The sequence below is a fragment of the Bombina bombina genome, unplaced genomic scaffold (genome assembly GCF_027579735.1).
Source record: "Bombina bombina isolate aBomBom1 unplaced genomic scaffold, aBomBom1.pri scaffold_394, whole genome shotgun sequence".
Classification (NCBI taxonomy): Eukaryota; Metazoa; Chordata; class Amphibia; order Anura; family Bombinatoridae; genus Bombina; species Bombina bombina.
Genome location: NW_026511227.1, coordinates 12,670 through 84,758, shown reverse-complemented (window position 1 = coordinate 84,758; position 72,089 = coordinate 12,670). Strand labels below are relative to the sequence as shown.

Genomic DNA, 72,089 nt, shown 5'->3' with positions numbered 1-72,089 from the left:
GTTAGCCATGCTAGTGCATTCATATAAAGGACGTGCTTTTCCTGCCATATCCTCTATAAATTCCCTGCAAAAGTTAACCAAATCTAGCAGTGCCTGTATTCTTTCCTCTCTGGGTTTTTTCCCCTCTGCTCCTATCTGGATCCACAGAAAAGAAACAGATGGTACCATTAATTGTGCCTTTTTAGGATTAACTTTCAAACCTGCTTTTAGCAAGGCTTCACATACCACTGATAATATTTGCCAATGCTCCATCTCTGTTTCTGTCTGAATCAGTATGTCATCCACATACTGTAATACCTTGTCTATAAATCCCAAGGGATCTAAGACAGCAGCTAAAGCGTTGTGAAAGTATACAGGACTAGAGTGAAATCCCTGTGGAAGGACCTGGTATAGGTATTGTGTGTTTTTAAATGTAAATGAGAACCTATACTGGCTTTCAGGTGTTAAAGGAACAGAATGAAACCCATTACTAATGTCTAAGCAAGAAAACACTTTGCTTTGTCCGTCAATTCTAGAAAGAATATCAGGAGTGGTGGCTACCATGTGAGCTGCGGGAGGTGTATATTTATTCACCACCCTCAGATCAATAACCATACGCCAAGTGCCATCAGCCTTTTTTACTGGCCATATTGGGCTGTTACATTTAGAATTCCCTTCCCTGATAACTCTCTGTTTCTCCAGTGTTTCAATTATGTCTGTTAAAGCTTGTTCTGCATCTGTGGGTATTTTGTACTGTCTCACAGCTGGTGGATCAGGTCCCTCAATGTGTACCTGTATATTCATTCTCCCACAATCCTGTTTACCTTGTGCCCACAATTTAGGAAACATATTCATAAGCTTATGTTCTATACGCTGGTCTGTAGTTAAGGCACAAATTTTCTTTTTCCAATCAAATTCATCTCTTTCTTTACCTCTCACTCTTACCTCAGGAATGCATGGGTGATTGACAGATTCTTCTGGTGGAAACTGCCAGAACAAACCTCCCATCATGTCTACAAGCAAGCCTGCCATATTCATGATGTCCATGCCTAATATACCCAAACATTCCTGAGTTAAGGAATCACATACATATAAAGAAGCAAAAATAGTGTTCTCTCCTATGTGTATGGGAATTATTTTTGTTTGACAAGCCTTTTCTGTTGTGCCATTGAATGCAAACAAATTGATTACCTCTCCTGACAGGGGAATATCATTACTCTCAACAGAAGGCATCAGAGATACTGAAGCTCCTGTATCTACCAAAAATGTCACATGATAGCAGTTTATTACACCCTCTAGGACTATATCAACTACCATTCTACCATCCGGTAAAAATTGTAAGGGAGCAAGATGATTTAATTGCACTAGATCAGTATTTATACTTTGAATTTCAACTTTATCTTGTGCTGTGGAAGTCCTAGGGGGGGCACACCTTCATGCATCATTATGTGTAAGCTCTTTAATTGCCTTAATACACCCTTCATAAGGTCTTGTCTTATCTGTCTCAGGTGGAGGTGCAGATGGTGTTAGTGTGCTGACAGTCTGAGTGTGAGTTCTATCTCTCTCTCCTTTCTCTCTCTCTTCTCTCCCCATTAAGCCTGATTCCATTCTCCTTTCCCTTATTCTCATCATATCTCTTATTCTCCTCATACCTCTTATTCTCATCATACCTCTTTTTTTCTACAATCCCTCTTTATGTGACCTGGCTTTCCGCAGTAATAAAATTCTGGTACCCTGTATTCATTATTCCATTTTCTGCGTGCCACATAAGATACTTGTCTATCAACAATCTCATCATCACTACTGTTACTTTCTTTTTTAACATAAAATACATTGGCAGTTGGCTGTTTAGTTTGTCCCAATCTTATCAGATCTTTCATTATTCCTTGAGCGGCGTCTAAAATTGTGGCAGCATCACCAGCTCTCAATCTGATATCATTGGGCAAACCATTTATGCGAGAGACAAAATCAGAAACACTCTGTTGGTGATCCTCATCAGTCATAACACTTGTGTCTAATCTCATTACCAAACACCATGCTTTTAGAAACATACGTGCACAAGTTCTGATATCATCTTTGATATCCATTTTGAGAGAGTCCAGAGCAGATGGGTTTAGTCTGTTAACTCCAGTCACTGCTTTAACAACCCAAACCAATGTTTGTGAATCATCTGGATACTTGTCTGCAAAATGGTTTTCATCACTCATAGCTTGTTCCCAATCTGAACTGTCAGACATTGTATTATAGGTGTGCTCAGTAAAGTCATTCTGTACCAATTCACTTAAATGAGCAGGTAGCCACATAGTTAAACATTGCCATACCAATACATCATCAAATCCTGTTTTACCCATTTCTCCCTCAAAAATCATACAATTATAAAATGGACTTTTGTCTTTTTCAAACTTTGGCAATTTCTCAACCAGTTTCATCAATTTAGGTTTGTTATATTCTTCACCTTCCCTTCCCATGTACCTTCCCAAATATGCTCTCAGAGCTTTGTTAATTTCAACTTTCTCTTTTCTTTCAATACCTTTCGGTATCCCATATTTACTCTGGGTTCTCTCCTGACTATCCTCAGGAGTCTGTTGTGTATCTAAAAAAATCTGTTACAGCATTTTTAGTAGCATCAAAATGTTCCTCCAGTATGTCTAGAGATTCTTCATTGAATTTTAAAGTTTTGTATGTTGATTCTAGTGCTTTAGCTAACAATTCAGGATCAACTATGCCTGACTCTTCTTTTGATGCTGTTTTGTAATGATGAAGAGCTTTGTCTACTTCATCTGTAACTCTTTTGTTTGATTCCCTAATTTCTTTAATATCAATGGTTAGTTCTGGAAACTGTTGTAATACTTTCTTTATAGGGGTAGAAGTAGACTTTGTGGGTGATTGGGAGATAACCCATATTTTATTCAGTAATTTTCTCTGTTTTGTGGCATTTACACAATTTTTACAATCTGGGTTTATCTGAGTAGCAGCATTTAACTGTTCAAATTTTGTATCAACTGCTAACCATCCCTTACAAAAAAAACACCCACTTTATGTTTATGTTTTTGTCTGATTGAACTCTTTCTTTCAATTTCTCCAATTTTTTCTATACATTGTTCTTTATAATCTAGTCACACATCATCCCAATTATTTCCCTTTACAGAAAAAGGTACATTACAGTCTTTAGCTTTTTTCTCAAGCCATTCTAAAGCCATTATTAAGAGCTGGGCTAAATTAGCCACTCACCAGGACCGTGGATGTAGTCTTGAAGGTGTAGAAAGCGTGCACTCAATCCACCCTTCACTGGATAAGTTTTGTCTGGAGACACCCCTCACCCCTACGTAGATTCTAGGCGTTTTTTTCTTATTTCAGTATTCCTTATTCTTGGTTGTTCCTTTGCAGCAAGTCTCCTACTGCTTCTGAAATTCCAACAGGGTGCTGTTTCAGTCTCCTTTGTCCCTTTAAGTACTTTTGGTTCCTTTAAGTATTGTGTCCCTCTCCTCAGGACAATACTGTAATGTCTCTGTTGCAGAATTTCTTGTAGCCGGGAAGCTGAAGAGGAGATAGGCACAGTTTAACCCCACCCTCCTTTTTAGGGAGGCACGAGAAAAACTAATACCTAGTAGACCCCTCTTTCAGGCCGCAATTCTCCACCAATATGTTACAGATTTCTGCAATGTTGTTATTCTGCTTTGCTCAGAGAGACACTTACAGCAATACTTGTTTTCAGATGTTACTTTTATTCTGGTTTCCTTCAGCCGACAAACAGCAATGAGAATCTTACATTACACATGCGTGTGTGGCTAACTGTTGATTCCAGTAGATTCTGATTACATAAAAGATTACATAGCTTTTTATACATTTACTGTAATATAGGATTCAATGAGAGGACGTCTGGCCAACATTTGTTGATAAAGATCTGTCAGCATTGAGGCCCTTGTAAGTCGTAAATTCTGATAACCAGTGAAAGAAACATAGGATGGAAAAGGTCAACCTGAATGTACTATTATCTCTTTCTACTATTCAAGGACCATAAGTTTGCCAGATGTCAGGGTTTACGACTTCTAAATACATGGAAAGTGCCAAATATTAGATATTTATTGCATGCACAAATAGAATTATGAAGAAAAGCATGAATACATCATTGATAATATCAATACTAAAAGAAGCTGCATATTTCTTAATGAATGCACAATACAGCTAATTTAATATCCCTCCTGGCAAGCATATGTGAATCTCTCATTACAAGAGACACAGAAAATACAGAAAAATAGTGTAATTTTAAAGTTAACCCATTCTCACAATTTAACTCTTTCTTTTTTTTTTTTTAAATAACATAATTTATGTAAGAACTTACCTGATAAATTCATTTCTTTCATATTAGCAAGAGTCCATGAGCTAGTGACGTATGGGATATACATTCCTACCAGGAGGGGCAAAGTTTCCCAAACCTTAAAATGCCTATAAATACACCCCTCACCACACCCACAATTCAGTTTAACGAATAGCCAAGAAGTGGGGTGATAAGAAAAAAGTGCGAAAGCATATAAAATAAGGAATTGGAATAATTGTGCTTTATACAAAAAAATCAAAACCACCACAAAAAAGGGCGGGCCTCATGGACTCTTGCTAATATGAAAGAAATTAATTTATCAGGTAAGTTCTTACATAAATTATGTTTTCTTTCATGTAATTAGCAAGAGTCCATGAGCTAGTGACGTATGGGATAATGATTACCCAAGATGTGGATCTTTCCACGCAAGAGTCACTAGAGAGGGAGGGATAAAATAAAGACAGCCAATTCCTGCTGAAAATAATCCACACCCAGAATAAAATTTTAATGAAAAAACATAAGCAGAAGATTCAAACTGAAACCACTGCCTGAAGTATGTTTCTACCAAAAAATGCTTCAGAAGAAGAAAACACATCAAAATGGTAGAATTTAGTAAAAGTATGCAAAGAGGACCAAGTTGCTGCTTTGCAAATCTGATCAACCGAAGCTTCATTCCTAAACGCCCAGGAAGTAGAAACTGACCTAGTAGAATGAGCTGTAATCCTTTGAGGCGGAGTGTTACCCGACTCAACATAGGCATGATGAAATAAAGATTTCAACCAAGATGCCAAAGAAATGGCAGAAGCTTTCTGGCCTTTTCTAGAACCGGAAAAGATGACAAATAGACTAGAAGTCTTTCGGAAAGACTTAGTAGCTTCAACATAATATTACAAAGCTCTAACAGCATCCAAAGAATGCAATGATTTCTCCTTAGAATTCATAGGATTAGGACATAATGAAGGAACCACAATTTCTCTACTAATGTTGTTAGAATTCACAACCTTAGGTAAAAAATTCAAAAGAAGTTCGCAGCACCTCCTTATCCTGATGCAAAATCAGAAAAGGAGACTCACAAAAAAGAGTAGATAATTCAGAGACTCTTCTGGCAGAAGAGATGACCAAAAGAAACAAAACTTTCCAAGAAAGTAATATAACGACCAAAGAATGCATGGGTTCAAAAGGAGGAGCTTGAAGAGCCCCCAGAACCAAATTCAAACTCCAAGGAGGAGAAATTGACTTAATGACAGGTTTTATACGAACCAAAGGTTGTACAAAACAATGAATATCAGGAAGATTAGCAATCCTTCTGTGAAAAAGAACAGAAAGAGCAGAGATTTGTCTTTCAAGGAACTTGCGGACAAACCTTTATCTAAACCATCCTGAAGAAACTGTAAAATTCTCGGTATTCAAAAAGAATGCCAAGAAAAAAGATGAGAAAGACACTAAGAAATATAAGTCTTCCAGACTCTATAATATATCTCTCTAGATACAGATTTACGAGCCTGTCACATAGTATCAATCACAGAGTCAGAGAAACCTCTTTGACCAAGAATCAAGCGTTCAAACTCCATACCTTAAAATTAAGGTTTTGAGATCCTGATGGAAAAAAGAACCTTGAGACAGAAAGACTGGTCTTAACGGAAGAGTCCACAGCTGGCAAGAGGCCATCCGGACAAGATCCGCATACCAAAACCTGTGAGGCCATGCTGGAGCTACCAGCAGGACAAACGAGCATTCCTTTAGAATATTGGAGAATACCCTTGGAAGAAGAACTAGAGGCGGAAAGATATAGGCAGGATGACACTTGTAAGGAAGAGATAATGCATACACTGCCTCCGCCCGAGGATCCCGGGATCCGGACAGATACCAGGGAAGTTTCTTGTTTAGATGAGAAGCCATCAGATCTATTTCTGGGAGTTCCCACATTTGAACAATCTGAGGAAATACCTCTGGGTGAAGAGACCATTCGCCCAGGTGCAACGTTTGGCGACTGAGATAATCCGCTTTCCAATTGTCCATACCTGGGATATGAACCGCAGAGATTAGACAGGAGCTGGATTCCGCCCAAACCAAAATTGATTGATGTATGCCACAGTTGTGACATTGTCTATCTGAAAACAAATGAACAACTCTCTCTTCAGAAGAGGCCAAGACTGAAGAGCTCTGAAAATTGCACGGAGTTCCAAAATATTGATCGGAAATCTCACCTCCTGAGATTCCCAAACCCCTTGTGCCGTCAGATACCCCCACACAGCTCCCCAACCTGTAAGACTTGCATCTGTTGAGATTATAGTCCAGGTCGGAAGAACAAAGAAGCCCCCTGAACTAAACGATGGTGATCTGTCCACCATGTCAGAAAGTGTCGTATAATCGGTTTAAAGATATTAATTGAGATATCTTTGAGTAATCCCTGCACCATTGGTTCAGCATACAGAGCTGAAGAGGTCGCATGTGAAAACGAGCAAAGGAGATCGCATCTGATGCGGCAGTCCTAAGACCTAAAATTTCCATGCATAAGGCTACCAAAGGGAATGATTGTGACTGAAGGTTTTGACAAGCTGATCAATGTTAAACTTCTCTTGTCTGACAAGGACAGAGTCATAGACACTGAATCTATCTAGAAACCTAAAAAGGTTACCCTTGTCTGAGGAATCAATGAACTGATTGGTAAATTGATCCTCCAACCATGAACTTGAAGAAACAACACAAGTCGATTCGTATGAGATTCTTCGAAAATGAGAAGACTGAGCAAGTACCAAGATATCGTCCAAATAAGGAAATACCAAAACCCTGTTCTCTGATTACAGAAAGAAGGGCACGAGAACCTTTGAAAAAAATTCTTGGAACTGAGGCTAGGCCAAACGGTAGAGCCACAAAACTGGTAATGCTTGTCTAAAAAGAGAATCTCAGACACTAAAAGTGATCTGGATGAATCGGAATATGCAGATACGCATCCTGTAAATCTATTGTAGACATATAATGCCCTTGCTAAACAAAAGGCAGGATAGTCCTACAGTTACCATCTTGAATGTTGATATCCTTACATAACGATTCAATATTGATAGATCCGGAACTGGTCTGAAGGAATTGACCTTCTTTGGTACAATGAAGAGATAAAATAAAACCCCAGCCCCTGTTCCAGAACTGGAACTGGCATAATTACTTCAGCCAACTCTAGATCTGAAACACATTTCAGAAATGCTGAGCCTTTGCTGTGTTAACTGGGACACGGGAAAGAAAAAAATCTCATAGCAGGAGGCCTTAACTTGAAGCCAATTCTGTACCTTTCTGAAACAATGTTCTGAAACCAGAGATTGAGAACGGAATTGATCCAAATTTCTTTGAAGAAAACGTAATCTGCCCCATACCAGCTGAGCTGGAATAAGGGCCGCACCTTCATGGGTACTTAGGAGCTGGCTATAGGTTTCTATAAGGCTTGGATATATTCCAAACTGGAAATAGTTTCCAAACTGATACCGCTCCTGAGGATGAAGGATCAGGCTTTTGTTCCTTGTTGTGAGGAAAGGAACGAAAATGATTATTAGACCTAAATTTACCTTAGATTTTTTATCCTTTGGTAAAAAAGTTCCCTTCCTTCCAGAAACAGTTGAGATAATAATTTATTACCCTGGAAAGAAAGGGAAAGCAAAGTTGACTTAGAAGACATATCAGCATTCCAAGTTTAATCCATAAAGCTTTTCTAGCTAAAATAGCTAGAGACATATACCTGACATCAACTCTAATGATATCAAAAGATGGTATCACCAATAAAATTATTAGCATGTTATAGAATAATAATAATGCTATAAAATTATGATCTGTTACTTGTTGCGCTAAAGCTTCTAACCAAAAAGTTGAAGCTGCAGCAACATCCGCTAAAAATATAGCAGGTCTAAGAAGATTACCTGAACATAAGTAAGCTTTTCTTAGAAAGGATTCAATTTTCCTATCTAAAGGATCCTTAAATGAAGTACTATCTGCCGTAGGAATAGTAGTACATTTAGCAGGAGTAGAGACAGCCCCATAACCTTAGGGATTTTGTCCCAAAAAACTCTAATCTGTCAGATGGCACAGGATATAATTGCTTAAACGTTTAGAAGGAGTAAAAGAATTACCCAAATTATTCCATTCCCTGGAAATTACTTCAGAAATAGCATCAGGGAGATTAAACACTTCTGGAATAACTACAGGAGATTTAAAAACCTTATTTAAACGTTTAGATTTAGTATCAAGAGGACCAGAATCCTCTATTTCTAATGCAATTAATACTTCTTTAAATAAAGAACGAATAAATTCCATCTTGAACAAATACAAAGATTTATCAGCATCAACCTCTGAGACAGAAACCTCTGAACCAGAAGAACCATTTATCAGTATCAGAATGATGATGTTCATTTAAAAATTCATCTGAAAAAAGAGAAGTTTTAAAAGACTTTTATGTAAACTAGAAGGAGAAATAACAGACATAGCCTTCTTAATGGATTTAAAAAATAAAATCTCTTATGTTATCAGGAACACTCTGAAAATTAGATGTTGACGGAACAGCAACAGGTAATGTAACAGTACTAAAGGAAATTTTATCTGCATTAATAAGTTTGTCATGACATGCAATACAAACAACAGCTGGAGAAACAGATACCAAAAATTTATAGAAGATACACTTAGCTTGGTAGCTCCAGCACCGGGCAGTAATTTTCCTGAAGTATCTTCTGACTCAGTTGCAACGTGGAACATCTTGCAATATGTAATAGAAAAAACAACATATAAAGCAAAATTGATCAAATTCCTTAAATGACAGTTTCAGGAATGGGAAAAAAATGCCAGTGAACAAGCTTCTAGCAACCAGAAGCAATAAATAATGAGACTTAAATAATGTGGAGACAAAAGCGACGCCCATATTTTTTTAGCGCCAAATAAGACGCCCACATTATTTGGCCCCTAAATACTTTTGGCGCCAAAAATGACGCCACATCCGGAACGCCGACATTTTTGGCGCAAAAGAACGTCAAAAAAATGACGCAACTTCCAGCGACACGTATGACGCCGGAAACAGAAAAGATTTTTTGCGCCAAAAAAGTCCGCGCCAAGAATGACGCAATAAAATGAAGCATTTTCAGCCCCCGCGAGCCTAACAGCCCACAGGGAAAAAGTCAAAATTTTTTAAGGTAAGAAAAAATGATTGATTCAAATGCATTATCCCAAATATGAAACTGACTGTCTGAAAAAAAGGAATGTTGAACATCCTGAGTCAAGGCAAATAAATGTTTGAATACATATATTTAGAACTTTATAAAAAAGTGCCCAACCATAGCTTTAGAGTGTCACAGAAAATAAGACTTACTTACCCCAGGACACTCATCTACATGTTTGTAGAAAGCCAAACCAGTACTGAAACGAAAATCAGCAGAGGTAATGGTATATATATATATAAGAGTATATCGTCGATCTGAAAAGGGAGGTAAGAGATGAATCTCCACGACCGATAACAGAGAACCTATGAAATAGACCCCGTAGAAGGAGATCATTGAATTCAAATAGGCAATACTCTCCTCACATCCCTCTGACATTCACTGCACGCTGAGAGGAAAACCGGGCCCCAACTTGCTGCGGAGCGCATATCAACGTAGAATCTAGCACAAACTTACTTCACCACCTCCATAGGAGGCAAAGTTTGTAAAACTGAATTGTGGGTGTGGTGAGGGGTGTATTTATAGGCATTTTAAGGTTTGGGAAACTTTGCCCCTCCTGGTAGGAATGTATATCCCATACGTCACTAGCTCATGGACTCTTGCTAATTACATGAAAGAAATTTATTTATAGACCAACATTGAGTACAAAACATAAAGTAGAAAACGCCACACAGGGCTTACTATCATAATACATATATAATAGATAGAACAATTATCATAACAGAATGAATAACAAAAATACATATCTTTGTTGATACGTCAATACAATATGTGCTCAATGATGGTTTTTTTTATTTTTTTGTTATACATACATTCTAATCCAAAACTAAGATGAAAAGAAAAGAAAGAGAAAAAAAAAAAAGGAAAAAAAGAAGAGATATAAGATGAAAAATAAAACTCTCTCTCTCCCCCCCAGTCTTATCCCCGCACAGATGTCTAGCCAAAATTTCCACTATTGATCCCACTTCCCAAGTGCCTATATCTATCTGTTAGAAGTAGCTGCTGGAATAGTATTGAATCCTGTAGATGCAATACAACCTATTTTTTAATATTCTCAGATAGATGAGCTATTACCAAGTCCCATTTTGCCAAAAATAACTTGATTTGATTGTCCTTAAGTATCATGGGGTCTTTGCTATCTACTATAAGTTGCGTAACCATATTACCTGAGAACGTGGTGAAACTTGGCGCACTTTTCCCTTTCCAGTTACATAGGATCAGCTGTCTAGCAACTAATATAGCAGTATTTATTAAATGTTTATTGGTTCTGTCCTTATCAGACACCAGAAATAAGATGTCCTCTATCCTGAGCTTAATGCTGGGTGTTAAAAACCTGTTGATCCAAAACTCCACTTTACACCAATATTGTTTTATCTTGGGACATTCATAGAAAAGGTGTAGCAAATCTGCCTTCACAGCATTACATCTTAAACATTTACCTGTTTCTTGTCTTTTCCATCTAGAGATCCACCAAGGAGTCAGATAGGCTCTGTTTAAAAGTTTTATATGGGACTCTCTAAATGATATCACACGTGTGTACTCTAAAATACGCGAAAAACTTCCTTTAAAACGATCATATGTTAGGTTTTCCAGATCCCTATTCCATTTAGTAAACAGGCCTGCTATTTTACCCTGTGCCTCAAAAGTAATTAATTTTTGATATAGAGAAGAGATAGAATATTTCCCTGCTTGATATAACTTAATACACGATTCCATGGAATCTGAGATAGAAGCTTTTGGATCCAAAAATTTATTGGTGTCGATTAAAATGACGCACTTGCAAGTATGCAAAAAAGTGTGCTCTATTAAGGTTGAATTCACTTACTAAGGAGTTGAAAGTCTTGACAGTTTTAGATTGTTTGTCTATCAATTGAATAATTTTAGTTAGTCCTTTCTTATTCCACTCATTAAAAGCGGATGTCTCCATCCCACTAATAAAATGAGGGTTGCCCTGAATCAGCAGGTAATTAGACATTCTTAAATCTGAAGCTAACGACTGACAAATTTTCTTCCATGCCGTTGTAATATTGTGTACTGTATACTGAAAGCTTGTTCTATCAGTTTGTTTTGTCACCGGGAAATGGAGTAGCGCCGTTAGGGATAATGGAGAAATTGCTCTATCCTCATTTCTATAGTTAGTGAAATATTCTTTGCCCACTAACCAATCTAATGCATTTTTTGCTAGACCCACCCAGTTATAATATTTCAAATTTGGGAAGGCTAATCCTCCATCTAGTCTTGTATGTGACAGATTTTTCAGAGCTATTCGTGGTTTCCCCTTCTTCTATAAGAATTGTAAACATTGTGAATTAAACCGTCGCATGTCTTTTGCTGGGATAAACGCAGGGATATTTTGTATCAAGAAATGGATTTTCGGGAACAACATCATTTTAATAATTGTCACTTTAGCCGACAAACATAGAGGCAAATTAGCCCAATTTTTAAGCAGATTAGTGCATTTCTGCCAAATAGCATCATAGTTTAGTTTGTACCAATCTGCTGGATTTTTTGAAAGGAATATTCCAAGGTACCGAATTTTGGAGGAAACCTGTTTAAAAGGATTTACCAATAAGCTATTTCTTCTCTTAATTATCCATAATATTTCGGATTTATCCACGTTTATTTTGTAGCCTGAAAAACTACTGAAATCCTTAATTATTTCTAAGATACAGGGTATATTTTTCTTCGTATTACTTATATAAAATAAGATATCATCTGCATACATTGACATAGTGATTTTTTTACTTCCTAACATGGTTCCCTCTAACTTTTCTCTGCATAAAATTGCTAAGGGTTCTAGAGAAATGTTAAACAAAAGTGGGGATAGTGGGCAACCCTGTCTAGTTCCTTTCTGTAGGTTGAGCCCAGGTGATGTCAACCCATTCATCTTGATATAGGAGGTTGGACTCCGATATATTAATTTAATATAATTGGCAAGGTTTCCCACTATCCCAAACTTCCCCAACGTGTTAAATAGATGGTTCCAAGAGATAGAGTCGAATGCCTTTTCGGCATCGACCGTCAATAGAGCAAAATCGACCCGTTTGAACCTCTTGTCTTTCTGATTGTGTAACATCAATTCAATGAGAAACATTGCTGTCCGGATATTTTTTTGTATCGTCCTCTTTGGCATAAACCCGCTTTGATCTGGATGTATTAAATCTCCTAATACTACTTTTAGTCTATCCGCTAAGACACTAGCTATTATCTTATAATCTGCATTGAGCAGAGAAATAGGGCGATACGCATCTATTGCTTCTATATCCTTCTCTTTCTTATGGATCAAGGTAATATTAGTGTGACAGACCCTTCTGTCAGGACTGAAGGAGTTAATTGTGTTTAGCTAAGAATCTAATTTCTAAAGACAGGTTTTCTGGCCTCAGCTATTGTGTGCTATAATTACATTTAAGTAATAAACAGGCCATTGTTTAATCACCCTCAGAGAGCAGACATTAGGTGATAAGACAAGCCAAATGTGTTTAAGTTGTTATCTGCCTAAGTAAAGTATTTAAGTAATGTAATTCTACTGTTTCATAAAAGGGCGTCTTCCCCTTTTTATCTAAATGTACAAGAGTCTTTCAACCCCCCCATCTGGGGTCAAAACCTGTATAAATACTAGGCATCTAGCCTTTAATAAATGACATTCTGTTTTAAACCTGAAACTGGCTGGGTTGTGAATTGCTGATTCCCTATGCAGGACATTGTTCATCTGGTATTAACCCTTGGTACACTGTTGGTACCGTAACAATTGGTGGCAAGCGACGGAATGAACCTTATCGCCCAGAAGAGCAACTACACAAGCCAGTAACCTCAGGAAGAGGGGGATTATTACAATACTGACTAAGATGGAAAGAGTACCAGGGACAGAAGGAACCAATGGGCCCAGCATATCAGACAGAACCCCTGAAGAAGCAAGCTTTGATCGGGCGGTTAAAATAAGACTGGCATATTATGGCCCCAACCCATCTGCAGAAATTATCGACCGGGTCATAGCAGCTGTGGAAGCCAACCTACTTCGCCAAAGCAGCGCTGCAGCAGCCCAAGTGGAAAAGAGAAAAGTAAATTTTGCAGCTTTTAAAAACTTCCTGGAAACAGAAGGAGAGATTGATGGGTTCCTTGCGGATTTTGAGAGGCAATGTGCACTACACAAGGTACCCGCAGAGGACTGGGTCACGATATTATCCGGAAAATTATCCGGCCGGGCCAGTGAGGCTTTTCGGGCCATTCCAGATGAGGAGGTTGGGGATTATAATACTGTGAAAGAGGCTCTGCTCTCCAGGTATGCGGTTACACCGGAGGCATACCGGAGGCGGTTCAGAGACACTGTTAAATTAGCTGGTGATTCCTACGTTGAGTGGGCATGTAAGGTGCACCGCACAGCAGCTCACTGGATAGCGGGGTGCCAAGCCGTATCTGGGGAAGAAGTGCTGCAGCTATTCCTGTTGGAACATTGCTTTGACAAGTTATCAGCAGGAGTTAGAGAGTGGGTTCGGGACCGTAAACCCTCCACCCTGCATGAAGCTGCTCGCCTGGCAGATGAGTATATGGATGCCCGCAAACTGGACACTGCTACCACTAAGCCCCCTGCTAGAGTGGAGTACAGACCCCCAGTCACCCCAGCAACTGCCAGTTACCAACCCCCGGCGCACCGCTATACCACACGGCCTCCGGCCACGAACTACCCTCAGAGAGCCCGGTTCAATTCACGGGGCTACTCACAGCCTATTTGGTGCTTTGGATGTAAGCAACTAGGGCACAAAAGACCAGAGTGTCCCCTAAATGCAGCGAACCAAGCACAGTCCTGGAGAAGACCCGCCAGCGGAATCCCACGTAACTCTCAGCCTGCGGCCCGCTACGTAGAGGCGCAAGAATGCTGGAGCATCCTACATGAGGCAGACCTTGTGCAAGCTGCCCACCAGAATAACCGGCAACTGGTTAAAGTGAATGGGAAGAAGGTCAGTGGTCTACGGGATACTGGTGCTACCATGACCTTGCTTCAAAAGAACTTGGTGTCTGAGAAACAGTACACTGGAGACACTGTGGCTGTGAGGGTAGCAGGGGGCGATGTGTTCAGCCTACCTGTTGCCAGGGTACATTTGGATTGGGGAGTGGGCGCTAGACCTGTGAATGTGGGGGTCAAGAAGGACTTACCTGCTGATGTTCTTCTTGGAAAGGACTTGGCCCCCCTTGTTTCTGCCTACGCTCCTATGGGTCCCGCTGATGTTAACTCTGTGACTACCCGTGCCCAGATCCGTGCAGCAGAGACTGACCCCCCTGCTGCTAAGCCCCAGGACGCTGAGCTCGGTAAATCTCTATCCGCTATTGATACGTGGAAGTCCCGTTACAATGCGCTGATGAAGGAGAAGAGGAGCGCAGAGGAAAAAGCACGTTTAGAACGTGAATCTCTGCTAGACAAGCAGCACCGACAGACTGCAGAAAACACCAGCTTGAGAGTGGGACATGAAACATTAAAGACAAACTTAGCGACACTTGAGGAGAAGCTGACGCTGGCTCATAGTGAGGTGCAGCAACTCAAGGGCACCCTATGTCAGTATGAAGGGATTGTGGATACCTATAAAGAGCAGGTACAGAAAACTTGTAAAGAAGCTGATGGGATTTTGAAGGACTGTTTGGCCCTGGTCTGGGCACTGAGGAATTTTAACCCTTCTTTGTATGGACAGGAATTCTCTCTCATAACGGGAATACAGATGGATTGTCCTGGCAAACTGACATGCCTACCACCTCCTAGTCCGGTCATCCCCAGGTTGACCCGCCAAAGGGTCAAGCCGGGTCTGCCGGAGTGTTCCACAAGGGGGGAGATATGTGACAGACCCTTCTGTCAGGACTGAAGGAGTTAATTGTGTTTAGCTAAGAATCTAATTTCTAAAGACAGGTTTTCTGGCCTCAGCTATTGTGTGCTATAATTACATTTAAGTAATAAACAGGCCATTGTTTAATCACCCTCAGAGAGCAGACATTAGGTGATAAGACAAGCCAAATGTGTTTAAGTTGTTATCTGCCTAAGTAAGTATTTAAGTAATGTAATTCTACTGTTTCATAAAAGGGCGTCTTCCCCTTTTTATCTAAATGTACAAGAGTCTTTCAACCCCCCCATCTGGGGTCAAAACCTGTATAAATACTAGGCATCTAGCCTTTAATAAATGACATTCTGTTTTAAACCTGAAACTGGCTGGGTTGTGAATTGCTGATTCCCTATGCAGGACATTGTTCATCTGGTATTAACCCTTGGTACACTGTTGGTACCGTAACAATTAGCCTCCGTAAAATATCTTGAAGGTGGTTTATTCTTAATGAAATAACTATTGTATAGACACACTAGTACTTGGCTAATATCCTCCTGTAAAATTTTATAGAATTCCATAGGAATCAAGTCTGGACCTGGAGCTTTACCACAAGATGCAGATTTTATAACTTGTTGTTACGGTTGCCTCCAGGCTGGCTGGAAGTTGGACCGTAGAAAAGGATGCTCCTAGCGCTCACCAAAGGAGCAGCAGCACCGTGGACACTCTATAACTGCTGCGTAGCCACCATAAGTAATGCAGACTCTATAAACCACCGCTGCTGGGCTGGTATCTCGCCGTCTGCTCTGCGCCCTGGACCTATGACCAGGCTCCAGTAGGTGAACCTCTTCCTTATGTAGCAATCCCTGTAGCTAAGGGAGTATGAAGAGCATAGCAATCCCTGTAGTGATTATAAGCTGTCCCCTACAAACATGAGTCAAAGCTGCAAGTTAGAGGGTCAAAAATAGGTCTGATGTGTTGGAGCACACAGCCTGCTTTTTATTCAGGTTACATGCAAACAGGACACTCTCAGGGGGAGGCATAAAATCCCCCATCACACATTTGATATTAGATAGAGAGACACTCCCTTTGACAGGCCACAACATTTACTTCAGCAGATAACATTACACACAATAAAACAATGCAGTCCACCTTATCAATACTAGAAGTCTGATTAGACAATGGGAAAGTTGATCACTAAAGCCTAATTAGAGCTAATCCCAGCAGACTTGTATTTAGAATAGGTTTCTTGAAGCTGAACAAAATTTAACTCTTAATGGCACACAATGAAACTGAACCAAGTGGGAGAAAGCCAGGGACAAGTCATTTCACAGGTCTGGGGACATAGTCTTAAAGGGGCATTGTTCATCAAAGTCACAATATGTCCCCAGATGGTTCTTAAAGGGCCACACACACACCCAACAAAAGTCAATATGTCCTCAGGGGCACAATCTTCCAGGGGCCATAGTCATGTGGAAGGAGGCTGGCAAATAGGCTTCTCCAAAATCCAGGGAAGCAGGGCAATTTTCCATTTAAAGGGCCAGTTACAAACAGCAGTTTGTAACATATCTCCCCTTTTGGAGGGAGACTAACCAGGCACCTGACCTTCTGTCGGTCAGTGCCTAAGTTAGTCTCGCAACCCACCCACAAATAAACACTAGCAGCAAAGCAGCCCCCCCACAACAAGTAGCACTGGCCTGTAAGTTCCAGGTTATAGGATGACAGTGTAGCATCCTCTGCCTTCCTGGCGCAGCTGGGCAAATAGCTGATGGTACTTGGGGGGCAGAGGCCAGCGGCACTCTGCCCTGGTGCCAGCGCTTCTGCTGGGGTGAGGGGTTTGCAGGCCAGTCCTGTAACAAGGACAAGGTCTGTAGGGCAGAGGCCAGCAGTGCTCTGTCCTGATGCCAGCTCTTCTGCTGGGGGAATTGGGGCATAGTCCTGCCCGGTGGCAAAGGGAACGTGGGGGTCAGTGGGGGTTAACATCTCCACTGTTAACCCTGGGCCCAAGTTAGGAGTTAGCTGGGGAGGGGGAGATTGGCTTACCTCCTCCTCCTGATACTCCGGCGGCCGTTGGGAAGGGAGGTCGATGCTCTCCGCTTCCTGTGGAACATGCTGCGGCTGGGGAGAGAGACCGGTTGTCTCCTCTCCCTGGAAGGCACACTCCGGCTGGGGAGGGAGGTCGATGCTCTCCCCTCCCTGTAGCTGGGTCTGTCGCTGGGGATCTGGGCCGCCTGCCCAGCATCCCTGTAGGGCCGGTAGAGAGACTGCGGTCCCATCTCCACCTGCCTGCTGGGGGTCCTCCCAGGACCAGTCTATGAGGCCTGCTGCCTCTGGTATCTCTGGTTGGGGTTGGGGAAGGAGACCGGTTGTCTCTTCCCTCTGCACAGTATACTGCCGCTGGGGAGGGAGGTCGCTGCTCCCCTCTCCCTGTGGAACATGCTGCGGCTGGGGAGAGAGACCAGGTGTCCATACCCTCAAACTCCACAGTTGGCGCTCAAAGGCTCGTGCCGCTTTGTTCTCCGTAGCCAATTCCCGGATGAGGCGACTGACTACCTCCTGTGCAGGGTCTGGACCATATCGGACTAGCCGCCTCTTTACTTCTGGAACGAAATCCGCGCCCTCATAGCGACGGATCCGGTTGAGGTGCTCTTCACATGGTTCTGACCAGTATCTTGTCAGCTCCATGCTGCTGTAGGTAGGGACGCTGCGCAGTGGCTAGCGTTGCCCTCAATTACTCTCCTACGATACCAGTGCTGTTGTGGTGCTGCTCCTTGCACTAGGACGCCAATCCCACCGCTGCCGCCAAATGTTACGGTTGCCTCCAGGCTGGCTGGAAGTTGGACCGTAGAAAAGGATGCTCCTAGCGCTCACCAAAGGAGCAGCAGCACCGTGGACACTCTATAACTGCTGCGTAGCCACCATAAGTAATGCAGACTCTATAAACCACCGCTGCTGGGCTGGTATCTCGCCGTCTGCTCTGCGCCCTGGACCTATGACCAGGCTCCAGTAGGTGAACCTCTTCCTTATGTAGCAATCCCTGTAGCTAAGGGAGTATGAAGAGCATAGCAATCCCTGTAGTGATTATAAGCTGTCCCCTACAAACATGAGTCAAAGCTGCAAGTTAGAGGGTCAAAAATAGGTCTGATGTGTTGGAGCACACAGCCTGCTTTTTATTCAGGTTACATGCAAACAGGACACTCTCAGGGGGAGGCATAAAATCCCCCATCACACATTTGATATTAGATAGAGAGACACTCCCTTTGACAGGCCACAACATTTACTTCAGCAGATAACATTACACACAATAAAACAATGCAGTCCACCTTATCAATACTAGAAGTCTGATTAGACAATGGGAAAGTTGATCACTAAACCTAATTAGAGCTAATCCCAGCAGACTTGTATTTAGAATAGGTTTCTTGAAGCTGAACAAAATTTAACTCTTAATGGCACACAATGAAACTGAACCAAGTGGGAGAAAGCCAGGGACAAGTCATTTCACAGGTCTGGGGACATAGTCTTAAAGGGGCATTGTTCATCAAAGTCACAATATGTCCCCAGATGGTTCTTAAAGGGCCACACACACACCCAACAAAAGTCAATATGTCCTCAGGGGCACAATCTTCCAGGGGCCATAGTCATGTGGAAGGAGGCTGGCAAATAGGCTTCTCCAAAATCCAGGGAAGCAGGGCAATTTTCCATTTAAAGGGCCAGTTACAAACAGCAGTTTGTAACACTTGTATTACTTCTTCTACTGTTATCTCCTTATTTAAGTTCTCTAGTTGTTCCGAATTAATCTTTGGTGTTTCAATTTTATTCCAAAATTTAGTCATTATTTCCGTGTCTGTTTTACCCTTAGAGTAAAGTGACTCATAGAAGGAATGAAATTTAGCTAGAATGTCTTTTGGCGCAATGTACCTTTTACCATTCAGCTTAATAGCGCCGATATAATTGTTGTTCCTTTTGCTTTTGACTATTTTAGCTAATAATTTAGCAGTCTCTGGCGTGAATCTACTATATCTGACTTTATTATTAATATCTCTCTGGAGGATCTGCTGGTTTAGAAAAACTTCCCTCTCTGTTTTTGCCTCTTGATACTTTTGCCAATTTGCCCTTGAAGAATTTTCTAGGCATTTTGTATAACTATTTTTAAACTGATTTGATAACTGATCCTCTCTTAACCTTAAATTCTTTTTTCTTGCACACATGTATGCCTTAATTTGTCCTCTGAGAAACGCCTTAGCTGTTTCCCAAAATATTTCAATCTTTGATAAATAACTACTATTGAGGAATACGTATTCTTTCCATTTAGAGAGTAACCAGTTTCTGAATTTAAAATTAGCTAAGAGAAAAGAGGGAAAAGAAAAACTTGCTTTATTATCTGCAAATGGATTTAATTGACCTATTGAAATAGAAATAACAGCATGGTCCGACACTATAATATTTGAGATGTCTGATGAAATCTCAGCCCCCAGTAAGGATTCACTTATTAGAATCATATCTATTCTTGAAAAATTCTTGTATGTTTTCGATTCACAAGTGAATGCTCTCTCATCTGGATGCTGAGTCCTCCATATATCCCTCAATTTAAGACTTTTAGTAAAACTGCCAAGACTTTTTGCCTCCCTAGAGTACCTAGCTGTCTTGAAATTCTTTAACCTATCTAAATAGGGATTGAATACTCTATTAAAATTGCCTCCTATTATAATTTGAGTGTCTATATATTCTATGAGCTTGACATACAAGTTTTCCCAGAAAATTGGACAATATTCATTCGGTGCATATACTGAACAAATTGTTAAATTAAGACCTTGTATATTTACTCTCAATATTAAAAACCTCCCCTCTTTATCCACCAGCTTGGATATGATTTTATAGTCTAAATTTTTTTTAAATAGGCAGGCCACTCCTCTTTTTCTGCCTTTTGCTGGGGTGGCTATTACCTCCCCAATCTTTAATTTTCCCGGTTCATTCTCATTAAGGTGAGTCTCTTGAATTAGAGCAATATCAGGAAGAAAATTTTTTAGATGATGTATAATTTTCTTTCTTTTGGCTGGGGAGGAAATACCTCCCACATTCCAGGAGCTTATATTAAGCGCTTGGTTCATCTAATTTCCTCTAATCCTGCCATGAACCTAGACATCTCTAGAGTGAGAACACGCTTGATCTGAGATAAAATTAAGGAGAATGGGGGAGAGAAAAAAAAAAAAAAAAAAAGGGGAAACAAAATAAAAAAAACACACAAAGAGGAAATAGTCTGTACAGAACAGACATTTCCTTACAACCCAGTATCTCTGTCTTACACATCAAAAGATTACCACATAAGGTGTAGAATAGGGGTGCACATTCTAACAATAATGGTAAAAGACCCATTATACTTTTTCCCTTTGTGATATAACCTTTTTAATAAATTGTTTAGCCTCTTCAGGATTATCAATGAATAATGTCTCGTTATTATAGACAATTTTCAGTTTTGCTGGGTAAATCAGATTGGTTTTAATACCTAAATCAATCAATTGGGTACATAATGGAGAAATTTCTCTCCTTTTAGTCGATGTTTCTGCAGAGAAGTCCTGAAAAATCAGGATTCGTTTATTATTGAATTCGAAGGGATAGTGTTTCCGATATAGCATTAAGATTTTAGACTTATCTTGAAAGTCGAGGAACTTAGCTATTATTTGTCTATGTGCATTCGGGGTGCCATCTTTAGAAATGGCGGGGCCCAGTCTATGTACTCTCTCGATTTTAAATCGGTAGAAGTTCTATAGGGAATCCTAATGCTTTAGGTAACTGAAATGATATTAAATCCATTATATCTGTAGCTTCTTTCAGATCATTAAACCCTATAAATCTTAGATTATTTCTCCTGGACCTGTCTTCCAGGTCCTCAACTCGTAGTTGAAGTGTGTGCAGGAGTTTAGCTTGAGAGTCTATAGACGACTGTTGACTAAATTGCCGGTCGTCTATGTCTGATATTCTAGATTCCATCTCAGTCAGCCTATGTGAGAATTGCTTAATTTCATTAGACATAGCCATTATTTCCTTTTTTAAGTTATCAAATTGCGGCAGAAAAATATCGGAAATTTGTTTAACCAGACTTTCCGTGTCAATATGTTGATTCATAATAGGAATTTTCTCTATTTGATCTACATCTATAGAACCAACACTGTTTCTAGGTTTCCAATCCTTATTTGGCTTGGAAGGCATTATGTCGTTAATTTTTTTAGAGCCAGTCACAAATCTATCCATCTAGCGTTTCAACAGATATGGCAGTATCCACATGTAGATAAATATAGTGAAGGGGAAAAAAAAAAAAAAAAAAAAAGAAAAAGTGGGAGAACCACTAAGTGAGTGCTGGGATAAATCAACAAATTGTGCTCATGTGTAGGTGTATAAAGTGTCTAAGTCCCTAAATATCTGGGAGAAATAATTTAAATGGACGAATATATAGTGGGTGTGATATTAATGTATACAGAAGGAGGGGAAGAGAAAAAGAAACAAAGAAAAAAGCAAAACAAGAAAAAAACAACAAACCCCCCAAGTGTTATTTAAGGTAGGTCAACTACTTGTGCTCACCTATTGAGTATCTGGTGTGACTAGGATCCTAAGTGTATGTGTATAGTTATTAAGTTAATATATGTGTCGTAACTATGTTGCTTAAGCGTGAAGAAAACAAACAACAACAACAACAAAAAAAAGAAAACCGTGAGAAGTAGTAAGCGTGTGTAATGTGATTTATTGTTTTGGATCTCAACTGCCGTAATATTAGTAGTATGAATGTTTCACTCTAAAATACAGACTATTATTTCAGCATAGGCTGTGATGATTCAGAGTGAGTTTTATTTTATGATGAATTGAAGTGTAGGAATATATATGTAAATATGGCTACTATTAATATGTAGCAATATTCCGCTCAGTAACTGCAAAGGAAGTTCAATAACTTTGAATTAGGATTCAGAATTGGCAATCAGTGGGTTTCAGTAAGGATACTTAGGTTTAGATAGACAGCATGTGAAATGTGGACTAGCCACTGTAAAGGCTGACAGCAATAGTATCCGTCTTGGATGTAGTGAGAGAGAACGCAGAACCAAGCAGCTGCTGACAGGGGCGTGTCAGATACACAGGAGTTTCCCCAGCTGGTGACGTCAGAGCTGTTCCGTAGCGTTATACTGAAACCGGCTTGTTACAATTATAAAATGAAACAAAAGTAGCGATATGCTAGTAATGCAGAAAATAGACCTGTTATCAGTGTGGAAGTAACTTTAGATTTTATTTTACTTGCGGTTGCTCCTTGGTTGTTCCGGTTTGTCCTGGTTTGTAGCTGTCTGATAAAACAGATCCAATCCTCAGGGTAAGAGCTTGTGCTGGCTGTAGAGTAACAAATATGTAACCTGTATAAGGCTTGAGCAAAGAGACGTGGAAGGTGGGGTGTATTATCAAAGAATCAGGTAGATCCAAGGTAACTGCATTCTCATTTACTACGTGAGTGATCTTGAATGGACCGATGAATAAACTAGCCAATTTCTTCTTGGGAAGATGTAGCTTGATATTTTTTGTTGACAACCACACTAAGTCCCCTATTTCATACTTTGGAGCAACTCTTCGTCGTAAGTCATAGTACTTTTTCTGAGTTGCTTGTGCATGCTGTATGTTTGTACATAGATGATGGAAGTTTTCTGCTAGGCGTTGTATCAATTCGTCAACAGATGGTGTATTTTCAGAAGAGGACTGGTGAAAGTTGAATCTAGGATTGAAACCGTAGTTAGCAAAGAAGGGAGAGTAATTGGTGGTACTGTTGATTGTGTTATTGTAGGAAAATTCGGCCATAGCAAGAAAGAATGACCATTTATTTTGATGGTATGAACAGTAACAACGTAAGTATTGTTCGAGCCATTGATTCAATCTTTCAGTTTGTCCGTTCGTTTGCGGGTGGAAGGCAGTACTTAGCCGTTGTTCAATTTGTAGAGTTGTAGTGAGTGTTTTCCAAAACCTTGAGGTAAATTGGCTACCTCTGTCAGTGAACAAAACAGTCGGTAAACCATGATACCGTACTACGTTGTTTAGAAACAAATGTGCGGTTTCTGAGGAAGTAGGTAACTTGTAGTAAGCAATGAAATGTGCCATTTTAGTAAAGTGGTCAGTAACGACTAATATGGTGGTGAAACCAGAGCTTGGTGGTAGGTCTACAATAAAGTCCATGCCAATGTGAGCCCAGGGTGAATTGGGTATGTCCAAAGGCATGAGGAGTCCGTACGGAGGTCTTCTCTCGGGTTTGGATACTGAGCAAGTATTACACTGCTGGATATAAACCTTGATAGAATTTTCCATGGATGGCCACCAGTAAGTTCTGCTTACTAATTCCTTGGTGCGTCTGATACCTACATGACCAAGTAAAGGAGGGTCATGGTGTTCTTTGATTATTTGTGCTCTGAGTGGTTCAGGTACATATATCTGAGAACCATGAAAATATAAGCCGTCTTTCTTAATCAGGGAGTTCAATAGTGTTTGTTTTTCCAAACCTAAGGTGGCTTCATAGTCTGGAACTGAGATAGAGAGTGAACCGAGAAATTTAGTAGGTGGGAGAATACAACTAGGAGTATATTCAGGAATGGGTCTAGGATCTCTGCGGGAGAGGGCATCTGCCTTTCCATTTTTTGATCCAGGTCTATACAAAATCTGGAAGTCAAAACGACTGAAGAAGAGGCTCCATCTAACCTGTCTTCCAGATAAAGTTTTGTTGTTTTGTAGAAATTCGAGGTTACGATGGTCTGTATATATTATGATGGGATGAGATGTACTTTCCAGGAGATGTCTCCAGAATTCCAAAGCTCTTTTGATGGCCAGTAATTCTTTATCCCCTATGGAGTAATTCATTTCTGCAGAGGACATAATCTTTGAGAAGAACCCGATAGGGAATAGAGGTTCTTTGAGTGTCTTACGTTGTGATAACACTGCACCGAGTGCATAGTCTGAAGAATCCACTTCCAATATATACTGCAGGTCGGAATCAGGATACCTTAGTATAGGAGCTGAGGAAAACGACTCCTTCAGGAAACTGAAGGCATCAGCAGCTTCTTTCGACCATCGGAACACGCAATTGGAGCTAGTAAGTTTGCTAAGGGGTTTCGAAATACTCGAAAAGTTTCGGATGAATTTCCTGTAATAATTACTGAATCCGAGGAATTTTTGTAGATCCTTTCTGTTCAGAGGAGTTGGCCATGATTTTACTGCCTCGACTTTTCCCTCTTGCATTTGAATGCCTTCAGGGCTGATGGAATAACCCAGGAATTCTATCGTTGTAGTATGAAAAATGCATTTTTCCAGTTTGGCATAGAGTCGGTGAACCTGGAGACGAGATAAAACCCAACTAACGTGTTTGATGTGGTCTGTTGTATTGGAGGAATATATCAAAATGTCATCTAAATAAACTATGACACAGATATAGAGTAAATCATGGAAAATGTCATTTATAAAGAATTGGAAGGTTGCTGGTGCGTTGGTGAGTCCGAAAGGCATAACTAGGTATTCATACAACCCATATCTTGTTCTAAAAGCAGTGAGCCATTCATCACCCTCTCTGATGCGTACAAGGTTGTATGCTCCCCTCAGATCCAGTTTAGTATAAATAGTAGCATGTCGTAGTCTCTCAATGAGTTCCGGAATGAGTGGAAGTGGGTAGCGATTTTTTATGGTGATCTTATTTAGTTGTCTAAAATCGATCATAGGGCGTAAAGAGTTGTCCTTGTTTCGGACAAAAAACATACCAGCACCGGCTGGTGAGACAGAAGGACGAATGAATCCTTTCTTCAAGTTCTCATCTAAGTAGCTTTTCAGGTGGTCTAATTCGTATTGACATAGAGGATATAAGTGTCCTATGGGTGGAGTTGTACCTGGTTTTAACTCTATGGGGCAGTCATAGGATCGATGGGGAGGAAGTGTTTCCGCCTATTTTTTGCTGAAAACCTCAGCGAAGTGACTGTATTCAATTGGTACAAGAATGTCAGATGTGGGGTTCAGAGAAAGTAATGACTGCCTAATACAGGTTTGTTGGCAATATTGTGAGTTTAAATGTATGTTTAGAGATTTCCAACTGATCTGAGGTTCATGTAGTTGTAGCCAAGCCAACCCAAGAACAATTGGAAATAGGGGAGATGTAATCACATCAAAAGAGAGATGTTCATGGTGATTATTTAATGTAGTGACAGAAAGAGGGATGGTATGATGTGTAATAGGTCCAGAAGAAATCTCAGAGCCATCAACAACACGAAGTGAAATCGGAGACAATTTCTTAATCAGAGGTATTTTATTGATAGACACTAATGAGCTGTCAATGTAGTTCCCTTGAGCTCCGGTGTCAACGATAGCAGGGACGGACATCTGTTTACTTGCCCACTGTAAAGACAAAAGTAGAGAACAGTGAAGTGGTTTGTTAAGTACTGCTTGAGAGGTGAAGTTAGTGCTACACTTACTGTTCTTTTTCTGAGGTATGGTAGGGCAGTCCTTAAGACTGTGAGCTGGGTCACCACAATACATGCAAAGGCCCCGGGTCTTTTTTCTCATACGTTCATCCGGCGATAGAGGCCCCCTGAAGATACTTATATCCATAGCTTCAGCTCCACTGGGACTAGGACTATTAGACCTACGAGTAGGTTGATTAGGACTGGAAACCTTTTTGTATGGCTGGTCTGAGTATTGTCGTTCGGATCTTCTCTCCCTTAATCTTCTATCAATATGGCTACTTAATTTCATAAGAGCCTCAAGTGTCTCTGGCAATTCTGTTCTGGCTAATTCATCCTTGACTGCATCAGAAAGGCCAAGCCTAAATTGATTTCTGAGGGCTATGGCATTCCATTGGGAGTCAATGGAGTACTGTTTGAACTCTGTTATGTAATATTCCACAGGTCTGGATCCTTGTTTCAATTTCCTCATTTTGCTCTCAGCGGTAATCTGGAGGTTGGCATCATTGTACAATTCATCCATGACGTCAAGAAATGCCGAGAAGGAGGATAGGACAGGATTGTTAGTCTCGAATAGTGTGTCAGCCCATATACAGGGTTCTCCCCTTAAGTAACTTATCATGGTGAGAACTTTCACCCTATCATTTGGATAGGTCCTAGGCTTGAGAGAGAAATTGAGAAGGCAAGCATTCTTAAAGTGGCGGTATTGATTTCTGTCTCCTTGAAAAAAATCTGGAGGGGCAACAAAGGGTTCAGGAGAGGTCTCTTGGGCTGGCAGTTTAGGAGTGATGGAATCTTTTATGACGTTTCTCAAAGTCTCATTCTCCAATTGTAATTCTCTTAGACCCTGGCTGAGTTGGTCTACCCTTTGTGACAAGGTAAAGACAATTTGTGGGAGCTCGGCTGGATCCATAATAATGGCTTAGTTATTCTGTAATGTGATTTATTGTTTTGGATCTCAACTGCCGTAATATTAGTAGTATGAATGTTTCACTCTAAAATACAGACTATTATTTCAGCATAGGCTGTGATGATTCAGAGTGAGTTTTATTTTATGATGAATTGAAGTGTAGGAATATATATGTAAATATGGCTACTATTAATATGTAGCAATATTCCGCTCAGTAACTGCAAAGGAAGTTCAATAACTTTGAATTAGGATTCAGAATTGGCAATCAGTGGGTTTCAGTAAGGATACTTAGGTTTAGATAGACAGCATGTGAAATGTGGACTAGCCACTGTAAAGGCTGACAGCAATAGTATCCGTCTTGGATGTAGTGAGAGAGAACGCAGAACCAAGCAGCTGCTGACAGGGGCGTGTCAGATACACAGGAGTTTCCCCAGCTGGTGACGTCAGAGCTGTTCCGTAGCATTATACTGAAACCGGCTTGTTACAATTATAAAATGAAACAAAAGTAGCGATATGCTAGTAATGCAGAAAATAGACCTGTTATCAGTGTGGAAGTAACTTTAGATTTTATTTTACTTGCGGTTGCTCCTTGGTTGTTCCGGTTTGTCCTGGTTTGTAGCTGTCTGATAAAACAGATCCAATCCTCAGGGTAAGAGCTTGTGCTGGCTGTAGAGTAACAAATATGTAACTTAGATGATTTAATTCAGTTACACTGGAAAAGTTGTTTATAGGACCAGCTCCAGCTGGTATTTGTAAATCCAATAACTTTGGGTATCATATAACTTCAAATTCTTGATATAATACACAGAATCAGAAATGGATGCGTAGAGCTTAGCTGATATGAACTTAATAACTAAGCACTTGTTTGGGGCGGAGACATGACTTAAATACAGGTGGGAAGGTAAGCTGTAGTAAAAAAAAAGGAAAACCAGGAGCGGATTCCTTACAGCGTGGCACTGCCTAATAAAATGTGTAATGCTGCCTCACTATTCTTAGATTGATTACAAGTCCCAATCCGCCTCTACTGCTTCCTCAGTCAAATAAAACAAATAGGTACGATATAATCACCTACTCCACCACTACTGCTTCCCTAGTCAATTTTCAGTATATAGTATATCAAGCAGGTGTAATATAACCACAACAGTTGCACACAATTCCTGTTAAACATGCAGGACCCCCCTTAGCTTATTTAAACAAGTTTTTACCTTAAAGTTAAATCAAGTCAGACAAGGACAGCGTTATCTCTCCTATCTCACAAAATAAACCCACTGACCTTCTGACTTTTTAAATATCATATATTACCCAGGATTCACAGGTTCCTACACCCATTCAGGCATACAACCCTTTTACCTAGAGTGGGTGCAGTTATCTACTAATCTTCAATGCAACTACACCGTCTAGTACAGAGCCTACTTGCAACATGAATAAGTCAATACTGATCAATGTTAAAACAATTGTGCAACTCCAATATTGAATTCTGATTTAATTACAAATCCCTATTGAAGAATCTTCAGCTTAACTTTATTGACAATATGTCATATTCCCAACTGTGACATAGGGGAAATAATATAGTAAACCTGGTATTATATTCTTATGTAATTACAATTTCACCAGATCTAGATGCCCGTTGTTTTAACACTTGAGAATTGTCCATCAAAAAAAAAAAGAAACGTCTAACGTTTAGCAAGAGATCTCAAGTTAACTGGAAAACAGGAGGAATCAGCATAAATTTATAAGCACACAGTTTATAAGCACACAGTTTAATGCAAGAGTCCAGCAACACTTCTGCCTGAGAAAAAGAAAAAACAAAAAAAAGAAAATCTTCTTGCACCCTGAAATCTTCTATAGTGTTATCAGGTCTTATTTGCGCACAATAGGTAGTTTTAAATAAACATCATAGTCCAGCAGTGATTCCGGGGTCCCCAATTACCCCTATTTTGAATTTGTAATTTTAGATGACTGTGTCTATGTTTACTTGACACGGAGATATTTTAAGAAGAGGCCCTTGGGTTATTCCATTCTTTAGCAGTTAGCCCCTACCAAAGAAAAGAATGTTTGCTGGGAAAGTCTGATACAAAGTCTGATGCAAAGTCTGATACAGATATCCCTTTAAGGACAAATTAGCAATTTGCTTAACCCTAGATTTTGCAACCCGCTCTGTAACAGTTCAACCAGTATTATGATTATACTGTAGCGATCACTTATTCTCAGCGTTGTAGGGATATGTAATAATCTTGTTCTCTGACTTTACTTAATATATTATATGTTTAACATATCTTCACTGGAAATAACTCCCCTCAACACATATTAGATTACATGTCCAGGCCATGAACTCTGGTGACTTAATATTTAGTTCTGCATAGATCAGCAAATCACCTTTATCAATTGCTGAGTGGCTTGCCTTTAGTTATAAGTCAATACTGTATATTCCTTAATCATCAGGTAGGTGTTTTAAGAAACAGCAATCATGTCTTCTTTGACCAGCCTTAGTATAGTAAAGTAATACTTATCTGAAATCTTGCTTTACTCTGCATATTTATTAGCTCTCTTGAGGGATTTCAGCTCCTCTAAACCAGGCAGAGGATGTAACATAGGCGATTTCTTCTCTGTTCCGTTTCCAAGCCACTGGGTCTGCCACTCTCCTATGTACCCAATTTGTGAGGTGGGTAAATTCTTGAACGCGGTTTCCTATCCCTGTGTAAGACAGGGGGGGAGCGGTATGACCCACTCCTCTCCTGCGATCACTCTTTAACTTTAATTTTCTTCCGGGGGGACCTCAGTGATTGCTACTGACCGGCATCCACCCGACACCTTGTCACTTAGGCACTGTCCTCCAGAGCTCTGCAGCTTTACCCAATGGCTCCCATATTCACTTTCCCATGAGAACTGGCCGTGGCTCCAGCGACTGAGCCGTTATCGCTCTACCGGGAAATCCGCTCTTGGCTGTCGGCTGCTCTTCCTCCTCCTCCTGCAGTCAACGGCGTGCTCCGGGGCCTCAATGCTAGCCCCAAGGAGATCAAGCTTCAGCGGGTGGTAGAGCTGCCGAGGTAGCGGTTACTCCAAACGCTACTTTCGCGCTCCAGTACTGTCTCCTCCCACTTCCGGATTTCCCAGGTTTTGCCTTCTATCTCTGAAGGCCATGAATCCCATTTAACTCTTTCTATTCCTTTCTATGTCAGCTCTATCTCAAATATGACTGAACATACCTCATTGCTGTATAGCAAGAAACCGTTCCTCACACTGAAGTTTTCCTGTACTCCTCAGCTCATGTGGGAACAGCAGTGGACCTTAGTTACAAATGCTAAGATCATCATCCTCCAGGCAGAAATCTTCATCTATGTCCTGCCTGAGAGTAAATAGTACAACACTGGCACCATTTAAAAATAACAAACACTTGATTGAAGATAAAATAAAACTAACAGTTTAACACTTCTTCTCTTCACTCTTCCTGCTTAGAGCCAGCAAAGGAGAATGACTGGGGGTGGAGCTATATAGACAGCTCTGCTGTGGTGCTCTCTTTGCTACTTCCTGTCAGGAAGGACAATATCCCACAAGTTAGGATGAATCCGTGGACTAAGTACATCATGCAAAAGAAAAATATTTTTATTGAAAGGGACAAGACAAGGGTGTCCACTCTCTCCTTTCCTCTCCAATATTCCTATTGAGCCATTAGCTATTTATCTGTGACAGGTCTGCGGAAGCACGTCCCTTGGGACAGATGATCCGGCGACAACCACCAAAGAAGAGAGAGTCTCTTGTCTCCTGATCCAGATCTATATGAGGAGACAAATTTGCATAATCTCCATTCCACTGCCTGAGCATGCTCAGTTGTAGTGGTCTGAAATGAAAACGAGCAAATGAAATGATGTCCATTGCCACCACCATCAATCCAATTACCTCCATGCACTGAGCTACTGATGGCTGAGGATTGGACTGAAGGGCCCGGCATGTATTCAGAATCTTTAATTTTCTGACCTCCGTCAAGAAAATCTTCATGGATATGGAATCTATTAGAGTTCCCAAGAAGGAAAACCTTGTCTGTGGAATTAATGAACTCTTTTCTAGATTCACCTTCCACCCGTGAGTCCTCAAAAAGGACAGAACCATGTCTGTATGAGACCTTGTCAGATGGTAAGACAATGCCTGGATCAGAATATCATCCAGATAAGGCGCCACTGCAATGCCCCATGGCCTGAGAACCGCCAAAAGGGACCCTAGAACCTTCATGAAGATCCTGGGTGCTGTGGCCAACCCAAAGGGAAGAGCCACAAACTGAAAATGTTTGTCCAGAAAGGCAAACCTTAGGAACTGGTGATGATCCTTGTGGATAGGAATATGAAGATACGCATCCTTCAAGTCCACGGTAGACATATATTGACCCTCCTGGATCAATGGCAGAATTGTTTGAATGGTCTCCATCTTGAAGAATGGGACCCTGAGAAACTTGTTTAGACTTTTTAGATCTAAAATAGGTCGAAACGTGTCCTCTTTCTTGTGGACCACGAAAAGATTTGAGTAAAAACCCTGCCCCTATTCCAGTCTTGTAACGGGACGAATTACTCCCATAGTAGAGAGGTCTTTTACACAACGTAAGAACACCTCTCTTTTTATCTGGTCTACAGACAAACATGAAAGCAGAAACCTCCCCTTAGGGAGAGAATTTTTGAATTCCAATTGATACCCTTGGGCCACGATTTCCAGTGTCCAGGGCTCCTGAACATCTCATTCCCAAGCCTGGGCAAAGAGCGAAAGTCTGCCCCCTACTAGATCCGGTCCCGGATCGGGGGCCGCCCCTTCATGCTGTCTTGGTAGCAGCAGCGGGCTTCTTGGGTTGTTTACCCTTGTTCCAAGCCTGGTTGGGTCTCCAGATGGACTTGGCCTGAGCAAAATTCCCTTCCTGTTTAGCGGAAGACGAGGAAGAAGAGGGGACTCCTTTAAAGTTCTGAAAGGAACGAAAATTATTCTGTTTACCCCTCAGCTTAGCAGTTCTATCCTGAGGTAGGAGATGACCCTTACCTCCCGTAATGTCAGAAATGATTTCTTTCAAGTCAGGCCCGAATAGGGTTTTTCCTTTGAAAGGAATAGCCAAAAGCTTTGACTTAGATGACACATCAGCAGACAAAGATTTTAACCATAACGCTCTACGCACTAAAATGGCAAATCCGGCATTCTTAGCCGCCAATTTGGCAATCTGAAAGGCAGCATCTGTAATAAAAGAATTAGCTAGTTTAAGAGCCTTAATTCTATCTAAAATGTCCTCTAAAGGGAGTCTCAGTCTTAAGAGACCCTTCCAAGGTGTCAAACCAGAAGGCCGCTGCAGTGGTAACTGGTACAATGCAGGCCGTTGGTTGTAAAAGGAAACCCTAATGAATAAATAACTTTTTTAGAAGACCCTCCAATTTCTTATCCATAGGGTCCTTGAAAGCACAACTGTCCTCAATAGGAATAGTTGTACGCTTAGCCAGGATAGATATAGTTCCCTCCACCTTAGGGACTGTTTGCCAAGAGTCCCGAACAGTGTCAGATATGGGATACATTTTCTTAAAATTAGGAGAAGGTGAAAACGGGATACCCGGTCTTTCCCATTTTCGTGTAATAATTTCCGAGATTCTCTTAGGAACCGGAAAAACATCAGAGTAAGCAGGCACCTCTAAGTATTTGTCCATCTTACACAATTTCTCTGGTGGTACCACAATAGAGTCACAGTCATCCAGAGTCGCTAGAACCTCCCGAAGCAATAGGCAGAGGTGTTCAAGCTTAAATCTAAAGGACATGACATCCGAATCCGTCTGAGGTAACACACTTCCAGAATCGGAAAGTTCCCCCTCAGACAGAAGTTCCCTGACCCCCAATTCAGATCCCTGTGAGGGTACATCGGAAATAGCCAACAAAGCATAAGAGGTCGCAGTATTCACATTGACTTCTGTCCTGCTGCGTTTGCCCTGATAAAACCTCTGTAAGGGTAGATGACATAACTGCAGCCATATCCTGCAGAGTAAATGAAGTAGATGCAGTTAAAGAACCAGGCGTCACTTGGGTGGGCGTTAAAGGTTGTGACGCTTGGGGAGAAAGTAGCGGCATACCCTGGTTCTCATCAGCATCAGAATCATCCTTAGGCACACTTTCCCTAAAGAAAATCTGCTCTTTACATTGTAAGGCCCTTTCAGTACATGAAGGACAAAAAGTAAGAGGAGGTTCCCCATTGGCATCTAAACATATAGAACAGGTAACTTCCAGAAGTTCAGACATGTTAAACAGGTTAGCAATAACAATAATAGTCGTTCTTTACTTGATATATTGAGCTCTGAAGTCAAATTACATAGACAAAAAATTTGTAACTAAAACGTGTACTGCGCCTTTAAATAATAAAAGCGCAACAATTTTTCTGTTAACAACAAAACAGCGTTTGCGGTAATAAAAATTGCCCTTATGCATCAAAAAAAAAACTTTACAATATTGCACCGCTTGTTGGCAATGATAATTATCAAATTATTTCGACTTTTATGAAGCTTAACAACTTTATCAAAAGTCTAGGCCCCTGCACATTGGCGCCTACCTGCCCCCAGATCACACTGCTTCGACTGAGATAGCGCTCCTAAGTCCCTCTGTACCCTTTGGAGTACAAAATAACTTAGGCCCCACCGGAGCCCAGGATCTTGCTGCTTGATCCGGATGAAGACTGCGCGACTGAGCGCGTGAAATTAGGCCCCACCCACCGTGGGCGTAACTCGAGCCGCATTAAGGCCAGCATGGGCCGAAAACCAACATGTTGAATATCTCAATATAAACTGTCAAAAACGCCATGTGCCCCTCACAATACACACTTTAACAATCAAAACGCAACAACCATAAATAAAGCTCTCTCCCAGGCCTGTTATTTTTTGATCTAATAACACCAGCTCATGGATTGCACACCGCATCTCCCAGCGTCAGCCCACATATGTATAAGTGAAAATCACACACACTGATAAATATTAATATAAAAAGGGAATCCAGGTACACCATTTTCATTTCATATAGTGCCTACTGATTATCCCTCCCCAGTTAGGGAAAACGTCAGCCTGTTCTGATGTATCAAGTCTCCCCAGAAACAAATGACTGAACATACCTAAATGCTGCTTGTAGCATGATACGGTTCTCCACACTGAAGATATTTCTTTACACTACTTTCAACTGCTCAGTGGAAAGCCAGCCGGATCTTAGATAATGTTTGCTAAGATCATTAACATCAGGGTAGAAAAATAAGATGTCTCACTCCTTTAAGTGACTGAAGATTTCTCAATGAGAAAAATAGTGCTCACTGGCACCATTTAAAAATAAAAAACTTCTTGATTGAAGAATCTAAACTAACACCTCACTTTACCTCTTCCTAGTGCTAACACAGGCAAAGAGAATGACTGGGGTGGGAGGGAAGGGAGGATCTATATATACAGCTCTGCTGTGGTGCTCTTTGCCACTTCCTGCTAAACAGGAGGCGTAATCCCATGAGGATGAAATCCGTGGACTCGTCATATCTTGTAAAAGAAATATACGTAAAGCCTTTTTAGTTTTAGATCATCTTCGGAATAAAGTAACTACTAAGAAGTCACATCATAAGTTTGATTCTGCTTTATTGACAGCTAACGCTAAAAAGTAATTTTACTCCATAGAATGGGATTATATGTATTATACTTTAAATTCACAGACCTGAATATTTCAGCTGTCCCACTGGCCTCTGCAATCAGGTATCCTCTGGAAGATAGTTTCCCACCCCGTCCCTTACCCCACCCACCCCAAGCTCATTTACTCATTTATAGATAGTCTCCCACACAACTTTCATTCTCCTAAACTGACAGCTGCAAACACTGATCAGCACATCCTTCCATTCACTTAACCCTATAGAATACATACTCTCTCTCCCTACAAATAGCTATATATCCCACACTGATAGTATATACTTATTCTGTGAAGTCTTGCACATGCTCAGTAGGAGCTGGTGATGTAAAAAGTGTAAATATAAAAAGACTGTGCACATTTTGCTAATGGAATTAAATTGGAAAGTTGTTTAAAATTGCTGCTCTATCTGAATAATGAAGTTTAATTTTAACTTGAGTGTCCCTTTAATCAAATCTAGCTTTGTGCTATCTTGTTGTGAATCCTTGTTTAATGAAGATGACATTGTGACAAATTTAATAAGATATTGATTACCTAGAATATAATTTTATTAATTATCTGTTATTATTTAAAGTCATTTAAAGGTGCAAAAATGCTGTAATAAATGAGATCAGTTTATTATTTTACCACTGATTGTATATAACTATGTAGATGATACAAAGAAACAGAAGCGCCACAGGGCCTAGCACTGTGTATACTGTTGTAAGATGATATATGAGAAATTTGCACTCACATTTGATGATGCACCCCTCTTGGTGCAAATGGAGCAGGCTGGAATCTAACGGTCACCCAGCAGACGGCCTCCGGTGTGGCTCAAACTGTAATGGTTCAGGATGCGATATCACAGTATAAGAAGCACCAGATATCAGGTTTATAGTAGATAAAAACAACAACCTGTAAAGGATATAATGTAACAGAAGCCCACATGGCCACACACCCTCTCACTATGTGGGACTTAAATATTTTTATTTTATTATATCATCCTGTTTATTGTATCCAGTTGTTCACCTTTGTTACAGAGTGTTATAATAACTATATCACTGATTTCCATTAGCCCAAGGGCGCCCCCTATTTATTTATTCTTTTATATAACTATGTGTTTAACTCCTGCAACGTCAGCTCTAGAGTGGCACTACTACTACTGGGAGCTAGCTGATCATATTTTGTGAGCCAATCACAAGAGGCAAATGTATGTAGCCACCTATCAGCAGTCAGCTCCCAGTAGTACAGTCCTGCTGCTGGGAATATGAACATATTATTTTCAACAAAGGATATCAAAAGAACAAAGTACATTTTATAACAGAAGTGAAATTAAAAGTGTCTTAAAATTACAAATTCTATCTGAATCATGAAATGTAATTTCCTATCCATTTAAGTATAATTTAAGTAACAGAAAATATCTGTGTATAAAGTCTTGCTGGTAATTAATAATCTGGGTTGGTGTCGGTTGGGGGGTTAATTTGCTATTGTTTTATGTACTGCTAAAGGACAGTAAAGTGAAAATTAAACTTAAATGTATTGGAAAGAACATGACATTTCCAACAACTTTGCAATTTAATTATCATTTGTGCTTAGTTCTCTTAGTATCATTTGTTAAAGAGTAACCCTATGTGAACTCATGAGCGTGCACGTATCTTCAGACAGCAGAGTTTGCAACAACATATATAGCATTGTTATACATAGTTACAAACACTACTGCACAGAGTTCTAAATTCACGTGCATGCCCCTAAGCTCATATCAGCCTCCTAGGTTTACTCTAACAAATTATACTAAAAGAACAAAGCAAATTAGATAACAGAAGTAAATTGGAAAGTTGGGTAAAATTGTTGCTCTGAATTATCAGCGTTTAAAGGGACATAATACTCATATGCTAAATCACTTGAAACTGATGTAGTATAACTGTAAAAAGCTGACAGGAAAATATCACCCGAGAATCTCTATGTAAAAAAGGAAGATATTTTACCTCACAATCTCCTCAGCTCAGCAGAGTAAGTTCTGTGTAAAAAGTTATACTCAGCTGCAGCCCAACTGCAGGTAAAAAAAAAAAAAAATGAAGAAATGAACAGCAGCCAATCAGCATCAACAGTGCTGAGGTCATGAACTCTTTTACTGTGATCTCATGAGATTTCACTTAACTCTCATGAGATTTCATTGTACACTTCCTTACACTGAATAGGGAAATAAGATGAGAGTGCACGTAAGCTCACTCCCTTAGCTGTCCCGGGACAGACATACTGATTTGTTGTTTAGAAGTCCTTTACAATGAGATGTGGCTACTGAGGAATTTTTGAGGTAAAATATCTTTCTTTTTTACATAGAGATGTTCAGGTGATATTTTCTAGTCAGCTTTTTACAGCTATGCTGCATCGTCACTTTCAAGTGTTTAAACATTTGGGTATTATGGCCCTTTAACTTTCATTGTCAGATTTGGCTTCTGTATTTGATGATGTTTTCCTAATTATTCTGTGATATTGTTTTTTTAATTATACAAAAAACACAATACTGGTCTGGATTACAATCACTTTTTATTTGCAGGAAAAACCATCATTATATAGTCAAAAGGAGCATTACATGATATATGCACACAATGGTATAAATATACCTAACACTTGTGCTCTTGATACAAAGGGATTTATCAGATATATAATGTTCCCCTTTAGTTATAGTAGCCATTTAAATTAAACTGATTATGATCACGTATGTTACTGATATTGTGTCTCATGAAATATAATCAGTTTCCCCTCAGTAATTCCTCTGGTATATAACATGTACAATGCTAAGCATCTATTGCTATAAGAAAAGGTTTATCCACAGGATGTGCACATTAAATATATCTCCCAGATGTCAATCATTTGTGACTGATCTTGTTTATTTAAGTTTCTAAAGCTCTATTCATATAAAGACTCCTTTATTCTGTAAATATAATTATTTTCTCCCCTATGTGAACTAAACGTACAACTCCTAACACTGTCATATTAATAAAGAACACTGGGGTGCTTTGGTGTTAATTGGCTGTGTAAACTGGTCAGTATGAGGACAGATTTGTATATTCAGGTGTTGTGTTTGTATTCTATCACATTGATATGAGAGAAACTGAGGTGCGCATATATAGAGGACAACAAAAAGTATCGGTGCACATCCAACCACTTAAGTCCACTTTTTCATGGCATATTTGTATATGCTTCTGTCTGTCAAATATACTTACATAGCTTCTAATAAGATTGGGATCAACATCTCACAATAATATTGGCTTATATTTGAGCTGCAAAAACAAATATACTTCTATCTACTAAATATACTTACATAGTTCCAATAAAATAGAGATTAACATCTCGCAATAATATTGACTTATATTTATGCTGCAAAAAATTTTGCTTGTTAAAAATGCCTTTTAATTTAAATAAAAACTTCTGTCTGCTAAATATACTTACATAGTTCAAAAAAGATTGGGATAAACATCTCACAAGATACAACAAAGGTTTTTTTGGTTAAGCACACCACAAAAAAAGGACTGTTTTATCTTAGCACACATATTGTGGGAGTGCTACCCAAGTGACCAAAACAATTACAAGACAACAAAAAGTATCGGTGCACATCCAACCACTTAAGTCCACTTTGTTGTATCTTTGAATAGGGAGCTGACCAAATCCCTCCCCTTTGGTTAATGCACGCCACCCAGCCCAGGTTTGTTCCAGATAAATTGTGATATACTTAATAAGCTAGAAAGCTTCACACTGTGTAGACATGACTTGCTGCAGTGTGGAAACTGGTTAGTTAGGACCAGTCTAATATGGGGACACCTTGTAAGTGGTGACTGGCTTAGCAGAATATAATCATATTGTGTGACTAAGATCCCTATTTTATTTAAATTTAAACAGGCAATTTTTTGCAGCATAAATATAAGTCAATATTATTGTGAGATGTTTATCCCAATCTTATTTGAACTATGTAAGTATATTTAGTAGATAGAAGTATATATGTTTTTGCAGCTCAAATATAAGGCAATATTATTGTGAGATGTTGATCCCAATCTTATTAGAAGCTATGTAAGTATATTTGACTGACAGAAGCATATACAAATATGCCATGAAAAAGTATACTTAAGTGGTTGGATGTGCACCGATACTTTTTGTTGTCTTGTAATTGTTTTGGTCACTTCGGTAGCACTCCCACAATATGTGTGCTAAGATAAAACAGTCCTTTTTTGTGGTGTGCTTAACCAAAAAAAAAAACCTTTGTTGCACATATATAGAGGATCAAAGGACAGCAGGAGAGCACTTCCAATCTGGGGCTTTTATAACTGGGATTTAGAAAGTATTATTTACAATAACATCCTTTTTTATGCTTCTATTTAGAGAGTTTGTAAAAGTTTACTTGTGTGTAAATATTTGGTGTTTTGTGATACCGGATTTCAATAGAAAATCTTTTTCCACTTTCTAAACATGTGAAAGGTTTCTTCCCTCGTGAATCCTTTCATGATTTTTCAGATCACTACTCTTTACTGTAAAACTGTTTCCACACTCTGTACATGTGAACGGCTTTTCTCCTGTGTGAATCCTTTCATGACTTTTCAGATCACTCTTTTCTGTAAAACTTTTTCCACACTCTGTACAAGTGAAAGGCTTTTCTCCTGTGTGAATCCTTTCATGACTTTTCAGACAACTCTTTTCTGTAAAACTTTTTCCACACTCTGTACATGTGAAAGGCTTTTCTCCTGTGTGAATCCTTTCATGTTTATTCAGACTACTCTTTCCTGTAAAACTTTTTCCACACTCTGTACATGTGAAAGGCTTTTCTCCTGTGTGAATCCTTTCATGAGTTTTCAGATAACTCTTTTTTGTAAATCTTTTTCCACACTCTGTACATGTGAAAGGCTTTTCTCCTGTGTGAATCCTTTCATGATTTTTCAGAACACTCTTTCCTGTAAAACTTTTTCCACACTCTGTACATGTGAAAGGCTTTTCTCCTGTGTGAATCCTTTCATGACTTTTCAGACAACTCTTTTCTGTAAAACCTTTTCCACACTCGGTACATGTGAAAGGCTTTCCTCCTGTGTGAACCCTTTCATGTTTATTCAGATTATTCTTTTCTGTAAAACTTTTTCCACACTCTGTACAAGTAAAAGGCTTTTCTCCTGTGTGAACCCTTTCATGTTTATTCAGACTATTCTTTTCTGTAAAACTTTTTCCACACTCTGTACATGTGAAAGGCTTTTCTCCTGTGTGTCTCCTTTCATGCTTTTTCAGATCACTCTTTTCTGTAAAACATTTTCCACACTCTGTACATGTGAAAGGCTTTTCCCCTATGTGTCTCATTTCATGCTTTTTCAGATCACTCTTTTGTGTAAAACATTTTCCACACTCTGTACATGTAAAAGGCTTTTCTCCTGTGTGAATCCTTTCATGAGTTTTCAGACTACTCTTTTCTGTAAAACTTTTTCCACACTCTGTACATGTGAAAGGCTTTTCTACTGTGTGAACCCTTTCATGTTTATTCAGACTACTCTTTCCTGTAAAACTTTTTTCACACTCTGTACATGTGAATGGCTTTTCTCCTGTGTGATTCTTTTTATGAGTTTTTAGATTATTCATTTGTGTTAAACTTTTTCCACACTCTGTACAGCTAAATAAACATTTGTCGCACTCAGTACATGTGTGTGACTTCTCACCTGTGTGAATTTTGTGTGGCTTTAGGAGATGAGACTTATATCTAAAACTTTTCTCACATTCTGTAGATTTGAAAGGACTCTCCTTTGTATGAATTATTTGGCTAGACTGTAGACTTTTCTCTTCTTTAATTTTTTTTGAAAACTCAGTACATGTTTGTGGCTTATCTTCATGGATAATCATTTCACTAGATAAGGCATAATTCTTGTCCTCTTGTTTGATGACTAAATTACTCTCTGTACATAACGATTGCTGCCCAGTTCCTGCCAATTCACCATCTCCTTTAAATATCTGCTGTGATTTCCCCAATGTTTGTGAATATTCATTAGTGTCTAAAAATGTTGGAGTCTGTGGTATCATTCTGATGCTTCCTGTAGTGAAGGATGGATATAAACTATTCATTTCTTTGTCTACATAAAAAGAAATGAAATAAAGAAAAATAACAATATATATTATTTATAATATAATCCATCTAAATAAAAAATCATATTCTTTTATACGCAACAAAATGTCTTCCATTTTGTGTTTATTTTTAAATATATTACCTGTAAATCACAAATTAAAAAATGACGACAAAGAATGTTGCATAATGTTCTCAGCCAGGGAACAAGTACATCTGTATTCTGGGCAAGAGAGGTGGCACCCACCATCCTCATTTAACATTGCTCAAGCAACTGCACATACAGTGCTGCATGGCTCATGCTCAACAAGTTGGGTGAGAACATGATGTCTTAATTATCACAGACTATTAATCAGTGTGAGATGTTTTCAGTGGGTAAGAAGCAGTGATTTTACAATACTTTTAAGCTTTCAGCTGTGGTTGTTTAATTTATATAAACAGCCAAAAACTTTATTAGTTGAATAATATTTACTGCAAAATGAAGCACACGAATCAGGGGCAGTTCTGGGGTGGGGAACACTCACTGGGAACAAGGTAGTCATTTAAGTGTAGTTATAGGTGTTCCATGAGCGAGGTCAGGGCAGGGGAAGTTGGAGTTGCAGGTGTTCTAAGTTCAGAAGTCTGAGGGCGAGGTTAGCCAGTTGTTGGACATGATCGGTCTAAAAGGACAGAGGGGGGAGTAGTATTTCCTTTCATGTAATTGGCAAGAGTTCATGAGCTAGTGACGTATAGGATATACATTCCTACCAGGAGGGGCAAAATTCCCAAACCTCAAAATGCTTATAAATACACCTCCCACCACACCCACAACCCAGTTTTACAAACTTTGCCTCCTATGGAGGTGGTGAAGTAAGTTTGTGCTTGATTTTTCTTCTATGATAAGTGCTTCTCAGCATATTGAAAGCCCAATTCCTCTCAGAGTACAGTGTTTGTCAGAGGGATGTGAAGAGAGTATCGCCTATTGATTTTATGGTATATACTCACGGGAAATCTTTTCAAGGGTTCTCTGTTATTGGTCGTAGGGATTCATCTCCTACCTCCCTTTTTAGATCGACGATATACTCTTATATACCATGACCTCTGCTGATAGTTTTCAGTATGGGTTTGGCTATCTGCTATATGTGGATGGGTGTCTTTCATAAGTATGTATCATTATTTAAGACACTCTCAGCTATGGTTTGGCATTTTATGTATTAATATAAAGTTTTAATTGTTTTCCCATTCCTAAAACTGCTATATGAGGAAATTGAATATTTTGTCTAAATGTTATTTTTTCTTTTACATTTTACCCTGACCCTCATCCCAATAGGGGTTGCTCCTTCTTTATAACGTCACTGACACAAATGTACTTAAACAATGCAGATATGAATATAATAGTTTATATTTGTTTAATGAGTGATCTATTCTATTTTCCCAGTAATTAAAGTCAGCATAATATCTATTTTACTCACCTAACACACATGAGTTCATGCTGATAACAGGTTCCAATGTCTGTGCTCAGGAAGCAGGTTCCCTTATTCACTCCAGTTACATCAATACCTGATACCTCTCAGTGCTCTGGCCGTGTCTGTAAAAAGTATATTAAATGGTTTAGACAGATAATAATAAATAATGGTTCTGATTAACTGTACGTATGGTATAATTAAAGGCACACGTAACAATTCATGTTATACAGATCAGCTGTTTAGGTTATTACATATGTGCTATTGATTCACCACAAGCATTTAGAAGCGTTAACACTGTGTGTGTTATAATTGCCCCTTAAAGGGATAATAAAGTCCAAATTAATCTTTCATGATTCAGATAATTTTAAACAACTTTTTATTTTACATTTATCATCACATTTGCTTTGTTCTCTTGGTATTCTTAGTTGAAAGCTAATCCTAGGAGGCTAGTATGTTAATTTCTAAGCCTTAGAATGCTGCCTCTTATCTAAATGCATTTGACATTTTTTCACAGCTAGAGGGTGTTAGTTCATGTGTTTCATATAAATAACATTGTGCTCATGCACGTGGAGGTATTTAAGAGTCAGCACAAATTGCCTGAAATGCAAGTCTGTCAAAAGATCTGAGATAAGGAGGCAGTCTGCAGAAACTTAGATTAAAGGTAATTACAGAGGTAAAAAGTAGGGATGCACCGAAATTTTCAGCCGAAAATGGGCCTATCCCATTTCGGCTGAAAGAGGGGAAAACCGGACGAAAATTGCATGCTCTATTTGAAATTAAATTGACCCCCTATGCACCACAAAATCAACCCCTGGCAGCCAGATTTGTATCCCTCTAAGTGTCCTCCCCTGTGCCTCACTGACCACAATAAGTAGTTAGAAGACGCATCTAAATTTAGCCCCGTGTGGCTGGGTTATTTCCAGGCCATATTCAACTTGAACTACAGGCCCCAGAATGCCTCGCGGGTAGAGGGGGTGCGGCACTGTGGGCTCACTGGACTGTTCACTAACTTGAAGCAGAGCGGCAGAGTGAGAGAGGGAACTTGCCGTGTCAAGTGAATTGTATGACACTTGCTGCAGAGCCATATAGTTATACTTGTAACGGATCCTCCTGTCAGTGAGTGTGTGAAAGGATCATACGTATATTTACCCTTATCTGGCTCCCTGTCTAACTGTGACTTTATTTGAAAAAGCAGCTCATTGAGTCCTGCACAAATAAAGTCACGATTAGACAGGGAGCCAGATAAGGGTAAATATACGTATGATCCTTTCACACACTCACTGACAGGAGGATCCCTTACAAGTAACTATATGGCTCTGCAGGCAAGTGTCATAAATTTCATCTGACACAGCAAGTTTACTGTGTAAACAGACAGAGTGGGCTGCAGCCGTGGTTTCAATACAAGCAGCTGTTACCTCCTCCTCCTGAGTACTGCACAAGGAGCTGCTTTTCCAGACAGACAGGGAGCCAGATAAGAATGAATTATATGCAATATGTAGGGGCCGTTTGCACACTGACAGGAGAACTGTAATTGTTTGGGCTACAATCCACAAGCAGTGCACTGGTAATACGATCTCTTGCATTCTTCTGTGTCTCAGTACCTCAATGCAGATTATTATGTGTGTATATATATATATATATATATATATATATATATATATATATATATATATATATATATATATATATATATATATATACAGGTGGCCCTCGTTTTACAACGGTTCAATTTACACCGTTTCAGAATAACAACCTTTTTTTCCAGTCATGTGACTGCTATTGAAAAGCATTGAGAAAAGCAGTGCATTTATTAAAATAGCCAGTAGATGGAGCTGTCTGCTTGTGTTGCAGCAAAGCCAAGCAAGCTGAAATTAATCAGTTTAACCAGACCTGAGCTATTGAGCAGATTTCAAAGGAACAAGATCTTCCTGTCTATAAATCAGTCCAGTTTGGAATGCATAGAAAAAAACTGTTTGCAGAAAAATGCAAGTGAAGTCTGTGTTGTGTGATTATTTTATTAGGTTTATAATGCTGTTTAGCAAATGTTTTTGTTCATTTAACTTAGTTTAATTATATATTCTGTGTTGTGTGATTATTTTATTAGGTTTATAATGCGGTTTAGCATTTAAAGTCTTAATTTCAAAGCTTTAAAAATAATGTATTAGGTGTTACTGATGACAATTTTGAGAGGGGCCTGGAACCTATCTTCCTCACTTCCCATTGACTTACATTATAAACCAGGTTTCGATTTACAACCATTCCTTCTGGAACCTAACCCCGGCGTAAACTGAGGGCTACCTGTATATATATATATATATATATACACAGAGGCGTAACTAGAAACCACAGGGCCCAGGTGCAAGAATCTAAGAAGGGCCCCCCCACCACCCCTCCCCCTCCAAAAAAGGTGAATGTAATACATTTTTTTTTACATTTAACACAGAACAAAATGTGAATCAGATTACATGTCTGCAAAAGGAGGTACCCTGTGCCCACAGTCTGTGAGATGATCTGACCCCCTATTACTGTATATATATAGTGACACTATTTAACCCCCCCCAGTACTGTATATAGTAAGTTAGTGACACAGTCTGTAATCTGCCGGTGAGATGGCTGGCCTGACCCTACCCACCCAGTACTTTATAAAGTGACCACAGTAGTCAGTGACATGATCCACCCCCCCATACTGTATATAGTGGTACTGTATAGACTGACACTGTTTACCCCCTGCCCCCCCCATGCTGTAGTAACAAGGTCTGTAATTTGCTGGTTCCACAATCATACACAAACACACATATATGCATAAATACACACACAGTCACATACATACACACACACACACACACCATACACACACACATAAACACCAATGGGTAAAACAGAAACACTAACCCCTGTAGTCATGTCACACTCACATGATATCAGTGCAGGCGGTGGTAGGTTAACGTTTTTTATTAAAAATTTTTTATAAACTTTCTCCTCCGTAGGGGTACCCAGGGAAACAAGAGAACGTAGATAGTGTAATATTGCTTTTAATATAAAGTAAGCAAGTGAAATACAGCATACATAAAACTCACATTTATAACCCTCAAACACAATGAGGTATGTTCACAGCGTATAAAACCATAAGTGGTCTCTCAGAGAATGTGTCAGATGAGATTCTAAAATAGGATTATAAGGATATAAGGTGAGCAATGTCCGGTAAAATGGCCACACAGGGCAAACAAATGATAGGAGTAAAAAAGTCTTATAGTGATAAAAAGGTGCTAGCTTGCTAGCTTTACAATTATAAAACGTATAAATACTAAAATAAAGGGTATCTATATTTTAGTATTTATTTTATCAACGTTTTATAATTGTAAAGCAAGTAAGCTAGCACCTTTTTATCACTATAAGACTTTTTTACTCCTATCATTTGTTTGCCCTGTGTGGCCATTTTACCGGACATTGCTCACCTTATATCCTTATAATCCTATTTTGGAATCTCATCTGACACATTCCCTGAGAGACCACTTATGGTTTTATACGCTGTGAACATACCTCATTGTGTTTGAGGGTTATAAATGTGAGTTTTATGTATGCTGTATTTCACTTGCTTACTTTATATTAAAAGCTGTATTACATTATCTACGTTCTCTTGTTTCCCTGGGTACCCCTACGGAGGAGAAAGTTTATACCGGGATAGAGAATAACTCCAAGAGGCAATATATACATCTGCACAGGAAGCTTGTGGGATATCTTCATTGCAAGAACTACATCCCTACATACTCCAGGAGGCAGACGAAATCACAAAGGCAGCATCTACCGGCATCCAGAAAGAGATCTACCATCTACATATACCCCCAGTGCGGCATACTTACCTCATTAGATTGGGGTAATATCTGGTAAGGGTATTTTATACTATCCTATCTTATATCAACTGACATTTGGCGACTCATCATCTATTATCTATATCAACAGGACTTTTGGACTTATCTCTTTACACCACATTCAGTTATATTGGATGTATAGGCGCTGTTAAATCTTTTTGTTTCATATCTACTCCTACTATACTGGGGCTCCATCCCCATACAGTAGTTGTCCTCTATAGCTGCCTTACACTTCCTACACCCATCAGACGAGCGCACCTTGTCGAGTATCGCTTGACTCTACTCAGGCCTCTGAGTAGTTTCATTCTACTTGTTTACTTATATATATATATATATATATATATAAATAAATAAATAAAAAGTCTTATATTAATAATAAAATTATAGAAAAAAACTATTTTAAAATCATTTGGGGGGAAAAAGTCATTTTCGGTTTCGGTTTTCGGCCAAGGGCATCCTGAATTTTCGGTTTCTGTTTAGAATTTTCATTTCGGTGCATCCCTAGTAAAAAGTATATCTCTATAACAGTGTTGGTTTTGCAAAACTAGGGAATAGTTAATAAAGGGATGATCTATTTTATCAAACAATAACATTTTGGGTGTTTACTATCACTTTAAATATGAGTCTTCCCAGATCTATACAACATAATGGTAGAAAATCTATTTATGAGTGAGGCCACATCACAACTTTACAAATATATTATAATCTTTATTTTCTGTCATTTATATGAAACAATATTTTCTCCTGAAATAAATGTTAAATATAATTTGTTTGAATATAAGTTAAATTGGATATTGCAGTATTGGCATTTTACTTCCTACTAATTCTCACTGTCAGACATTTTGTATTTGTCATGTGCTCCACCCCCCATCCTTTAACTTCTCTTGGTCAATACTGTGTTGTCTTAAAGAGACAGTCAACACCAGAATTTTTGTTGTTAAAAAAAGATAGATAATCCCTTCATTACCCATTCCCCAGTTTTGCAAAACCAACACTGTTATATTAATACACTTTTTACTTCTGTGACTAACTTGTATCTAAGCATCTTCTGACTGCCCCTAATCACATGACTTTTAGTTATTATCTATTGACTTGCATTTTAGCCAATTAGCAAAGTGTCTGCCACTAGCCACAAGCGTGATCACAATGCTATCTATATGGCCTACATGAGCTAGCTCTCCCCTGCTGTGAAAAGTAAATAAAATAGAGACGGCCTTCAAGGGCTTAGAAATTATTATATGTGCCTTCCTAGGATTAGCTTTCAACTAGAATACCAAGAGAACAAAGCAAAATTGTTGATAAAAGTAAATTGGAAAGTTGTTTAAAATGATATGCCCTATTTGAAAAATGAAAGTTTTTTTTGGACTTGACTGTCCCTTTAAATCACACTGCAATGGGGTATGAGAGGGATAGGCACTAAAATCTTCATTTCAATGGCTATCTTAGATATAGAAAAGAAAAGGAAGTGTTTGTGTTTACATAGAGTAATAACATAATGAGATGTTTTTTGACAAATTAAGTCAATTTAAAGGGACTGTAAGACAAATAGAATTACAAAACAACAGATGCATATCAAAAATACAATGCAATAAAACGTAGTATGAAAGTTAAAAGAGCAATAGATTGTTTTATGATAAATGTAGTTCTGCACCTGTACCATGTGACAGCTATCAGCCAATAACAGACTCATATTTTTATATAATGTGAACTCCTGCATATGCTAAGTAGGGGCCGCTGCCTCAGGTCATTTAAAAGGCTGTGTACAATTTAATAATTAAAACGTTATGTGGGAAACGTAACAATATCTAATCAAGCCCCATAGCCATAATTAGAACCAATGCAATAAAGTGTCAGCAGATGCTGTCAATGTTATTGTTTTGGTAAAAAGACCCAATAATAGTAATTAGTAATGGGGGGTGCTCACTGTTTAATAAGTAACAGAAAAAGTGCAAAGAAAAAATATGACAGTAATAGAGCACTCACAGGAAATCTATCATAAGTGAACAATGACAGTAGAGGCTGTCCAAAGTGGGTGTAATTTAAAGCTTAACATTTATTGAGATACAATAAAAATGGGTAGACACAAACTACTAGTGTAGTTATAAATAAAACTTAGATTAAAAGTAATCAACAAGCTAGATTATCCACAAAAACCCCTAGCCTTACCCAGGGCCGCCATCAGGGGGTGACAGGGGTGACTCCTGTCAGGGGCCCAATGAGCCAGGGGGGCCCAATGAGCCAGGGGGGCCCCATGAGTCAAGAACTAAAAAAAAAAAAATTTTTTTTTTTTTTACATTTGGACAGCCACCAGTGGGTACTACAGCAGAGTGCTAATTGAGCATGGGAAATGTTATTACAAGGAGTAAAGTATTAGCATTTGAGAGGATTCCTTAGTGTGCACTAAACCACTATGCGCAGTGTGAGACAGACTTGGCACTTTGTACAGTGTGTGCCTGAGTTAGACGGCAGATCACTTTCATTTGCAGAGGAGGTAGTACTTACTTAGCAAATGTTTTTTATTTCTTTGTACAATTTTGGATTGCAACTTCAGTGTGGTAGTAGTTGTTTGGTGGGGCTAGGGGTCCATAAAAACACATTTTTTTAGCAGCAGTGTATTTATGATTATTTGACAATGCTGTAGAAATTCTATATTTAAAACCATGCAGAAATGTTTCCTCCTCAATACACAAATGGTAGATGCCCTTTTGGCAGATATGCATTATATGTATATATATATATATATATATATATATATATATATATATATATATATATATATATATATATATATATCTAAAAAAATGAGAAAGAAAGCGCACAAAGGCACCTACATAGTGCAAATCAATTTAATTTAAACAATAATACAGGGGTATATTAAAACTGCTCCCCGTAGGGTATCTACTCACAAGAGTCAACCTCAAACTTGTGAGGTATGTTTGAGCATGTAGTTTGAAAGTTCCGCTCAGAACCGCTTGCTATGAAAGTGCTTAATCAAAGAAGTCAGGACAAATCCAACCTGAATGCCGGGTGTCGCTGTCTGTAACTCGAGATCTGGACAAGTATTTCTCCCGGCCTCTTATTCCACTCACATCCCTTTTTGGTAGGAGTTTTTTTGGGATACAATCTTTCTTGAGCAAAATGGTCCGTGCAGATACAAACACAGCTGATCGCAAATAGTGCTGGCAGAATGGTGAACCGCTGAGGGAGAGAGCTGAGATCCCAGGAACAATTAATGAGGATTCAGAATTCAGTCTGTGCTGATCCAAAGTGAGGCTAGAGTGATGATTCTCAGTAGTATCAAATTACCTAGCCATATATATATATATATGTATATATACATTACAGTTTACTGCCCCTTTATGCAAGGACTTTCCAGATGCAAGGAGGCATTTTATCTAAGATTTTTACATCTGCATAAAATGTTATACTCTCAGACTAAGATTGCTCAGTTTTTGAAATGAGACAGGTTAACTTAAAACTGTTCAGTTTACACTACAGCTTAATTTTGAAATACATACCAACAAGCCTAAATCCTGCATTTAACCAGATCTAATGATATGGGTACCACAGCTTATGGTCCCACCAAGACCATATAGAGTACAGCATTTTCAAAATCCATAAGTACAGCTGACAGCTGGGAAAATTTGTACACTATATTTGAAGTTGTGTCTTGGTTGGGAAAAAGGGGGAAAAAACAAACAAACAAACATATGTCAACCTTTTAAAGGTATTTTTCTTCATCTAGCCATCTACCCAGTTAATTAATGTACAATTTTGAATTCACAGAATTATTTTTGTTTGCACATTTACAAATATGATTCTTTAAAAAGTGATCTCTTAATTTCTAAACATTTTTTTATCATGCATGTCACACACTGTTGAGATAGGGGATGCAAAGTGCATAAATGTTTCCTCCTGTGAGTGTTTCTGTGGGTGTCTGTGTTTATGTCTTTGTGCTTTGGTTTGTGTCTCTATGAGTGTGTATGTATTTTTTATCTGTGGGTCTCTCTGTGAGGGTGGGTGTGTATGTCTTTGTGCATTTTCTGTGGATGTCTGTGAGGGTGTGTGCATATGTCTTTGAGCTTTTTCTGTGGGTGTCTCTGTGAGGGTGTGTGTATGTTTGGCTTTGTGTATTTTCTCTGGATGCCTCTGTGGTGAGGGTGGGTGTGTATGTCTGTGTTTTCTGTGGATGTCTCTGTGAGGGTGTGTGTGTGTGTGTATGTATGTATGTCTGTGTTTTCTGTGGATGTCTCTGTGAGGGTGTGTGTTTTATGTGGCTGTCTCTGTGAGGGTGTGTGTATGTCTGTGTGTTTTCTGTGGATGCCTCAGTGAGAGTGTGTGTATGTATGTCTTTCTGTGTTTTTTCTGTGGTTGTCTCTCTGTGTGTGTGTATGTCTTTGTGTGTTTTCTGTGGGTGTCTGTGTGTGTGTGTGTGTGTGTGTGTCTTTGTGTGTTTTCTGAGGCTATCTCTGTTGGTGTTTCCTTGGGTGTATGTGCAAGTTTGAGTTTGTGTGTGTGTCCATTGTCTGTTCCTTTTTAGGACATTTTGACCTTACTACTAATTATTCACATCTTTCTACAGACTTTGAGACTAACAAGACCTTTCCGGAAGTAACCAATCCACCATTTAACCTTTAAATTATTGTTTAGGCAGTTCAGGGCCCTTCCTTTCAGCCACTGTATGCTGTTGTCATAATTTAGTTGTCATCTTCCTTTACAAAAAGATAATCAGAACTCCATATTTTGTTTTCCTAAATCTCCTTTTTTTTTTACAAAACTGTAGTTTACCTCATTACTTGTCAGGTCAATGTAAACAAGTGCTAAGTGTCTGTTTGGGTGTCTGTGTCTGAGTGTGTTTCTTTGTGTGTCTGCTAAAGTGTCTATATGTGAATCCTTATGTGTGAGTGTGTTTGTGTGTTTCAGTGTATGAGTGTGTCTGTGTGTGTGTCTGTGTATGTTACTACCTTTACAACATTTCCAAGTTTAAATAGACAATTAAGAATAAAGTGCATATACGTTTTAGTCACTTGGTCAAAAAATGCACATGTCAAAGGAGGGGGGGGGGGGGGCCCTGATCAATGGTTGAGTCAGGGGCCCCAAAATTTCTAGTGGCGGCCCTGGCCTTACCAATCAATGATTGGGAACAAATAATTTTGCGCTCTCTCCCCCCTTCTCTTTTGCGCTCTCTCTCCCCCTTCTCTTTTGCGCTCTCTCTCCCCCCTTCTCTTTTGCACTCTCTCTCTCTCCCCCCTCTCTTTTGCACTCTCTCTCCACCCCCTTTTTTTGCGCTCTCTCTACCCCCCTCTCTTTTGTGCGCTCACTCCCCCCTCTCTTTTGCGCTCCCTCCCCCTCTCTTTTGCGCTCTCTATCCCCCCCTCTCTTTTGTGCTCTCTCTCCCCTTCTCTATTGCGCTCTCTCTCCCCCCTCTCTTTTGCTCTGTCTCTCACAGCATGAAATATATAGAAAACAAATGAAATAAGTACAGTTGAGTTTTTTTTAACAAACTCAGTTTCTAATATGAAGTAAAATCATTTATCTTTTTAATAACAAAATACATAACAATATTTTCTCATCCTATAATATAAAAGGCCAAGTGTGTTTGTCTGAAGACCGCGCGAGGACAAACACACCTGGCATTACCTGATCTGCTGTTTGCAGCATGGTGCGGCGAAAATGGGCATGGTCGGGGTGGTGGGCAGGTCCGGTCGGCATGAGAGAGGGGAGAGCGATAGAAAGAGAGGGGGAGAGACAAGAAGATATGGGAAAGTAGGGATGCACCGAAATTTCGGCAGCCGAAAATGAGCCTATCCCATTCGGTCGAAAGAGGGGCAAACCGGCCGAAAATTGCATGCTCTATCCGCCCCACAACTACTGGCCGCGGCTTACTGCATCCACTCGCACCTAAAATTAAGGCCGGTGCAGAAACTACATTTCCCACAATACCACTCACTGCAGCACAGCCTCCTCCCTCCTTTCCTACCTAGAGCAGTTCCTTCCTCTTTCTGCAAAATCTGCACTTCCTGTTCTGAAGGCTCCGGTGTAGTTTGCTTAGTGCTGTGGAAGAAGAGTTGCTCCGGTTCAGCAGTTCAGCTCCGTGAGGGAGGTTTGATTTACAGCTGTGTAGAGTGAGGAGGTAGATGGGGCTTGCTCTGTATTACGCTGCTGTAAATCAAACCTTCCTTGTCTCTAACAGAGCTAAACTGCTGAACCGGAGCAACTCTTCCTCCACAAAATGCTGAATAATTGCAGTAATAGACAAAGCTTCTACGTTTTAAATCCCTAGGAAACAGTTATGCAAGCAGGGCTTTTACTTAGTGTATTGAACAGATTTTGTTATGGAGAAATGCAGCAGAATAAAACCCTTTCCAACTTCATAACACCCATTAATACTTTACTATTTATAACCAGCCTACATACTGTTTAATTGTGTAGCAAAGAATAAATATACAGTGATTTATATAATAAGAATATGAATTTAAATAATAAGCATATTTATAAAAATGTTTTGTTCAGATAAAAAAGGAACAAAATAATAAACTTTTAAAAGGGGATATTCATTTCTGCATTGAACATACTTCATGCCACCTTTGTTGTTTAACACACATGCAGTAGTCCTGATCTGCCAATAAATATTAATACTGCAGTGTAAACCATTTCTTGCAAGATTTAATTATCTAGCCCTTACTGTTTTGCATAGATAGAAAAGTTTTCTAGGACTATACTGAATTTGTATAACTAGTAAACCAAAAGAAAATCTCTTAAATCTGATTCTGTTACTGAATGAAGAATGTATATTGATATTAAATAATCAACAATATATTATTCTTCACTCAGTCACATATAACAGAAACAGATTGGCTGATAGGATTCTATCAGCCAATCGGAATTAAGGTAGGAAAAATCTGATTGGCTGATTGAATCAGCCAATCAGATTCAAGTTCAATCCGATTGGCTGATCCAATCAGCCAATCAGATTGAGCTCGCATTCTATTGGCTGATCGGAACAGCCAATAGAATGCGAGCTCAATCTGATTGGCTGATTGGATCAGCCAATCGGATTGAACTTGAATCTGATTGGCTGATTCAATCAGCCAATCAGATTTTTCCTACCTTAATTCCGATTGGCTGATAGAATCCTATCAGCCAATCGGAATTGAAGGGACGCCATCTTGGATGACGTCCCTTAAAGGAGCCTTCATTCGTTGGTAGTCCATCGGGAAAGAAGGATGTTCTGCGTCGGCGGGATGAAGATTGAAGACCCCGCTTGGAAGATGACATCGCCCGGATAGAAGACTTCTTCAGCGCCTCTTAGAAGATGACATCGCCCGGATGGAAGACTTCTTCAGCGCCGCTTGGAGGATCACTTCATCGGATGGAAGATTTCTTCAGCGCCCCTTGGAGGATAACTTCTGCCCTCCGGGTCTCCTCTTCGGTTCCATCGCTGCTCGGCTGAGTGAAGACGACTCAAGGTAGGATGAACTTCAGGGGATTAGTGTTAGGTTATTTTAAGGGGGGTTTGGGTTAGATTAGGGGTATGTGGGTGGTGGGTTTTAATGTTGGGGGGGGTTGTATTTTTCTTTTACAGGCAAAAGAGCAGAATTCTTTGGGGCATGCCCCACAAATGGCCCTTTTAAGGGCTGGTAAGGTAAAAGAGCTTTGAACTTTTTTAATTTAGAATAGGGTAGGGCATTTTTTTTATTTTGGGGGGGTTTGTTATTTTATTAGGGGGCTTAGATTAGGTGTAAGTAGCTTAAAATTGTTGTAATATTTTTTAAATGTTTGTAACCTATTTTTTTTTATTTTTGTAACTTAGCTTTTTTTTTGTACTTTAGTTAGTTTATGTAATTGTATTTAATTGTAGTTATTTGTAGTTAATTTATTGAATTAATTTAATGATAGTGTAGTGTTAGGTTTAATTGTAACTTAGGTTAGGATTTATTTTACAGGTAATTTTGTATTTCTTTTAGCTAGGTAGTTATTAAATAGTTAATAACTATTTAATAACTATTCTAACTAGCTAAAATAAATACCAAGTTACCTGTAAAATAAATATAAATTCTAAGATAGCTACAATGTAATTATTAATTACATTATAGCTATCTTAGGGTTTATTTTACAGGTAAGTATTTAGTTTTAAATAGGAATCATTTATTAAAGTATAGTGTAGTGTTAGGTGTAATTGTAACTTAGGTTAGTTTTTATTTTACAGGTAAATTTCTCTTTATTTTAACTAGGTAAGTTATTAAATAGTTAATAACAATTTAATAGCTATTGTACCTAGTTAAAATATATTGAAATTTGCCTGTAAAATAAATATAAATCCTAAGATAGCTACAATATAATGATTATTTATATTGTAGCTATATTGGGGTTTATTTTAAAGGTAAGTATTTAGTTTTAAATAGGATTAATTTAGTTCATAATAGAAATATTATTTAGATTTATTTAATTAATATTTAAGTTAGGGGGTGTTAGGGTTAGTGTTAGACTTAGGTTTAGGGGTTAATAATTTTATTACAGTGGCGGCGGTGTAGTGGGGGGCAGGATAGGGGTTAATAAATTTATTATAGGTGGCGACGGTGTAGGGGGGCAGGATAGGGGTTAATAAATTTAATATAGGTTGCGGCGGGGTCAGGGAGCGGCGGTTTAGGGGTTAAACTATTTATTTAGTTGCGGCGAGGTGCGGGATCAGCAGGATAGGGGTTAATAACTTTATTATTGAGGGCGACGGTATAGGGGGGGCAGGATAGGGGTTACTAGGTATAATGTAGGTGGCAGCGGTGTCCGGGAGCAGCGGTTTAGGGGTTAATACATTTATAAGAGTTGCAGCGGGGTCTAGGAGCGGCAGTTTAGGGGTTAGTAACTTTATTTAGTTGTGGGGGGCTCCGTGGGCCCGGTATAGGGGGTAGAACAGTGTAGTTAGTGTGGGTGCTTAGTGACAGGCTAGCAAGAAAGCTGTAAAAAAGCCGAAGAGCAGCGAGATCGGATGAGTGATAACTCTCACAGTCCGCTGCTCATCGCCCCGTACTTGGTGCGCGGCTTTTTGACAGCTTTTTTGATAACTTAGGCGAATTTTTGCAGGTCCGTGGCGGCAATGTGAGGCGAGTTTAGGCGGGCATATTGGGCCGGCGAAGGCAGGAAAAGTAGACATGTTGATAACTACCCCCCTATAGGTTTCAGTATGGGAATCATGTTTTAGGAAGTTTATTTTCTAACCTGGGGTATAGGCTCATTTTTCAAATTGACTTGTTTCTCTTTAATTTCAAGGGCAAAATTAGGCTTGTGAGGTCTCAAAATGCTGTAATTTATTGCGTCATTCTTGGTGCGAGAATTTTTTGGTGCGAATGTGCATCTACGATGACACAAGTTCGTCATTTCCTGCGTCTTTGTTGACGCCAGGTTGTTTGGCATGAAGTTGCGCCATTTCCAGGATGTTTGTTGGCACCAAAAAAAATGTTTCTACTTCATTTTGCGTCATGCGCCATACTTGGTGCCAGAAAAACATAATTTATGCTTACCTGATAAATTTATTTCTCTTGTAGTGTATTCAGTCCACGGGTCATCCATTACTTATGGGATATATTCCCTTCCCAACAGGAAGTTGCAAGAGGATCACCCAAGCAGAGCTGCTATATAGCTCCTCCCCTCACATGTCATATCCAGTCATTCGACCGAAACAAGACAAGAAAGGAGAAACCATAGGGTGCAGTGGTGACTGGAGTTTTAATTAAAATTTAGATCTGCCTCAAAAAAAGACAGGGCGGGCCGTGGACTGAATACACTACAAGAGAAATACATTTATCAGGTAAGCATAAATTATGTTTTCTCTTGTTAAGTGTCTTCAGTCCACGGGTCATCCATTACTTATGGGATACCAATACCAAAGCTAAAGTACACGGATGATGGGAGGGACAAGGCAGGAACTTTAAACTGAAGGAACCACTGCCTGTAGAACCTTTCTCCCAAAAACAGCCTCCGAAGAAGCAAAAGTGTCAAATTTGTAAAATTTTGAAAAGGTATGAAGCAAAGACCAAGTCGCAGCTTTGCAAATCTGTTCAACAGAGGCCTCATTCTTAAAGGCCCAGGTGGAAGCCACAGCTCTAGTGGAATGAGCTGTAATTCTTTCAGGAGGCTGCTGTCCAGCAGTCTCATAGGCTAAACGTATTATGCTACAAAGCCAAAAGGAGAGAGAGGTAGCCGAGGCTTTTTGACCTCTCCTCTGACCAGAATAAACAACAAACAGGGAAGAAGTTTGACGAAAATCTTTAGTTGCCTGTAAATAGAACTTCAGGGCACGGACTACGTCCAGATTATGCAAAAGTCGTTCCTTCTTTGAAGAAGGGTTAGGACATAATGATGGAACAACAATCTCTTGATTGATATTCCTGTTAGAAACTACCTTAGGTAAGAACCCAGGTTTAGTACGCAGAACTACCTTGTCTGAATGGAAAATCAGATAAGGAGAATCACAATGTAAGGCAGATAACTCAGAGACTCTTCGAGCCGAGGAAATAAACATCAAAAACAGAACTTTCCAAGATAACAGCTTAATATCAATGGAATGAAGGGGTTCAAATGGAACACCTTGAAGAACTTTAAGAACTAAGTTTAAGCTCCACGGTGGAGCAACAGTCTTAAACACAGGCTTAATCCTAGCCAAAGCCTGACAAAAAGCCTGAACGTCTGGAACTTCTGCCAGACGTTTGTGTAATAGAATAGACAGAGCAGAAATCTGTCCCTTTAACAAACTAGCAGATAAGCCCTTTTCTAAACCCTCTTGTAGAAAAGACAATATCCTAGGAATCCTAACCTTACTCCATGAGTAACTCTTGGATTTGCACCAATATACATATTTACACCATATTTATTTAAAGTGACATCAATACATTTAGTACACATATTTCTATGGGGCTCCACATTGGCCTTCAATCATAGTGAACAAACAGATTCATCTGTGTCAGACATGTTTAAGCAGACTAGCAATGAGACTAGCAAGCTTGGAAAATGCTTTAAAATAAATTTACAAGCAATATAATAAACGCTACTGCGCCTTTAAGAAGCACAAAAAAAAAAAAAACTGTCACAGTTGAAATAACAATGAACCAAATCTGTTATAGCAACCAAATTTTCACAGTAAATATATTAGTTTAGCAGAGCATTGCACCCACTAGCAAATGGATGATTAACCCCTTAATACCCAAAAACGGATAATCAATATGCAAATAAACGTTTTTAACACAGTCAAACACACTGTCACAGGTCTGCTGTGACTGATTACCTCCCTCAAAATGACTTTTGAAAACCTCTGAGCTCTTTAGAGACGTCCTGGGTCATGCAGGAAGAAGCAGGAAGACTGTGACTGAATTTTTACTGCGCAAAAAAAGCGCTAAAATAGACCCCTCCCACTCATTATTACAGCAGTGGGAAACCTCAGTGAACTGTTTCTATGCAGAAAAATAAGTCAGCCATGTGGAAAAAATCATGCCCCTATAAGTTTTATCACCAATGTACCTCACAAAAACGATTAAACATGCCAGTAAACGTTTTCAAGATCCCTTTTTAAAGAGTATGTATTGTTATTTATAAGCCTGCTACCAGTCGCTTCTACTGCAGTTAAGGCTCATTACATTACTTTCAGTATTAGCAGCATTTTCTTAGTCAAATTCCATTCCTTAGAAAATTACATTACTGCACATACATTTAATCAGCCTGATACCAGTCGCTACCACTACATTTAAGGCTGTACTTACATTACTTCAGTATCAGCAGTATTTTATTAGTCAATTCCATTCCTTAGAAAAATATTTTACTCCACATACCTAATTTGCAGGAGACCCCGCACGCTATTCCCTTTCTGAAGTTACCTCACTCCTCAGAATGTGCGAGAACAGCCAGTGGATCTTAGTTACTTCTGCTAAGATCATAGAAAACGCAGGCAGATTTCTTCTTCTAAATACTGCCTGAGAAAAAAACAGCACACTCCGGTGCCATTTAAAAATAACAAACTTTTGATTGAAGAAATAATTAAGTATAAAACACCACACTCCTCTCACGACCTCCTTCTATGTTGAGGGTTGCAAGAGAATGACTGGATATGACATGTGAGGGGAGGAGCTATATAGCAGCTCTGCTTGGGTGATCCTCTTGCAACTTCCTGTTGGGAAGGGAATATATCCCATAAGTAATGGATGACCCGTGGACTCAATACACTTAACAAGAGAAATGTGGTTTTATTTTACCCCACTTCCTATATGCCTCTTGCCTTCTTTATGTTCAGATGGCTATGCTGTTTGCATTTATTCCCATTCCTAAAACTGCTATATGAGGAAACTGAATATTTTGTCTAAATGTTATTTTTTCTTTTACATTTTGCCCTAACCCTCATCCCAATGGGGGTTGCTCCTTCTTTATAACTATCACAAATGTACTTAAAAGATGCAGATATAAATATAATAGTTTATATTTGTTTAATGAGTGATCTATTCTATTTTCCCAGTATTTAAAGTTAGCATAATATCTATTTTACTCACCTAACACATATGAGTTCATGCTGATAACAGGCTGCAATGTCTGTGCTCAGGAAGAAGGTTCCCTTATTCACTCCAGTTACATCAATACCTGATATCTCTCAGTGCTCTGGCCGTGTCTGTAAAACGTATATTAAAGGGTTTAGACAGATAATAATAAATAATGGTTCTGATTAACTGTACGTATGGTATAATTAAAGGCACATGTAACAAGTCATGTGATACAGATCAGCTGATTGTTCTATTGATTCAGCACAAACATTTAGAAGAGTTAACAGTGTGTGTGTGTTATAATTGCCCCTTAAAGGGATATTAAAGTCCAAATTAATCTTTCATGATTCAGATAGGGCATGTAATTTTAAACAACTTTCTAATTTACCTTTATCATCAAATTTGCTTTGTTCTCTTGGTATTCTTATTTGAAAGCAAAAGAGAGGGGAGAGAGACAGAGCAAAAGAAAGGGGGGAGATGGAGAGCAAAAGAAAGGGATGGAGAGAGAGCAAAAGAGAGGGATGGAGAGAGAGAACACAAAAAAGAGAGGGGAAAGAGACAGAGCAAAAGAGAGTGGGAGAGAGAGCACAAAAGAGAGAGGGGAGAGAGAGCGCAAAAGAGAAGTGGGAGAGAGAGCACTAAAGAGAGGGGGAGAGAGAGAGCAAAAGTGAGATGGAGCGAAAGAGAGCGCAAAAGAGAGGGGGAGAGAGATCAAAAGAGGGGGGGGGGATCAAAAGAGAGGGGGAGGGAGAGAGAGCAAAGGGTGAGACTGCTGTACTGCAAAAAAACGCCAGTGTGAACCAGCTTTAGGACTAGTCATTATATAAAACACAACAGTGTGAGGCTGTTAATAAAGATTTAGGTCAGGTTTTGCATATTACCGTTTAGCAGAAGCTCTGTAAGTATGAAGTCTCTCTGGTTCCTCCTGTGATATCACTGAGTGTTACACAGATATTTATACTAATGTGGGAGGGTCACCTTTCTCTGTGTGACTCACATGATGAGTAATTTAATTGAAAAAAGATTTTTATTATTTTGCTCCTCAAGTATACATCACAACAGTAATATAACAGTAAATGAATCTTACAGGTACAGGTCACAGTCATAGATAACAAGTCACAGCCAAGGGTATATGGAAGGAAACATAGTTGGTCATTACAATATGCACTCCAGGTCAGAAAGTAAAGTGCTTCCTTCACATCATTGTTGTCCCGACCCAAAGAGGGTTTCCACTATATTTTAACAGAGCTTAGTTGCAAACAGATGTATAATATTAACAAGTTATTAGATACATATGAGATACATATATAGGAGCAGCAATACACTACTGGGAGCTAGCTGAACACATCTAGTTAGCCAATCACAAGAGATAAATGTGTGCACCAATCAACAGCGAGCTCCCACTAGTGTAGGATATGTGCATATTCTTTTTAAACAAGGGATACAAAGAAAACAAAGCACATCCGATAAAGGGGGAAGGCTGCACGCACTAACGTACGCGTGATGTAGGCGCACCGGAACCGCGCCAAGACGGGCTGCGCGAGATGCCACGAGTCAGGCGCTCTCGCATAGGGTACAGCCCGATACGAGGAGGGATGCAGGGTGAGAAATCTCGGGTCTGACAGGGTCCACAGCCGTCGGACACAGACCTCACCAAACAGGCCAACTCGCAGGCGTATAAGTCCGGGACCTTAGGCGGAGTGTGCGGAGGGGACGGCAATACAAGGTAAAGTGACAATTCTTTTGGTATTGGTGACTGTGTGCCCCAAACCATAGTAAGGCCTCTGTAAATCACCACCTTGTATGTTGCCATCTCCCTCGGCACCTCCACCAGGAGCCGGTTCCAAGTTATTTCTTTCTTTTGGAAGTGTGTAGCTACAGCACTGCACTAATCAAGCAGTGCTGAAATCCCCTTATTGAGTATTAGGATCTGTGGAACGGAGGGTGCTGTAGTCTAATGTGTTATGACCCCATCACATACAGTTAAAGGCTACTCTAGAAAAGGGACTTGTAGGTTTAAAATACTGAATGAAATGGCTACAGAAAGGGTCCTATAAGTTTATATATACTTGAATATCACATAGCAAGTTCAGAAGGAACGGTCGTCAAACAGCGTACTGGGCTGCTGTAAAAGGCTGTCTAACTTGGCATAATATTGCCGCAATGTTTGTTAAACGGCAGCGATCTCGGAAACAGCGAGCTGGGCTGCTGAAAAAGGTCCAGCCTGCATGAATAGGCACATCAAGGTGCCGCAATTTTTGTGAGTATGGTCTGTTAGCTCTAATTGATACAATAGAAGTACAGAAGCAGTCTCACACATGTATCTCCTATTTTCTGTTATATCTATGTGGCCTCATTCCCCGCGCCTGATGTAAGCTGAGATCAGCGACTGCCAAGTAAACAGCGAGCTGGGCTGCTGCTGAAGGTCCAGCCTGCATCTAACGGTACGATAGAGTGCCTTAGCAAAGTGTGAGTACCTAGAGTATTGTAATACTAGGATTAAATGGGGAGCAATTGATACACACATGAGGCGGTTTTTCTTTTGTTCTCTCTCTGCACAGTGTGGATATCTGGGGTTTGACTCCATAAGGACCAATAATACACCTGCTGAGTTAATATCAAGAGGAAAGCAGTCTATGTCTCCTAGTCCTCGGTTCTCTCGAAAGGCATCTGTAGAGAAGATAACAGCTGCAAGTTCCGCAAGTTTTCTATCTACACCAGAATGCTTAACTGATTTTTTTTTTCTGTATTATTTTTTTTGTGTATATATTTTTGTGTTTTTTCTAATAATTGTTTACCTCTATATCTAGTTAAGAGCTATTAACAGCTTGATATATGTATGCTTTGCCCTGAAACTGGTTAATGTGGGCTAGACACACTATGGCCTAGATTTAGAGTTCGGCGGTAAAAGGGCTGTTAACGCTCCGCGGGTTTTTTTCTGGCCGCACCATAAATTTAACTCTGGTATCGAGAGTTCAAACAAATGCTGCGTTAGGCTCCAAAAAAGGAGCGTAGAGCATTTTTACCGCAAATGCAACTCTCGATACCAGAGTTGCTTACGGACGCGGCCGGCCTCAAAAACGTGCTCGTGCACGATTCTCCCATAGGAAACAATGGGGCTGTTTGAGCTGAAAAAAAACCTAACACCTGCAAAAAAGCAGCGTTCAGCTCCTAACGCAGCCCCATTGTTTCCTATGGGGAAACACTTCCTACGTCTGCACCTAACACCCTAACATGTACCCCGAGTCTAAACACCCCTAACCTTACACTTATTAACTCCTAATCTGCCGCCCCCGCTATCGCTGACCCCTGCATTACACTTTTAACCCCTAATCTGCCGCTCCGTAAACCGCCGCCACCTACGTTATCCCTATGTACCCCTAATCTGCTGCCCTAACATCGCCGACCCCTATGTTATATTTATTAACCCCTAATCTGCCCCCCACAACGTCGCCGACACCTACCTACACTTATTAACCCCTAATCTGCCGAGCGGACCTGAGCGCTACTATAATAAATGTATTAACCCCTAATCCGCCTCACTAACCCTATAATAAATAGTATTAACCCCTAATCTGCCCTCCCTAACATCGCCGACACCTACCTTCAATTATTAACCCCTAATCTGCCGACCGGAGCTCACCGCTATTCTAATAAATGTATTAACCCCTAAAGCTAAGTCTAACCCTAACACTAACACCCCCCTAACTTAAATATAATTTACATCTAACGAAATAAATTAACTCTTATTAAATAACTTATTCCTATTTAAAGCTAAATACTTACCTGTAAAATAAATCCTAATATAGCTACAATATAAATTACATTTATATTATAGCTATTTTAGGATTAATATTTATTTTACAGGCAACTTTGTAATTATTTTAACCAGGTACAATAGCTATTAAATAGTTAAGAACTATTTAATAGTTACCTAGTTAAAATAATTACAAATTTACCTGTAAAATAAATCCTAACCTAAGTTATAATTAAACCTAACACTACCCTATCAATAAAATAATTAAATAAACTACCTACAATTACCTACAATTAACCTAACACTACACTATCAATAAATTAATTAAACACAATTGCTACAAATAAATACAATTAAATAAACTATCTAAAGTACAAAAAATAAAAAAGAACTAAGTTACAGAAAATAAAAAAATATTTACAAACATAAGAAAAATATTACAACAATTTTAAACTAATTACACCTACTCTAAGCCCCCTAATAAAATAACAAAGACCCCCAAAATAAAAAATTCCCTACCCTATTCTAAAATACAAAAATTACAAGCTCTTTTACCTTACCAGCCCTGAACAGGGCCCTTTGCGGGGCATGCCCCAAGAAGTTCAGCTCTTTTGCCTGTAAAAGAAAACATACAATACCCCCCCCCCCAACATTACAACCCACCACCCACATACCCCTAATCTAACCCAAACCCCCCTTAAATAAACCTAACACTAATCCCCTGAAGATCTTCCTACCTTGGCTTCACCATACCAGGTTCACCGATCCGTCCTGGCTCCAAGATCTTCATCCAACCCAAGCGGGGGTTGGCGATCCATAATCCGGTGCTGAAGAGGTCCAGAAGAGGCTCCAAAGTCTTCATCCTATCCGGCAAGAAGAGGACATCCGGACCGGCAAACATCTTCTCCAAGCCGCATCTTCTATCTTCTTCCATCCGGTGCGGAGCGGGTCCATCTTGAAGCAGGCGACGCGGATCCATCCTCTTCTTCCGATGTCTCCCGACGAATGACGGTTCCTTTAAGGGACGTCATCCAAGATGGCGTCCCTCGAATTCCGATTGGCTGATAGGATTCTATCAGCCAATCGGAATTAAGGTAGGAATTTTCTGATTGGCTGATGGAATCAGCCAATCAGAATCTAGTTCAATCCGATTGGCCGATCCAATCAGCCAATCAGATTGAGCTCGCATTCTATTGGCTGATCGGAACAGCCAATAGAATGCGAGCTCAATCTGATTGGCTGATTGGATCAGCCAATCGGATTGAACTTGATTCTGATTGGCTGATTCCATCAGCCAATCAGAAAATTCCTACCTTAATTCCGATTGGCTGATAGAATCCTATCAGCCAATCGGAATTCGAGGGACGCCATCTTGGATGACGTCCCTTAAAGGAACCGTCATTCGTCGGGAGACATCGGAAGAAGAGGATGGATCCGCGTCGCCTGCTTCAAGATGGACCCGCTCCGCACCGGATGGAAGAAGATAGAAGATGCGGCTTGGAGAAGATGTTTGCCGGTCCGGATGTCCTCTTCTTGCCGGATAGGATGAAGACTTTGGAGCCTCTTCTGGACCTCTTCAGCACCGGATTATGGATCGCCAACCCCCGCTTGGGTTGGATGAAGATCTTGGAGCCAGGACGGATCGGTGAACCTGGTATGGTGAAGCCAAGGTAGGAAGATCTTCAGGGGATTAGTGTTAGGTTTATTTAAGGGGGGTTTGGGTTAGATTAGGGGTATGTGGGTGGTGGGTTGTAATGTTGGGGGGGGGTATTGTATGTTTTCTTTTACAGGCAAAAGAGCTGAAATTCTTGGGGCATGCCCCGCAAAGGGCCCTGTTCAGGGCTGGTAAGGTAAAAGAGCTTGTAATTTTTGTATTTTAGAATAGGGTAGGGAATTTTTTATTTTGGGGGTCTTTGTTATTTTATTAGGGGGCTTAGAGTAGGTGTAATTAGTTTAAAATTGTTGTAATATTTTTCTTATGTTTGTAAATATTTTTTTATTTTCTGTAACTTAGTTCTTTTTTATTTTTTGTACTTTAGATAGTTTATTTAATTGTATTTATTTGTAGCAATTGTGTTTAATTAATTTATTGATAGTGTAGTGTTAGGTTAATTGTAGGTAATTGTAGGTAGTTTATTTAATTATTTTATTGATAGGGTAGTGTTAGGTTTAATTATAACTTAGGTTAGGATTTATTTTACAGGTAAATTTGTAATTATTTTAACTAGGTAACTATTAAATAGTTCTTAACTATTTAATAGCTATTGTACCTGGTTAAAATAATTACAAAGTTGCCTGTAAAATAAATATTAATCCTAAAATAGCTATAATATAAATGTAATTTATATTGTAGCTATATTAGGATTTATTTTACAGGTAAGTATTTAGCTTTAAATAGGAATAAGTTATTTAATAAGAGTTAATTTATTTCGTTAGATGTAAATTATATTTAAGTTAGGGGGGTGTTAGTGTTAGGGTTAGACTTAGCTTTAGGGGTTAATACATTTATTAGAATAGCGGTGAGCTCCGGTCGGCAGATTAGGGGTTAATAATTGAAGTTAGGTGTCGGCGATGTTAGGGAGGGCAGATTAGGGGTTAATACTATTTATGATAGGGTTAGTGAGGCGGATTAGGGGTTAATACATTTATTATAGTAGCGCTCAGGTCCGCTCGGCAGATTAGGGGTTAATAAGTGTAGGCAGGTGTCGGCGACGTTGTGGGGGGCAGATTAGGGGTTAATAAATATAACATAGGGGTCGGCGATGTTAGGGGCAGCAGATTAGGGGTACATAGGGATAACGTAGGTGGCGGCGATTTGCGGTCGGAAGATTAGGGGTTAATTATTTTAAGTAGCTTGCGGCGACGTTGTGGGGGGCAAGTTAGGGGTTAATAAATATAATATAGGGGTCGGCGGGGTTAGGGGCAGCAGATTAGGGGTACATAAGTATAACGTAGGTGGCGGTCGGCAGATTAGGGGTTAAAAATTTTAATCGAGTGGCGGCGATGTGGGGGGACCTCGGTTTAGGGGTACATAGGTAGTTTATGGGTGTTAGTGTACTTTAGGGTACAGTAGTTAAGAGCTTTATAAACCGGCGTTAGCCAGAAAGCTCTTAACTCCTGCTATTTTCAGGCGGCTGGAATCTTGTCGTTAGAGCTCTAACGCTCACTGCAGAAACGACTCTAAATACCGGCGTTAGAAAGATCCCATTGAAAAGATAGGCTACGCAAATGGCGTAGGGGGATCTGCGGTATGGAAAAGTCGCGGCTGAAAAGTGAGCGTTAGACCCTTTAATCACTGACTCCAAATACCAGCGGGCGCCCAAAACCAGCGTTAGGAGCCTCTAACGCTGGTTTTGACGGCTACCGCCGAACTCTAAATCTAGGCCTATATTTGTTAGCACAGAAGTAGGGTGCAATAATAATCTAAAAGAACTAGCTTAAACGGAAATATGGGATATAACTGAATTATTTTCAAGATAATGCGGCAGAAGTAGCTAACAACTCTGAATTATTAAAACAAATAAGTGATTTATTTCTACCGAAATTTGAGGCAATTCAGACAAGTGTAGACACATTGTCGCAGGAGATAAAGCAAATGATAACTAGAATTGGTTTGGCTGAGCAACGGATCTCAGACCTAGAAGACAGGGACATAGAGAAAGACAAGGATTTAGTATATATTCAGAAACAAGTTAAATTTCTAAGCGACAAGGTTGAGGACCTAGAAAACAGGTCTAGGAGGAACAATATAAGAATAATCGGGGTCTCTGAAGCAATATCTGAAAAAGAGTTAATTCATTTTGCGTCATCTCAACTACCAGCCTAATTAAACATCAATGAGTCGACCTATACTTTCACAGTAGAAAGAGCACATAGGTTAGGCAGGGTAAGAGATCAAGAAGATGGTAAAAATAGACCTAGGCCAATTATTATTAAGTACTTAACCTTTCAAGAGTAAGTTAGGATCTTGCAAGCATATAGAGCGCAGAAAGTATTCTTTCAAAGTAAAAAAATATAAATTTTTCAAGATTTTGCGTTTGAGACCTCTAATAAGAGAAAGCTCTGTGCTCCTATATGCTCACGCTTGATTCAGGAAGTAAGGGTAGTCAGGTTGCTATACCCAGCGAGAATAAGTATCCAGACTAAAAAGGATTTAGGATTTTTGAGAATCCTCAAGACTTGTAAACATTTTTGAGAATAGAACAGAGATGAAGTATGTAGGTGATGGTTATAAGGCTATTATTGTAGGCAGGCATGCTAAGGAATAGATGTTATTGTCAAGGGTGGTTAATTAAGAGAAACACAAACATGGAGATAAATTATTGGGGGTTATTCTTGTACAAATATTGTGATAAACTGGTGGGGTTCCTTTTTTTTTTTTTTTCTTCTCTTTCTCACCCCCCCCCCCCCCCATTATGATTATATTTCTATGCAGGAACACAAAATGAAGTTTAAGATTGGTGGAGGTGTGTAGATTTGGATCATGGAATGTAGGAGGGTTTACCTCCCCGATTAAAAGGAAGGTTATATTACAACATTTAAACAAGCTCAAAATAGATATTGTTTTTTTACAGGAGACCCATTTAAATGAGCTAGAAAGTCAGAAACTTAAATGGGGGTGGGTGGGTGAAGTAATCTATTCAGCAGGGGTACGGCGTAAGAGGGGAGTAGCTATAGTGTTCAGGAAATCCTTAAAATAAAAAATTTTGAAACAAGATATTGACCAACAAGTAAGATATATAATACTTGAACTGGAAATAGGCGCAAGGAAAATAGTACTATGTAATGTCTATGGCCGAACATAATGAAAAGTGTATTCTGGGAGCTCTTACAAGCTAAATTACTGGAGTATAACCAAAATATTATTTTGGGAGGGGATCTTAATTTGATAGCTTCCAGAGCTCTAGATAGGAACTCGAAGGGGAAAGAGGCACTAACGGGTTCTAAAGATATAAAAAATTTCAAAAAATTCTGCTTCAATTTAGGCTTATTGGATATCTGGAGGAATATATACCCAGATGGCAAAGAATTTACTTGTTTATCTAAAGCATATAAATCTCTATCACGAATAGATATGTTCTTAATCAGTAATAAGCTGTTCTCTTTGACAAATTTATAACTGAATTTAAACTGTATATTTGAGCTCAGGTTATCTCTAGAATCAGCTTAAGGGTTAAATAGAAAGATTAAAACTCTTTATTATCGTCCTTAATGGATACATTTCTTCTTCCCTCTTCAAATTACCAAACAGCAAATATGGCGAGTAGAAGGCAGCAAGAGAAAAGGACAATTAGACGTAGCACTGAAAATAGTCAGGAGGGGCGGAAATCATGCCAATTACCATCTCAGACCATGCCCCAATTACTCTTTCTATGTCAATTATGAAACCAAAATCCGGGAATTATAGATTACATTTTCCAACATATCTATACAATAATTTAAAATTCTGCAGATTTCTGACAGAGAAGTGGAACATTTATTACAACAGGAATATAGGCTCTGTATCAAATATAGAAATTATCTGGCAAGCTTTTAAAGCAGTAATAAGGGGCGAGATACTAGCATACGTAACTAAAGTAAAGAAGAAAAATGATTCGTACTGGATCCAACTTACCAAACAGATTATTAATAAATATCAAAGGTATGCTATAGACAATAGCAAATGTAATTGGCGGAACTATCTAGAAGCTAAAAAACAAAGAGACAATTGGTATATGGTTAAAGAGACACAGCATGAGTTAAAGAGGAACAGTAATTTTATGCAGTTTGGAAGTAAGATAGGAAAATTCCTGGCCAGATTGGTAAATGCAAGAAAAGAGAATAGTACTATATCTTCAATTAAGACTAAACAGAAAATATGCACGCTTCCTCAAGACATTTTAGAGGAATTTCTACAATATTTTAAGTGACTGTATCAGGATCAGCCTATTGATAGGCATAATAAAGATAGGTTCTGGGAAAAGGTAAAGCTACCCCAGTTAGCTAATGAGAATCTAGAATTTTTGAATTCCCCAATAACGGAAGAGGAGATTAAAAACTCTATTATCAAACTGAAATGAAATAAAGAGCCAGGCACGGACGACCTCCCAAGTGAACTATATAAAATCCTCGTGGATGAGATTACCCCTACTCTTCATAAGGTTTTCAATTATTTTTTCCAGGAAAATAAAACACCCTCTAAATATTTTACAGAATCTAGAATAATACTAATATATAAACAAGGTAAAAATAGAGAAGCATTAGAGTCATATAGGCCCATTTCTCTGCTTAATGCCGATTACAAAATTTTAACACATGTATTAGCAAATAGACTTCAAACAGTGATAAGGGAATTAATCCACCCAGATCAAACTGGTTTTATCAAAGGCAGAACACTTGTTAATAATCTTAGGAAACTAGAGATAGCAATTAATTATTGCGAATCAAAGAAGAAAAGAGGAGTAGAATTAACAGAAGATGCTGCGGTTATCTCGATAGATACACAAAAAGCGTTTGATACGCTACTATGGGATCATATGTTTACGACTATTACCAATTTTGGTATTAAGGGTAAATTCTCTCAGACTATCGAAGTATTATATGCTAACCCAGGGGCGACACTAAGTGTTAACTTCCTAATGTCAGAGCAATTTACTCTCTATCGTGGGACAAGACAAGGCTGTCCGCTATCCCCGCTTCTTTTTAACCTAGCGTTAGAGCCTCTAGCAATATTCTTTCGGGAGAATCTATTAGGGATAAATGTTGAAGGCTATAGAATTAATCAAGCTATTTATGCGGATGATCTTCTTATCTTTGCTCAAAATCTTAACTACAATTTACCTATAATCATGGAGGCTTTAGAATCTTTTCGTTCCTTTTCTGGTTTTGCAATTAACAAGGAAGAGTCTTAACTTATGTGGCTTATCAAATTAAAAAACTCTCCAGAAATTCCATTTAAAGAGGACAAAGATCACATTACATATCTAGGGATAAAATTTGCATCTAATTCTGAAAGGTGGTACAGTTTAAATTTTGTACCTGCTATTGCAGCATTTAAGGAAGATTTAGAGAGGTGGAGGAATCTGCCTCTATCACTCTCAGGTCGAATTAATTTAATTAAAATGGTTTCTCTACCAAAATGTATCTATTTATTCCAGGCTTTACCAATCTTATTATTAAGGAGTGACCGGGCATTAATCAATAAATTGATGACACAATTTATATGGGGATACAGGAAGCCTAGGATCGCGCTTAAACGGCTGTTCGCAAGTAAAGAGGCGGTAGGTATGGCAGTACCTGATTTTTAATTATATAATATAGTATCTAATTTAAAATTTGTCTGGGATTGGTTTACTGAGAAGGGCCAATTTTCCATTCTGGAAATTGAAGGAGCCCTAGTAGCTCCTTATGCTCTTAAAGCCCTGGCACATATGCCCTCAAAACTAATCCCCAAAATATAAAAAGGATGTTAATTATAGATCAACCAATACGGGCCTGGCGCCAATTTTGCTCTAGAATAGGGATCAATTATAGAGGATCACCTTTTTTAACGCTTAGAGGTAACCCTGAATTTCAGGAAGGATACGATTCAGCGAGATTTTTTTTTTTTTTGTTTTGTTTTGTGTTGGTGTTGTTCGGTTAGGGATTATATGTTAGGAAAATATGCCAATACAGAGTGTGTTTTGCTTTAAGGGGAAGGTATTTATCTTTATTTTATTTTTTATTTTTTTTATTTTTTCTCGGCTTGTTACCGGATTTAAAAAATTGTATCTCATTAAGATATGCATTTGTGGGTTGATTGGAACTTATAGTATTTGAATTTGTGCATATCTACAATTGTTTATGTATGCTGGTAATCCATGCTTCCTTTTCTTTTTCTTTTTCTAATGGAACTCTATGTTAAATTGTCTCTTTTTGGTATAAAATAAAAAAAAAAAAAAAAATTAAAGCACATCCGATAAAAGAAGTTAATTTAAAGTGTTATAAAAAGAAATGCTCTATCTGAATCATGCATGATTAAAGGGACACTCAAGTCAAAATAAACTTTTATGATTCAGAAAGAACCTGCAGTTTATAGACACTTTACTTCCATTACCAAAGATACATTTTTATACCCTGCTAAATTAAAAATATTTACTAAATATGAAACCCTAATATTTGACAATTTTAATGAAGCATCACTATTTCTTTTAACCCCTTCACCCAATACGACATATATATACGTTGTGCGGTACTTTGGGTACTTTGACTATCGTACCGCACGATGTATATATACGTTGTTGCTTCAGGAGGCTCCAGCAATCATGGCTGTTAAGTAACAGCCGAGATCTGGAGATCCTGAAGCTGCAGGCATCTCCCGCATATGGAGCCAGAGCGCGATCAGTGTTCCGCCTCCATATGAGGGCAGATGCCTGATCATTACAGACGATGACACTTTGTGTGTCACCATCTGTAGCGATCTTCTGCTGGAGCCTGCAGGAGGTGTGGGCGGAAGTCCGGTGGGCGACCCAGCAGGAGAGGTTGGAAGGGGACAGGAGGAAGTGGGAGGCACCCTACGCTGTGGGAAAATTTAAGCAAAGGGAGTGGTGACAGTTAGGGATGGGGCAGCTATGCTACTGAAAATGTGATCTGGGAGTGTGGGGGGACCCCCTAACTAAAAATCACGGATTGTGGGAGCTGGTTAAAAACTACCTACAACAAATATTAAAAAAGCCTGATAAACAGAAAAAATTAATAAAAATGGTTTTATATGTAATGACAGACAGCTGCCAGTACCTAAAATGGCACCTAACAGTAAGAGGGGGAGATTTAGAGAGCCGTTTAGGGGGGATCAGGGAGGTTAGGGGATAAGGGGAGATCCTACACTGGAGAAAAATATTTTAAAAAAAGTATTTTTTCATACTGGCAGACTGTCTGCCACAACCTAAGATGGGGGTTATCAGTGGGGGGTGAGAGAGAGAAGAGAGCTGCTTAGGAGGGTTCAGGTAGGGATCAGGGGGTGGGGAGTGTCAGGTAGGAGGCTAATCTCTACACTAAAGCTAACATTAACCTTTTAAGCTACCTAATTAACCCCTTCACTGCCGGGAATAATAGAAGTGTAGGGCACAGCAGCAATTAGCAGCCTTCTAATTACCAAAAAGCAATGACAAAGCCATATGTGTCTGGATCCCAGAGAAACTTTTACAAACATTTGTGCCATGATTGCACAAGCAGAATGTAAATCATTTCTGTGAGAAACCCAATGTTTGTGAAAAAAGTACCAATTTCTTTTATTTGATGGCATTTGGCGGTGAAATGGTGGCATGAAATATACCAAAATGGGCCTGGATCAAGACCTTGGGTTGTCTATTTAAAAAATATTTATAGATTTGATAGGTAAATAAAAGAAAACCAGGCTCTATTTCTGTTTAAATGGAGTTATAGCAAAAATTCTAAAAATTCTCTGGTATTTTGGGCAAGTTTTGTCTGGAAGTCCCGGTAGTAAAAGGGTTAAAAGAATCTTCATAAGCCCTATAGCACTAGCTGATTCAATAGGTTAACAATAGACATTAATGTATAGCAGCTCATTTTAAGAACAATAATCAAAATGTATTTAGCCCTATACAATATTATCACAGCACATAGCTAGAATGGCCAATGCTAGTGTGAATATTAGGCTGCATGAGGGACCTTCAGCTATAATGGAATGTCTGGGATCATCAGTTTTGGAGGGTGAGATTATCTTTCTTTCTCCTCCTTCTCCCCCTCACACGCGCTCTCTTCCCTTTTCACCCATTGTCTTGTTAAATTCAAGGTCAGATATCCAGATATTCTGGTGAACTGCTTGTGCAATGTTAAATGCAGTCGGCATTCAGCAATGTCTGTAGGACCTGATAAGCTATAGCGTATCATGTCGGACAGACATTGATAAATTGCCCTTAAAGGGACATGAAACCCCAATTTTTTCTTTCATGATTCAGATAGAGAATACAATTTTAAACAACTTTCTAATTTACTTCTATTATCTCATTTGTTTCATTCTCTTGGTATCATTTGTTGAATTAGCAGCAATGCACTAATGGTTTCTAACTGAACTTATGGGTAAGCCAATCACAAGCAATATATATATGCAGCTACCAATCAACAGCTAGAACCTAGGCTCTCTGCT

The 72,089-nt window shown here is 39.2% G+C and overlaps 1 protein-coding gene across 1 annotated transcript; it reads right to left on the bottom strand.

Moving 5' to 3' along the window:
* Positions 1–38,428: 38,428 nt before the first annotated feature.
* Positions 38,429–58,335, bottom strand: LOC128643655 (gastrula zinc finger protein XlCGF26.1-like). The gene is made up of 3 exons (XM_053696482.1): positions 58,219–58,335; positions 41,826–41,941; positions 38,429–40,384 (listed from the first exon to the last, which is right to left on the bottom strand). Exons 2-3 carry the CDS (start codon positions 41,842–41,844, stop codon positions 38,745–38,747), a joined length of 1,659 nt encoding a protein of 552 aa, XP_053552457.1. The 5' UTR covers positions 41,845–41,941; positions 58,219–58,335; the 3' UTR covers positions 38,429–38,744.
* Between the last annotated feature and the right edge of the window lie 13,754 nt (positions 58,336–72,089).